The sequence below is a fragment of the Buteo buteo genome, unplaced genomic scaffold (genome assembly GCF_964188355.1).
Source record: "Buteo buteo unplaced genomic scaffold, bButBut1.hap1.1 HAP1_SCAFFOLD_96, whole genome shotgun sequence".
Taxonomy (NCBI): domain Eukaryota; kingdom Metazoa; phylum Chordata; class Aves; order Accipitriformes; family Accipitridae; genus Buteo; species Buteo buteo.
The window spans coordinates 32748-102950 of NW_027439260.1; the positions used below are offsets into that span (position 1 = coordinate 32748).

At 49.7% G+C, this 70203-nt stretch overlaps 1 protein-coding gene and 1 pseudogene across 1 annotated transcript; both read left to right on the plus strand.

Moving 5' to 3' along the window:
* Window positions 1–25819: 25819 nt before the first annotated feature.
* LOC142027942 (electroneutral sodium bicarbonate exchanger 1-like) lies at window positions 25820–38631 on the plus strand. The gene is made up of 20 exons (XM_075022098.1): window positions 25820–26565; window positions 28170–28305; window positions 28521–28681; window positions 29616–29801; window positions 29910–29998; window positions 30131–30288; window positions 30667–30754; window positions 31260–31406; window positions 31564–31655; window positions 31989–32163; window positions 32300–32433; window positions 32976–33221; window positions 33326–33431; window positions 34366–34527; window positions 35255–35368; window positions 35707–35868; window positions 36487–36738; window positions 37545–37613; window positions 38156–38329; window positions 38429–38631. Exons 1-20 carry the CDS (start codon window positions 26448–26450, stop codon window positions 38612–38614), a joined length of 2955 nt encoding a protein of 984 aa, XP_074878199.1. The 5' UTR covers window positions 25820–26447; the 3' UTR covers window positions 38615–38631.
* A 4671-nt stretch (window positions 38632–43302) lies between these two features.
* On the plus strand, window positions 43303–45059 carry LOC142027944 (olfactory receptor 2A2-like; annotated as a pseudogene).
* Window positions 45060–70203: the final 25144 nt, after the last annotated feature.

The following is a 70203-nucleotide window of genomic DNA, read 5'->3' on the forward strand; positions in this document are numbered from 1 at the left end:
AGTTATGAGGAAAGATGAACATTAATAAACAGGCAGGTCAAGAAACCCCACAATACAAAGGATTTTGTTCTTCCTTCAACATTTGTCACCAGATGCTAGCCGTCCAATAAATCTTGCTTTGAGCAATAGTTTTTAAGTCTTGCTTAGATCTGACAGCAGTAAAAGTCCCTTGTGAACTTTGAAAAGGCAATCTCAATCCAGCTGCTGGTGTTTAGGGCTACACAAGATGAAAAGTGCTGTAAATGACAGAATCTATCTTCTAATAGATTTGACAAATGTGGGGGCTGAACCTGTGCACGATGGGAGCTTTTTTATTGACTTGCCAAAAGCAACAGCTCTTGTAACTTGCACGACTGAAATAAACAGTAAAAACATGCAGTGATGCAAGTTGCTGAGTAATCATGTATCCTTCCAGTGAGCAGTAAATACCTTTTTGCTAACTAAATGCTATGTTCAAGAAGAACAAAATATAAAGAAGATGCAATAAACTTCAGAGTAAATCTGCCTCTTGGGTATCCAGTACCAGGCTGCAGTTACTGTGTGACTTTGGGTAGACTGCCTAGCTCAGGCTCCTCAGTTTCTTCATCTGAACCAGGTGGTTTGTAAGATCCTTCAGATCAATGGATGAGGGATTATTACTCATGTTGGGGTATTTTTAGGGACTTGCTAATTATTGCAGTCTTGGTAGGTTGATCTCTCCACTTGCTCACTAAAAAAGTTTGTTGCTTTTTCCACAAAGCCTAAGTAGAAGACAGGTGCTCTTCATCCGGCACTAGTAGTTTTGCTCTAGTGTGTGTGTATTTTTTTACTTTCCCAGAAAGTTAAAACAGTCCTCTTAAATAGTGTTTTAAGAACAGTGCTATCCAGGTAATATAATGTACGCTATAGTCACCAGCAGGTCAGCTTCTTGGAGAAACAGTCCTCACTGGGTTTATCAGCGTGACATCTGTTGAAAACAGGGAAATTCTACCACCAGCTGAATTTTCATCAGGGACACTTGATACCAGAGAGGAATATTGCAGGGCTGTAGCACACACTGTGGCTCCCAGACAGGTTGCATTGCTCCGCAGTGGCTGGGTGAGCATGACCTCAATGGAGACTGGGATCCTGTGCAACTGCTGGGAGTGTGGGGGCACCGGCTGTACTACATGCCACGTACCGCAAGCCCTCAAGCTGACCGTGGGGAGTGAACTTCGGAAGCAGTGGTGTGACAGCAAAGCCTCCAGCTGAGGAACGTAGAAATTCCTCAGGCAAACATTAATCTTTCAAGGGCACATGCTCTACTGGTAGCCAAGCAGAGAACTCCCCCTTTCTCTAGCAAAAGAAATCCACTTCGAATAACTAAAATCTGCGCTTAAACCTTAATAACACAATCCATGATATTTTTTGAAAAAGCCAGTTGTTCCCACGCATGCCTTTCTAGCTAGGATTGGGGCACTGAAAAGATTAAATCTCATCATTCTGCAAATCTCTGTATTAACTGACTGCAAAGGCAACAAACACAAACTGCAAAAGTGTCTCTTTTCAGCAGATACCCATGGCTGCTTCTTGGACAAAATTATCTGAATCACTGATGGGCACGTTTAACTCCAGTCGAAGCCCAAGCTGCCTATCGCATTCGTCCCCAGCGAAGGTCCCAGCAATATACAATCTTAGTAATTAGTCTTTGCCCTTGTCTCAGTGCAATTTTTTCCCCCCCCGCTAAAAGCTTGGGTGTAAAATGCTAGCTATACAAGTTTAACTGATGTTCATTTCCCCCACACTTTTTCCTCTTAATTCTCCCTGTCTTTTTAAGAATTCCCCTTTATTCTTTCTCCCTGCTGGTTTAGGATTTTGCAGCAGCAGAGAAAATATTTTGTTGTAGTGATTGTGAAGAGTATTTTCCATACAGGTATCACTGAACTTTAATGGCACTATACAAGTGGCACTTAATTTTTTATATGACCTAGATGTTTTCTGGTCTTTCCACTCAATATTTGATTTGGGAATCTGCAGCAGTGAGCTGGAGGAAATGAACGGTATGGTAAATTCAGCAGAGGAGGAAACTTTGGAGTAAAATACTGTAGCTTGCTCTGCTCTGGGGAGATAAGTCATTGCTCAGTTGCAGTAGGGCACATAGGGATGGTGTAACGATCCCTCAGGCAGAAGCAGGAACCCTTCAGTACACAGACATCCCCACATGTTCAGCTGTGGCAGTGAATTTTGGTCCCAGGACCACTTCTGTTTGACTGGCAGGGCTGTCCCAGCTGGTTGTGAGTTCCTGGTGCCACGCTGAGCCTTGGAACTGGGGCTGAAAGTGGTACGCAAACAGCACACACTGGCTTGGGCTGCAGTCTGTCATGTATGTCTTGTATGTCATGTCTCCTACTCCCAAGAGAGAAGGAAAGAATTGCTGCTGCTGAGCATGGCAAGAGGAGGGTGGGGAGCATGTGCAGATAAGCGTCTGGATTTTGGTCCCACCTGCAGAGGCCATGCCACTCTGTAGCAGTCTTTTGCTGTCTTCTCTTTCTCTGGTTGCAACTCACGTAGCCTGGGGTGTACACATGCAAAGACAATGGTGAGAGAGAGACGGCACGGGATATGTGGTGTTCTTCCCATTGTTCTTATAAGGCACTAAGTAAAAAAGTGAAAAGCATGATTATTTATTAATTCTGCTGTGTAACAGGCATATGTGACCACAGACTTGCAAAAGACATTAAATTTGCAAAGTCAAGCCCTCAGAATACTTGTGCAACCTTGATGCAGCCCTCTGTGTGCGTACAGTTAGGAAATGGCCTTTAACTACAGAACTGCAAACTGGAGGGAAGCATCAGAGTGGGAAGGATGAATAATGGACGTGAGTTGCAAGCTGTTTCTTGGGGCAGATAATAAAAAAAAATTGAGGAATGAGGGTGCAGTCAAAAGAATGAAGCAAGGGCGTGTGGAGTGGACAAGTGGTCTGGGTTGTCTATATCTGGAGACTGCAGGGCACAAGAGTTCCACATATGAATGAAATGCTCTCTGGAACTTTGGAAGAGAGTATTCCTTCAGGAGACCCTCAGTGGGATCCAAATGACCCTGTAGACAGGAGAAGGTTAACTCGGTACCAAAGGTGGGTATTGTATGGAGTGAAACATGCAATGCCAAAAGCTCTGAATTGGTCTAAATTATATGAGATAAAACAAGATAAAAATGAATCTCCTTCTGTGTTTTTGGAAAAATTGAAGGAAACTGCTCGAAAATATACTGATTTAAAATTGGAAACAGAGGCAGAACAGCAACAGCTGGCCTCGATTTTTATGGGACAATCGGCACCTGATATAAGGCGAAAGCTCCAAAAATTGGAGGGGGAGGACTCAAGAAATCTGAATAAAATGTTAGGAACAGCATGGAAAGTTTACAATAATCGGGAAAAGGAGGAGGAACAAAGAAAAGAAAAGAAAGAGAAGATTAGAGAATGTAGGTTAATAGCTGTTTTAACAGGGGGTGCAGTAAGAGGAAGAGGACAAACCCGAGGAAGAGGAGGTTTTAAAAACTTTGGTGACCAGGACCCTAATGCACCTTTAGGAATAAATCAGTGTGCTTATTGCAGAGAGAATGGACATTGGAAAAAGGACTGTCCTCAGCTGCAAACAAATCAGCAAGAGGCTGTGAAAATGATGACTTTGAATGAATGAAGGGGACTGGAGGGGAGCCCAGCTGAACCTCTGGTTACAATTAAGCTGGGAAATGATAAAGTTGAATTTTTAGTAGATACAGGAGCAGTATATTCTGTTTTGAATACTCATAAAGGGAAATTAGGAGACAAAACAGCAACCATAATTGGAGCGACTGGGAAACAGGAAAATAGACCATTCTTTCAACCCCTTGATTTAAAATTTGGAAATAAGGCAATTACACATGAATTTTTGTATGTGCCAGAATGTCCGCTACCCTTGTTGGGTCGAGATCTGTTATCCAAATTAAATGCACAGATAGTTTTTGAGGGAGGAGAAATTCTTTTAAAGATACCGGAGTCAAAGACAGGAGAAATATTGATGATACAGGAGAAGGTTAAGACTCAAGAGATGCCACAAGAAGTTGATGATGCTGTGATCCCTACAGTTTGGAACACAGACATACCTGGAAAATCTAAAATGGCACAACCTGTAAAGGTGGAACTGAAGGAGAATGTGAGGCCAGTGAGATTAAAGCAATATCCAATTAAACCTGAGGCTAGATTGGGAATCAAGAAATTAATTGATAAATTTTTGAAATATGGAATTTTAGAGGAATGTGAATCTGAATATAACACTCCAATTTTACCGGTGAAAAAGCCATCAGGAGAATACAGATTAGTACAGGATCTGAGAACAATAAATCAGATAGTGAAAGATATACACCCTGTAGTGGCCAATCCATATACACTGTTAACAGCTCTAGGGGAGAATCATCAGTGGTTTACAGTGCTTGATTTGAAGGATGCTTTCTTTTGTATACCCCTGGAAGAAGGAAGTCGGAAATTATTTGCTTTCAAGTGGGAAAATCCAAACACAGGACGCAAAACGCAATTGACATGGACAAGACTGCTGCAAGGGTTCAAGAACAGCCCAACAATTTTTGGGAGCCAATTAGCAAAAGAACTTGAGATGTGGAAACAAGATGGTCCCAAACCTGGACATTTGCTCCTTCAGTACGTAGACGACATACTGATAGCTACGGAAGAGAGACCAGCGTGTATAAAGGTAACAATTGATCTTTTGAACTTTTTGGGGCTAAGTGGATACAAAGTCTCTAGAACTAAGGCCCAAATAGCAAAGCAGACTGTAATATATCTGGGTTTTGAAATCTCCCAAGGACAAACACAGCTGGGAACAGAGCGGAAAGAAGCAATTTGCAGTATCCCGGAGCCGAGAAATACCCATGAATTGAGAACCTTTTTGGGAATGGCTGGGTGGTGTCAGCTGTGGATAATGAACTATGGTCTGTTGGCTAAGCCATTGTATGAAGCTCTTAAAGGTCCACCATTTGAATGGGGTCCAGATCAGCAAAGGGCTTTCAAGAGTTTAAAACAGGCCCTGATGACAGCACCAGCCTTGGGACTTCCGGATTTGACTAAAGACTTCCAGTTATTTGTACATGAAAAAAAACACATTGCACTGGGAGTACTGACTCAGAAGATGGGAAGTTGGAAGCGACCGGTTGGATATTTTTCCAAACAATTGGACTTTGTAAGCAAAGGCTGGCCTGCTTGTTTGAGAGTGGTAGCAGCCACTGTGATGATAATACAGGAGGCTCGAAAAATGACTTTGGGAAGAATGATGGTGGTATATGTGCCACACATGGTGATATCAGTGTTGGAGCAAAAGGGGGGCCATTGGCTGTCCCTGAGCAGAATGATGAAATATCACAAGATGATGTGATTTTAAAAACTACTAATTTGACTAATCCTGCAGTCTTTCTGAGTTCTGTACAGGAAAAAGGACAACTGGAACATGATTGCTTGACTACCATTGAATATGTATATTCCAGTCAAGAGGATCTGAAGGATGTACCTATGGACAACCCAGACTGGGAATTGTACACAGATGGTAGCAGTTTCGTTGAAAGTGGAATTCGCTATGCAAGATACGCGGTAACAGCTGAAAAATCAGTTATAGAAGCCAATACCTTGCCGAGCACAACTTCAGCTCAGAAGGCGGAATTAGTGGCTTTGACAAGGGCTCTAGAATTGAGTAAAGAAAAGAAAGTAAACATCTGGACTGATTCGAAATACGCATTTGGTGTGGTCCATGTCCACGGGATCTTATGGAAAGGGAGAGGATTATTATCCTCTCAGGGGTCCAACATTAAATATAAGGAGGAGATTTTGCATTTATTACAAGCAGTACAGAAACCTAGTGCAGTAGCAATCATGCACTGTAAAGCACATCAATCAGGGAACACAAAAGAGATTGTAGGGAACAGATTAGCAGATAAAACAGCTAGGGAAGCAGCCAAAAGGAATACTTTACAATTGGCATTGATTCCCACAAAAACTATTGCATTACCAAAGGAAAAACCTAAATATTCAGAAGAGGATGAGAAATTGGGGAAATTATTAAATGCAAGGAAAAATCTGGAAGGATGGTGGGTGACATCAAAATGACAAGTAGTGGTCCCACCATTTGTAATGAGGGAAATAGTGCAGACAAAACATAAAGAATGTCATTGGGGAGCAGAAGCATTAGTAACCTTTTTGAGAAGGCAAGTAGTATCAGTGAAAATGCTAGAAATAGCTAAAATGACAACTGCTACATGTGAAATATGTTTGAAAAACAACCCAGTAGTAAAGAAAAAGGTCCAAATGGGGATATTGAAATCAGGAATGGAACCAGGGGACTATTGGCAAATAGATTTTTCAGAGTTACCTCGACAAAATGGGTATCGATATGTTCTGGTGGGGGTTGATACTTTTACAGGATGGCCAGAAGCCTTTCCCTGTCAGACCAACCAAGCAAAGGAGGTCATTAAATGGTTATTACAAGAAATCATCCCGAGATTTGGAGTACCTATTGGAATCTCTTCTGATCGAGGTTCCCATTTTGTTGCAGAAGTGGTCCAGGGTGTTAGTAGAATTTTGGGAATTATATGGGATCTACATACACCTTGGAGACCACAATCTAGTGGAAAGGTGGAAAGAATGAATCAAACATTGAAAAGACAAATTAGTAAAATATGTCAAGAAACCAATTTGAAATGGCCTCAGGCACTCCCATTAGCCCTTTTACGAGTTCGGGTCCAACCAAAGAGTGGGACACTGATTAGTCCTTATGAGTTATTGTATGGAAAACCTTATGAATCTCCTGAACCAAATTTGAGCATACATTTAAAAGGAAAACAAGATGTGTGTGACTATTTACTTTCTTTAGGAAAAACTTTAACTGCGCTGCGGAGTGCGGTTGTTTAGAGCAGACCTCTGTCTTTGGAAAATCCGGTACATGACTTCCAACCAGGTGATTATGTCTATGTGAAGACATGAGCTTCTGAACCTCTACAAGAACGCTGGAAAGGACCCTTTCAAATATTGTTGACTACTTTCACTGCTGTCAAGATTGCTGAATCAGATGCATGGATTCATTATTCAAGAATAAAGAAAGCACCAACAGGGAATTGGAGGTCTAAGGAAGTTGGTCCTTTAAAACTGAAACTTTATAGATAAGTTGCATGCTATGTACTTGGGAAAATAATTGTGTAAAGCTTATAATATTAGGGTTACTATTAGGGATACTGTCAGGGGCATTGATCCTCTTGTGTGGTATAGGCTGTGAATATTTCCTCATAAGTTGCTGTAAGCGTAAGATACAAAGCAGATGTAAGATTATAAAAGTAGAATCATGAATTGACATGGTAAAGGAATAAGTAGTGTGAGGTAAACAAAATGAGGCGATTATTGCTTAAATTATTAATCTTGGTATCAGTCGCTCCTGGGATGTTGATTCAGGATAATCTAGTTTTACAATTGATTCAGGGTTTTGAAGAAGAAAATCAATCATAAAGCTATGATTATCCAAGTTATTGACATCAAAATGGACAAACAATCCCAGAGCTTCTTTTAGCTTATAGTGAATAATTGATAAATTACAGTGAAAGTACTGAAGTGATTTTCAAAACTTTCAAAGGGGGGAAATGTTACCAATACTTGATAAAAGTTGAAATTTTACTTAAGTCAGGTTTGGTTAAAAGGGTAAAAATTGTAGAAAATAGGGGTTTGAAGCTCACAGTAGCTATAGAAACTAAGGAACATACAAAATGTGCATATGCAATCATAAAAGAATAAGTCTTGTCTAAGATCGGTTAACCATAGAAATTTTGACAGATTTGTTAGGTTGTAGTGTTTTGTTTTAAGAAACTAAGAGAGATTGTTATGGACCTTAGTTCCGTTGCTTAGAAACCCCACTTTGATCAAGATTCCAGTTAGTGGAATTAAGTAAGATTAACCAATGAATGTTTTAGTATAAGAATATTGATAAGGTGGTGTGACTGAGGGCCAATCACTAGAAACGTTAAATTCAAGAATTAACATTGAATGTACTTTCATGTAAATCTAATACATGATGGCAAAATCGTACTGCGCAGAATCCCATAAGAGAGGTCAACTATCGGACAAGGTGAGGAAGACTATGGAAGACCACCAGAGGGCTTCTGAAGACCACCAGAGACTTCACCACGCCTGCATAAAAGGACATTTACATATGCTAATGATTTATCGGACAGTTGATGATTATGTATGACATTTCCCAGGCATCTAGTGAATATCTATAACAGGTGTGTATTTAACCTGCATGATCAAACCAGACAGGTGCACACACTAGGTGGAGGGATCCCCTGTGTGCCCAGCGCTGCAATAAAGGAGTGCCTGCTTCTTAACTTCTCATTGCCGTTAAGGAGTTTTATTCCGGTTTTCGGCGACGTTACCACCCGGGACGCCCCCCAGCTGTTTCCAGTGTTTTAAAACACACCGCAGAGGTGATTTTTTATGGAGTTCACTTGACTGTCCTGTTCCCATTATCAATACCTTCAGTATACAAAAATCAGAAAGTCAAATATCAGAGCCTAAGTCAAAATACCAAACAGAATCAATCAGAGATCTAATGTCATATCCAGAATCAATAGTCAAATACCAAAGCCTTAATCAAATTACCGAGACCAAACCAAATGAGTATCTTTGCCTTCAACCAGCGAGACGAATACCCTTTACCAGAGGAGTACTTCTACCAGAATACCAGATTTTTAAGGATCCTTTTATATTTCTTCCTTGCTGACTTCTCTTAGTCGGGCTTACAGGTAAGAGTACCAGACCAGAATACCAGAACCAAGTTAATCAAAAGAATGCCTTTAAATAAAATCTTACCAGTGGCCTTGGCTTGTGAGCCCAGGGAACGGGGATCAAGGGTCTCCCCAAGAAATCTCAGTGCCAGCTGGAGGTCCTGCGATCCCAAGTCCATCGAGTCTCAGAAGCCTCGTCCCATCTGGGTCACCAAAATGACACCGAAAAGCTGGTCGAAGAAACTCTCAAAGACTCGTTTTGGCGTTTTAGAAAGCAGGCATTCTTTATTGCAGTGCTGGATGCACGGGGGATAGTTCCACGTAGCGTCCATACCACAGCTTTAGCACAAACAGGTTATACAGAATAAGTAATTGCATATTAATCGAATTAGTGTACATATACATAGAAACGATCGCAACTGATTATCTTAGTACTGCCTACATCCGATCATGCGCAATGAAGGATCCCTTTGAGTCGAAGGGCTGCTTTTGCGACCACCGACCCATTGAAGTTCTTGCTGGCTGTCCTTGAAGTCTTTATTCTTGTCCTTGTTCTTTGATCTTGAAGCTTAACGCAGCTTCAATCACATGTGGTCAGTTTCAGCATTGTTCTCATCTAGTGTACAGGAACATCTCGTCATAAGAGCAAAGGACTGCAAAACTTATGAAGATTTACTAGTTAGTCCCTTGACTACACTCTTGTAATTATCTCCCCAGTTACCCTTTGTCTCTTGTTTCAGCCATAATTTTAATGCATGATCATTTATCAAATCTCACTTAGTCATCTAGCAGCAAACCAGTTTTCATAGAAGGTACAAAATATTAAAAACATAAAAGTTTGAACGAACCACATGAAATGTATGGACATATGCTATCAAGTTCAGTTATACACATTCGATTTCCAAAGTTCTTCCCCAAAACTATTACCGGGAGTCGCTTATCTCGCACAGTTTCTATCGGGTTGAAGTTCCCCCACTTCGAATTAAAGGTCCAGTGTTCTTTTCTTCTACAGCACATGCCCAAGGGGGGTGTGTGTGTGTAAGTGTTTTGGTCGTGAATTGAGTCGGTGGTCTGATCTGCCCCTGCTGCCTTTACCTTTCCTCCGGTTATCCAAGATTTTTGCTGACTTCGTGCCTATTAGCAGCTTTTCAGCTTCTCGGCGCCTCCTGGGGTAGGATGTTCCCTTCTTCTCAGCCTTTTCGTTCTCCTTCAGGGGCCCAGTCGTTAGCAAGGCATGCCTTGTACAGACAAAGGATCTCTTATTTCACAAGACCTCTTCTTAAGTAAATCCCTCCTTCAGTCCATGGCTTCTCTCTCCAGTCCATCCTCTTTTGTTACTGTGAAATATGTTCATCTGATTCGTGTCACTATAAACAATGCTAGGGCCGCATAATAAAATGTGACCCTCACTGTCTATGTAACCTTTAACCATTTTGTGGATCCTCGTCTAACCGCAGGCCGGGAGGAGACAGATGATATGTGCATAGTTCGTTCTCTTTTTGCCAGCCCAGAGCCGGTTTTGTTGTTAACTATCCTGGAGGAGAACTGAGGCATTTGGATGTGTGTTTGGCCTCAGGGATTGCAGTGCTTGGGATCTCGATGGGCCATTTGTGGTGTGCATTTGTTGAGGGGGAGGTGTCTGTTGTGAACTTGTTTGGGTCCTGGTGACCGCAGCCGGTGCTGTGCAAGGTGAGACCAGTTTCTGGGAGAACTACTGCACCCCCACAACCAGGAGGTGGAGAAGAACACTCCTAGTATGAATATGTAACGAGCGTTGGACTACAAAAGAAGCTGTCTTGTTTTTCGCGGCGCGCGTTGTGGTAGAGCAGAAGGTCCCGGCGCGCCCAGCGCTGTTTGCTTGCCTTTATTCATTGAATAAATTGTTAACTTTGATTGGAATCCTGTTTGGGACTAAATTCATTTATAACAGTTACTCCTTTGGAATCCAGTAAGATGGAGGCCTGCTGCCCCTCTGCTGAGAGAAGCCTCTTGACTGAGGTAAGCACCGCTGCAGCCCTTGGCTGCTCTTCTCGGGATCTGCTCCCTCCCTGTTTCGGGGTTGTTTGTGTGTGTGTGCCGGGTTTTTTTTTTTGTGTGTGTGTGTGGCGGGGGAGGGTCCGCAGGGCCGTCTCCTGGGAGAAGCTGCTCGAAGCTCCCCCGGCTCGGAGCCGGACCCGCCTCTGGCCCAGGCCGAGCCCCTCAGCGACGGCGGTAGCGCCTCGGGGAGAAGAGATTTCAGAAGGGGAAGGCCCCGTGAGGGAGTCGGGGGAGTGGGACGTGAGAGGAACCCCTCTGCGGATGCCGAGGTCAGGGAAGGAGGAGGGGATGCCCCCGCAGCCCGCGGGGAGGCGGCAGGCTGTCCCCCCCAGCCCGTGGAGGGGAGCGGGGGAGCGGATGTCCCCCAAAATGGCCGCGACTCCCGCGCTGGAGCAGTCTGTGACGGAAGGACTGCACCCTGCCTGTGGAAGGGACCCGCGCTGGAGGAGTCTGTGAGGAACTGCAGCCCGCGGGAAGGACCCACGCTGGAGAAGTTGGTGAAGGGCTGTCTCCCGCGGGAGGGACGGACCCCCCGGCGGAGCAGGGGCCGAGCGCGGAGTCCTCCTCCCCCTGAGGAGGAAGGAGCGGCAGAGACAAGGGGTGAGGAACCGACCCCAGCCCCCGTCCCCGTCCCCTGTTCCCCTGCGCCGCCGGGGGGAGGAGGTGGAGAGAGCGGGGAGTGAGTGGAGTTGAGGCGGGAAGGCGGGAGGGCTCCCCGGGGGGAAGCTGTTCTCAGGCTGGGTTTTGCTTCCTCGTAGCCTTGTTGTGATTTGATGGGTAGCAGGTTACGTTGATTTGGTTTCTTCCTCAGGTTGAGCCTGTCTTGTGACCGTGACCGCAAGCGGGGAGTGATCCCTCCCTGTCCTTGAATTTGAGGAGCTGTAAGTCAGGTCTTCTGTTCTTCAGGGGTGGGGAGGAGATCTGACTGAAGGGTGCTAATTGTACTTTGTCAGTGGAGCTAGGCTTACAGATGAGGATGGGTTCTCTGAATGACATGCAAGAGGCGCCTGGTGACTCTTGGAAGTAAGTGTAAAAAGGCCATCCATAGAAATATTTTGGCATTTGAATGTCTGCTGGGAAAAGTTGCAATTTCAGCAGAAAAGAAGTATGTTTTTTTGATAGGCGCCCTTCAGTGATATCTCAAATCTGTAATTTAAGCACTAAGAAACGCAACGATTACTATTGTATTGATTTGGTACTTTGTGTTCTGGTTAGTTGTTTGGCTTCAAATACAGGTACGCCAACACATGCTAAGCTCTAAGTTGATGTGGAGAGGATGGTTTTTACTGAGATGTGAAAACTCCCTGTTCTGTAACCAAATCTTTTTATGGGAAGCATTGTGGTCTTGGACTTGGAATGAGCTGAAAGTTAGTGCTTATTTCCACTTGGAGCTTTATTTTGGGTTTTCAGGCTTAATCCCAAACTGGTGGTGATGCAAAGGTAAAAAGATGAGAGAGCATCTTTGTTTTGCAGACTGCTGAGAGGCTGGGCAGTAGGCCTATGAATGTATTTTGCTGACTGTCTGGTTTTGCAGGGTTTAAATGACAGAACTGCTTGTGGAACCCCATTATCGGTGGGCTGACCGGCAAGCTCAAGGCAAGGCCAAAGCCGACCATCATCAGTGACCCGAGACCTCCTGAAGAAAGCTTAGCAGATGAACTAGCAGCAGTGGACAGTCCTGAGGCATTGGTGAAAACATCTTTCAGGTCTGGCGGATATGGGCTTACTTTTGTTTATCCTTGAGAGGATATGTTTTTAAGATTAAGTCTGCAGTGTGGGTTTGGTGGGAGAAATCGGTCCCGAAGGATTCCGCAATGCTGCGTATCTGTACTGAACAACAGTGAAAAAAGAGGTCCATAAGTAATACTGGCTGGACTTGTCCTTTACTTCTCTGACCTCGTTAGCCTTCCTAAAAGATGAAGAACTAGACAGATATAAAGTCTGTAACTAGTCAAAATGGTCAGGAGAGACAGCTCACTCTAGGAAGATGTCTTTGAAGGTTGGCACTGTTTCTTCTGAAAGTGGTTTAGTGGTGAAGACTTGCGCTTTAGGTCAGATGATGTGCTTTATTGATGCGAGGGAGAGCTAACCCTTTTCCTGTTGATGTGATGTCTTGAGAACTGTCTAGCATTAATTTATTTTGCCAAGGAGAAGGATTCTGGCCAGGGGCTTGCAAGCAAGCGATCGCTGCTGTTGTAAAGTGTGTGATAGATCTATTGCTGGGTTTTCCTACCTCTTATTTAATCGTGTGGACGTACCGTTGTCCGATGTTTCTTGGAGGCATGTTTTCTGAAAATGATTTTCTCAAAGTGAGGTAAACTGGAGAAGCCGAGTGATCTTTGACCAAAATGTGAAAATCGGCGTGCCCAGCAAAAGCGGAGTGAGTGGCAGAATTTATTTTTTCCAAGTGTTTTTCGAGCCTTTTTTTGGTCGTTGTTGAAAACCTACGCTCTACTTTTCTTTTCTAGTACACATACATGTGTGCAAGCATGAAATGGTTTTTGCTTTGGATAAATTTCTCTTGACTCCAGTGATTTTGATTATACCTCAGTCTGTCAAACTTATTTCAGTCTTCGTAGAATTGTGATTTTGAAGGCGCTGAAGTTCAAGTCATTGTATTAGGTGGTAATTTCAGATACCTTGTTTATGCTGCTTGACATTTAAAAACATGTTACCACAAAGTGAGTTTGTCAGTCTATATAAATGAATCCTGTAATTCCATGGAGCGTTTTCATCCTTTAATATTTCCATTGAAATGATTCAGGACAAGTGTTTCAGAACCTTCTATGGTTTTATGGTTTTATGGTGAGCCCTGGTATTGAATGGCTTTTAAACACTTTGTGTCTCTGGTATTTAAAATGTGTAATTTCAAGAGATCTAACTCTTTTTTTCAGCTTTCACTTCTGATACCAGATTCTGGGTATCTGCAGTCCTTAGGTTGCCGTCGTCACGATAATTTCAACCTTTTTATATGCCCAAATAATGTCAGAGCGTTTCAAGTGGCATGATTTGATCATGTGAGTAGGGGTGACTCTTGGAAGAAGTGAGCTTGTACATAGCATGAAGGGTTGGAAAATGTCATTAAGCAAAATAGTTTTGCTCATGCAGTTTAAATGGCTTTATAAACATTACCGAACCTTTGTATTTCACCAGTAGAGCAATTACTGTACAGTGTGGCATTTTTGGAGGCTTTTATAGATGGGAATCCAAACAAATTGTTGTTCCAAAGTAAATTTTAATTGTCTAGTTTCATAAAGAAAGGAAGCCCCGTGTGCGCTTGAGCTGTGCAGGGGAGTGGAAGAGAAGAGGGTACGTTGCAATTACTGTCTAAAGACACGAGAAAATAAAAACACTGTGGTGTTTTGACTGAGTTTGGGATCTTGTTGATATTATGGTGCAAACTGGGGCTTAGGAGGCAGTAGCATCTTTTGTATGATGGGCTGCATGTTTGATTCATCAAGGCCGTCTGTGGGTGGTGATCTTCAAGTGCTTCCGAGACAGAGTTTGCCTGGTGTGTTTGAGGGTAAGTGATTGCCTGGCAAGCATGGGCTTTCCTTGTTTCTTGTTTACTAGAGGCTAGTGGAAGATCTTGTTACCCTGTTGCCTTTTGGGGAGTGAACTGTACTTTCCAAGTTGTCCGGTTCAGCATGTCTTAATTGGGAATCTGGTGGCTGAATCTCAGGGGGTGCGTGGGGCCACGTTGGGCTTGCATGAACTGGTTTTACAGAGAGAAAAACCAGGCCTTGCTTTCGAACGTGACTGCTACGAACTGTAAAATGCAGCGACTCCCTTGCTAGTTCTGATTCAGTGCTGTTGGAGCAGTGTATGGCGAAACTATCCCTTCCATGCGCAGCTAGAAAGAGAATGCCTCTCCAGTGTCAAAGGAGTGACGCTTGCTTGTGATTGCATATCTGTTTACGTGAATACATACAAGCAGCATGAAATCCCAGCTGCCACCTCTTGTATTAGATCTTGTTTTCTACTGTGCGGTACTTATTGTTCTGTAGCTTGGAAAATTAGGAGGAGATCTATGTTTGATTTTGTTCCGCTTCCAGATATGAGCTTGAAACGCATTTAAACCTTATGGAAGGAGGAATGTGACTATTTCAATCATTTTGGTTGTACTTTTCCTGCGGTAATAATCCATCTTTAAGATGTAAAGCAAAACCCAAATGAAACCAACCCCCTCTCTATACCCGGCATAAGTCTAGTGCATGATCCCTCCCTAATGAAAAAGTGTTCCGAAGGGTCTTGATTGTCTTATACAATTATTTTACTATCTCTTTTCTGAAGATACCAAGAACCAGCCCCAGATTGGTCTATGCAAGGCTGATTACCTTTCTAAAGAGAGAATTGAAAGAGTTTGTAGTATCATCTTGTTTGGAATATTGCAGTGAGGGAGCAGTTGTAAGTAATTTTGTGTCTTGACTAGTTCTACTTCTCCAGTGCTTAAAATGTAGATTTAAAATCCATTCTCACTGGCATTTAGTCTGTTTGCCTAGTAAAGGCAGGGGAGGCCCCAACTGGAATTACATTTGAAAATACAGTGGACTATGGAGAATGGTGGATTATCCCCTTTTGACAAGGGAAAAAAGTATCATGAGACACATAGAAGTGATTAGCTTCTTGGCCCACACTTTATGCAACAAACCCGATATATCCACTGTCTTTCTTTGCACCAAGATGCAAGTTCACAATTACAGGGGCTGTGATGCCTTTCTTTTTGAATAGCTGTGCGTGGATCAGCATCCATGTACGTACAATGGTTGGCAGTGGCTGTGGACTGATGCCAGTGTGGAATATTAGGTGGTGGGCGTACGGCCTTGTCCGGGCTGCGTGATCTGGTTGTTGGCTGGAGATGTCAGCGGTTGCCGACACTGAAGCCTGTAACTCAGAAACTCTCTTCCCGGATCTGCTTTTTGATCTGCTTGGTCCCTGTAAAGAGTAGTGGTGCTATTGGTCTTGGTAAGAATTAACAGTGGTAATTACTGAGCTCTTTGGGAGACTGTGTAGTAACTTTACAGCCTGCTTTAGCTTCTGTGTGCTGCTGCCTGGCAGCGCTACCCAAGCAGGCATTTTGATAATGCTGGGCTGGCACCCAGCAGAGGGAGCAGAGAAATGAGAGACAGTTTGGGTGCTGTTCTCCCAATACCACCTAGAAGTTTGTGGAAGTGCTTTATATTGGAGGGTAAGAGAGAAACTGCTGCGTTTGTCCCCAGACTGCTGCCTGGAGTGAACCAAGTCACCAGGGTGGCACTGTTCCAGCGGAAAACTCGATGTGTCCAAGATGTCATCATTTCTGCTAGACTTGATTGGTTTTGATGTACGGGAGAGACGGGCTGTTCTTTTGAGTCCGAAGACCCGGGACACTGGATTGGGGTATATGACTGCGGTGGTGCTTATGGGATGTAATGGCTGTGCTGGATCTTGTGGCAGGAGAGATCCCATGGTACAAGGTGACGGTGACATCCAGGGAGGAGTGGAGATGCTTGCCTGAGACAAAATGTTCAGTGCAACCTGCCATCCTGGTCCAGGGCCTGTGTGACAGCTGAAGTTGGTCTGGAATCATGGAGTAGTGCAGCTGGCTCCATCTAGCACATGGGGGCTTGGGGCAGCAGTGATTCCAAAGTGATCAGCCAGGGTAGCAGGCAGCTGAAGAGTCAGCAGGTGAGGCAAAGACCCTCTGTCCTGTAGCAGACAAGCCTTATGGGATACCTATGTAGCTATACTGAACTAGGAAGGGATATATATCATCTGTTACTGAGGCCATATGTCCTGGGAACCAGAAAGGCAGATTGAGTTCCTTCAAGGTCAGAGTGTTTTTAAGCTCAAGGCTTGCATGGGTTCTTAATTGCTGTCACCTTTCAAAATACTTCTAGCTTGAGACTGGTAACACCCCTGCTTACCTTAATAGCTGCTTTTCCTATGTCAGCTGCAAAGTTTCTTTATCTTTCCAAGGAGGGTTTGCTTTGCTTCCCTTATCTGCTTCTGTTCTGCTTTGGGAGTCTTAAATGGCCCTGGCAGCTAATCTTCCTGTATTTCGGGTTCGGTTGTGAGTGATGTAAACTGTTGCTCGTGCCAGCGACTGGCCATTTGATCGACAGGATAGAGAGGATGCTGCAGCGCTCCAAATGCGAAAACTTCAGTCACAGCACCGCGTGCTGGGAGTCAGCCCACGAGGCTCAATCATGTGGGTCAAGGTGGCATCAGTGGGAATAAGGGGTACGAGCCAGCCTTCCCCCTACCTTGCCTGAGTCCTAGCAAGAGCCCATCTCTAGTGAGCTGGTGGAGAGGGACCTACAGGACTCCTTTAGCACCTCTCACGTTTTGACACTCTCTGGGCAGCACCGAAGCTTGGCTGTAGCTCCCTAAGCTAGTATGTGAGGTCTGAAAATCAGAGAGGGAGGTGATGCTATGCGGGAGAGCTGTGACCATGACCGCAGAAGAACAGGAGTTGAGGGCTAGTCGTGGGGTAGAATAAAGCCCGCCTTCCCTGCCAGGTCTCAGTATTTGTTTATTGCCTTTTTCATTTGGATTTTCTTCTTCTTTTTTTAAAGAACACACAAAAATGAGAGATGACTCTCACTTGCCCTAACTTGTTAAAAAAAAAAAAAAAAGACGACATTTTCTCATTGTTTTTTGTACCCATCTACTGCAGATTCAGGTCTCGCTAAACATTAAAATGTAAGCAGTCTCTCTGAAAACCACCCTTCTCAACATCTTTTTCAATCCAGACTTGTTATAAGGCACTTTACTTGCATTAAACTTAAATTCATCAGCGTTGTATTCAAACCTGTTGCTTCTTCCTGTTATTTATTGGTAGTCATTATGACAAATAAGAAGGGAAGAGTGTTCTGTTCATTAAGGAAATGGCTCCCATATCATTTGTCTCTCTTGTCTCTTCTTTTAATTGTGCTTCCCTTCTAGGTGCATGTCATGCTTTGTGAGAGCTGTGCACTATTTTCTTGGTGGATTGAGATTTATGAGTCAGAGGGAGAACGATCAGAGGAGAAAGATTTATGCCAGTTACTGTTCAAAGGCTGCATTCTCTCTCTCTTTGTGTATATCCATGGGGGTCCAGGAGGAAAGTGTTTTTTCAGGCAGTTGAAAGAGAAATGGACTTCTCTGTCTTTTGGGTTGGGGTTTTTTTTTGGTGTCCCAGTCTTCTTGTTCTTCATAGGATAGATGTATTATTGATGACAAGCAAAGCCAGAGATTCTGTCCCTGTAAATATCAGACACATGAAGAGACCCAAGTTGAGAAATTCAGATGGACTGTGGGTGTCCTAACAGAGCTGTGCCTCGGAAAGGCAGGGAAGAAATCCCCTTCCAAAATGGGAATGAGAGTTTGAGCTGAAGCTCCATGGCTAAACAAAGTCCTGGTAGTAAAGAAGTCCTGCTTTGAGGACTGCCCAGTGCCTGTCCTTGACCACCCTTCTCTGCCTGACGTACGTCACGTGAATCTGGTACCATAATAAACTCTGAGCATTTGTTTTGCAGCTGTGCAAGGCTTCCAGGTCTGTCTTTGTAAGCATGCAGATCACCCCCAGTCCTTGACATGGACTACGGTACCCCCACCACACACAGAGGACAAACATATTTTTAAATCCGGATGGTGGTATACCTCTCCAACCACGTGAGTCTCAAATGTCTGTGCGGCACTCCTGTGGGTATACAAGGCTGTTCCCGGGTCTGTGCTTAGTTGCTTGGCTTACCGAAGTTGCTAGCCCAGTCTTCCTTGCAGGTTTTCAGAAGAAACTGTATATGGGCAGGGAGTTGTATATAGGAAAAGACACTAACTTAAGGATAGCCTTTATTCTGATAAGGAAGTGTTTAATAATGCACTATTTAGTTGTCTCCACCGTGAGCGACTAAAAGCCTCTACCTACTAATATCAAACTGGGATGCCTTGCAATTCCTGTTGACATAATTTTTAGCCTGGTTTCCTAAGGAAAACTGGCTATCCTTTTCCAAAGGAAATTGCTGTATATCTCTCAGTCAGCCTTGCCGTTAAGTTCTTAAGCATAGCTGAACTTGATCAGTAGCTTAACAGAATGGTAGACATCTCAAAGGTGTTGTTGTGGTTTAACCCCAGCCAGCAACTAAGCACCACGCAGCCGCTCACTCGCTCCCCTCCCCCGCCAGTGGGATGGGGGAGAAAATCAGGAACAAGAAGTAGAACTCATGGGTTGAGATAAGAACGGTTTAATGGAACAGAAAAGAAGAAACTAATAATGATAACACTAATAAGATGACAACAGCAATAATAAAAGGATTGGAATGTACAAATGATGCGCAGTGCAATTGGTCACCACCCGCCCATCGACACCCAGCTAGTCCCCGAACAGCGATTCCCCCCCACCCCACTCCCCAGTTCCTATAGTAGATGGGACGTCGCATGGTATGGAATACCCTGTTGGCCAGTTTGGGTCAGGTGCCCTGGCTGTGTCCTGTGCCAACTTCTTGTGCCCCTCCAGCTTTCTCGCTGGCTGGGCAGGAGAAGCTGAAAAATCCTTGACTATAGTCTAAACACTACTTAGCAACAACTGCAAACATCAGTGTGATCAAGGTTCTTTGCATACTGAACTCAAAACATAGCTACTAGGAAGACAGTTAACTCCATCCCGGCTGAAACCAGGACAACATCCATTTTCTACAGACCACTTCACTATCTTTCTGTGTACCCTTTCTTTCCTACTTGTAAAAGAAAAGATCCAATGACTTGTATCTGTTGGGCATTGCTTAATTTGACATTCCTGCCTAGTAGTGCGCAGATCTTTAGCTGGAGTACGAGTCCTTTGAGCTTTGCAGTTTTACACTAGCTGAAGATCCTCCTCAGTTGTTGCCTTCACCAGAGAACTGATGTACGTAAAAAGAATGTTTTGCAGTGTTTTCAGATGGCCACCCCTGCGTTCCAAATCTGATTTAGCCAGAGAAAACAAATGTGTATATGTAAAGTCCCAGGAAGCCCACGTAATGCGATTGCAAGGAAAGCTAGTGCGTTGTTTCAAAAGGTTAATAAAACGTAAAGCGCTCCTTACAGGCGCAGCAGTGTTGGCCCACTAGTAGAGAAGACCGCAGTAGTTTTCTTGTAAGGTACATTAGGATTAAACATTGTAGTTGCTGTAGTGTAAAGGGTTAAGAAGAAGTTACTCTCCTGAGGCTGTTGTTGCAGAGAAAAGTAAGTTAGTTGAAGGAGAAGCCTTTTCAGTCCTAAGGTGTGTCAGTTTGTGAATCGGATCAGGCCCTTTGGCATCATCACCTCCCGTGATTCCGAGTGCCCAGGAGTAATGAACACCCACGTGTTTCTGCCTCCAAGGCATTCCCTTCCAGTCTCGGCAGACTGCGTTATTGCCACCCCTGGTCCTAGCAGGCAAGAACAAGATCATCCTCTTTCCCTGTCAGAAGCTGGTATGTATGAGAGCAACTTATTCCTCTTACTGCCAGGAAGAGAAAGTAGCCCAGAGCATTGTCAGAGAGGAGGCGCCCAAACAAACGAAGCCTCGTTGTTGGTTTGCTTCGCTAAAGCGCAGCCAGTTTTGCCTGCGTGCTTGAGGAGGGTTTGATTCCCGAGCTTGTATTTCTAGAACTGGGAAGTCCATCCACCTGCTCAGCCAGCACCGGGCCCTGCGGAGAACTGCAAGCTCAGAGGCCTGGCGTGATGAGTTGTCCTGCAATCTGTGTGTCGGGCTCCTCGCTGTAGCATACCTCTTAGTTAATCACCAGCTGTGGGAGTCCTTGAAGCCAAACTCAAACGAACAATTTCATCCCTTAAAGGAACTGATTGCGTCAGCGTTTCATCTAGGCAAATCTTGGGCTCCATCTCTGGTCCTCAGGATGTTAGTTTCTGCTAGCAAATGGAGTAAAAGTATTCATGTTACCTGTTTCTTCCTGAGATCAGAGGCATGTAAGGAGACTGCTGCCTGGCGTCACCCATTCTTGCACGCATGAGCTCCTAGGTGTGCGAACTGCACCCCCAGGAAGGAACGTCTGTAACTGTGGCGTTTGTCATGTCAATTATCTTTTGTCCTCCCATTTTGAACTGTGAAGTGAATGTAATGACGCTACTCCTGTGAATCCTAGTCCTTTTCAGTTTTTAAAAAAATTACTTTTTAGTTAGGAAAGCTGATGAGGTTTTATTCACAGGGTTGGGAGCGCCTGGCATGTTGTTTCTTGTGGGAAGATGTCAGGACTGAAGCCAGATACAGTTAAGGAAAGACAATGCTATTAATGCAAGCAACTGATGGGAGAGTGTCACCTGGGTGAGTGTTTCTTGTAATGTGTTACTAGCGCTTTTTCACCAAGTTCATACGGACAGATTGTAGGTGCTCCCTTCTGCATATACGTTCAGTGTGGTATGACTTTTGAAGCTTTACAAGAGGACTCCTGCTCCTTTGAAATGTTAGTGCTATGTTCTTAAGTCTTATTGTTGTTCTCAGATGTCAGTAAATGGGAGAGAGTATCGAAGATGAGATTCAAACATGAGAATGTCCACCTCGTGCCTTATCCCTACATTTGCACGATGTATCTAGAACTCGGCTCTATTTCAGCACGGCGTATCTTGTGGTAATTCACTATGGTTATGTTTGGATAATGTCTGGAAACATCTATGATCTATGTCTTGCTTTTCCCTTTCCCTTCCTCCACTGTGTCTTTGAATGAGAGGGAGCAAAACTGCGTGCGGTATGGCTGTACCATGGATTTGAAATAGAGCATAGCAATGTGTTCTCTTTTGTCCTGTATTGCTTTTTTTGAAAATGTCTGGAATTTCTCTTTGCCTTTTCACCCACTGCTGACTCTTCAGCTAGTATTTTTATGAAGCAATGCCCAGTGGCTCCCAGCCTTCATTCTTGAATGTCGGTAACTAGGCTGGAGCCAGCACATATATATATGGAACATGTGTTTTTCTTCCTTATGCTTGACTACATTTGTTGACGTTGAATTTCACGCTCTTTGTTTCTGTTTTCCTAAAGAAAGAATGCATTTGTTTTTCTAAATAATGATAGTAATAATGGTAATAATGTCTTTTGTATAATTAGCAAATGTTGTCACCTCCCTAGTGTCTCATTTTCCAGGTTTTCTATGAATTCCCTGAAGAGCCTCAGGCCCCAGCTGAGACCTCTGTGGGACTCTGCATTGAACCTCCTCTGTTGTGAAAACTGAGGTTTTTTTCTTACTGTTTCCTGTTCTGATGATTGGTCCCTGGGAAAGGCTGCAGCTGGTCTGTCTTGTGAGCACTTAGTAGATATTCTGGTCTCCCTTATCAAATGGACAAGTAGTCCAAAGCAATTGTCCCCATCCCACTGGCTTGTGTTATTCACAGCCAGGAATTCTGAAAGAGCTGTATTTGCAGTTCTTCGGTTTCAAGATACCATATGCAAGTCCAGCATTGTTTCTAAGTCATTTATCTTGTTCTCAGGACGTGTGGTGCAATGCAAAAAAGTACTATAAAGTTGGTTAAAGAAAGTCCAGTCACCAAATATTCACCAGATTTTACAATACCTCTGTTACAGGTAAAGAAGTAAACAAGGGCAGTGATGAGCTTTTAAGTTGTGTGTGTGGTTCTCTTTTGTGTGTTGGTTTTTTTTTAAAAAAAAGTGATATTCCAAGTAGTCTGGAGAAGCAGAAGATATATCTAGGCAATGCTGTAGTTGTCCTGTTTCTGGGTGTCAGTCAGGCAGTGTAAGGTGGGAGTGAATTCTCACCTAGAACCATCCAAGTTGAGGGAAACCTTCCTGTCAATTCCAGCGGACTTTGAATGAAGTCCTGCCTGAGGACGTGAGAGCCGTGCTGGCTTCAGTTAAATGTGTTTTCGCCAAGTCTGAGCTGAGCTGTCAAATGGTTTCTTCGCTGTGAGAGTCTGTATGAGGTCAATAGTGCTGAATAATGAAGTAGTTTCCTAAGTGCTGCATGTGTCGAAAACAACCAAGTTAAGCTTCTTTGGAAAGTAGTTGTTTAGTGAGATCTCAGGGTGGGTTTGTTTTCAATACAGGTAAGTGTCTGAAGATGGAGTGAATTAGTGAAGGTGTCCTGTCCAAATTCCCCCCGAGGAAATCCCGCTCTCTCTGCTAGCATTACGTTCCTGCTAATGATGTTCCTAGGCCCTCCTCTAAAAATGGAGCCAATAGGATGTCCTGGGAAGCAGTAGTTCTTCTTTAAAACTGTTGAGCATAATTCTCTGGATGGCCTCTCAGTGCTTACCTTCTGTTTGAATAAGGCAGCTAATCTTTTATTCCTGAGTCATTTTTTGGTTTTTGTTGTATAAGCCTGGACAATGTTGCGAAACACAGATGTATATTAAGTCTGACTTTTGTTCTAAAATAGAAAAGTCAAAATCAAATTTTATCAATACCAAGTTTGCAATGTTTTGAAGGTCAAGAGAAGAAAAGAAGTGTCAGATAGTGCTGCAGTGGAAGAAATGGTGAAGAGGAGAAGAGTGGAAGTCGGAGCGGAGGCCTCATGCCCACAGTCGGGTGTGGGCAGGTCAGTTGACTACAAAATAGTCTTCTGGGGCACATATCGATGTTTTTGATGTCTCTTGCACCTTCCTCGTATTTCATTCCTGTGTAACCCTTTGGCCCATTTGTCGTCTTCCTTCTCTTCCCTAGGTGACAGAATCTAAGCAGCATTGCCCACGTTTGGGGAAAAGTTGTCCTGTGCTTTCAGGTTCCCATGCCGTTAACTAAAGCTCTTCCCCTCTCACTCCTTTGTGTTAACGTTACCTGCAGAATCACAGCGGGATGAGAACTGGGTGGCTCAACAAAGCGGTGCACTGGCTTGCACACCTGAGGCAGGGATGACAAGGGAGGAACTGGGAAGAGTTTTCTAGCTGCCTCCCAGCCTGCTCCTCTGAGTCGGCTGATGACTGCTGCCTCTCGGCTTGAGGCAGAGATCTCTGTCTGTGGCTTTCACAGAACCGTTGAGGTTTTCGGGACCTTTGATATCATCGAGTCCAAGCCCTCCTGCTCAAGCAGGGTCACCCAGAGCAGGTTGCCCAGGACGTGTCCCCTCAGGTTTTGAGTGGACTCCAAGGGTGGAGACACCACAACTTCTGTGGGCAACCGGTTGCAGTGCTCGACCACAGTTGCAGTCAGAAAGTTTTTCTTGTGTTCAGCTTTAATTTCATGTTTTGCAGTTTGTGCCCTTTGCCTCTTGTCCTGCCAGAAGGCGCTGCTGAGAAGAGCCCGGTTCCCTCTTCTTCATTCCCTCCCATCAGATGTACATGGATAAGAGCTCCCTGAGCCTTCTCCAGGCTGAAGGGTCCCAGCTCTCCCAGCCTCTATGCATATGAAAAGTGCTCCAGTCCCTTCGTCACCTTTGTGGCCCTTTGCTGGGCTCGCCCCAGTGAGTCCCAGTCTTGTCCTGGGGAGCCCAGTCTGGACAGAGCGCACAGACTGGCCCCAGCAGCCCTGAGCAGAGGGGAAATGATCCCCCCAGGCCTTGCTTTCTCATTCAGTGCTGTCTGTAGGTACATGCATAAATTTGCATGTCTGAGCAGCCTCTCAGGCTGTTGTTGCTGGAAGGGTCTTTCATTCCGTCTAGCTGGCGCTCTAGGCTTTCACCTGTCTCCTGCCTTGCTGCTCTTTCTTCTTGAGCTCTTGGGGTATTTCTCACGGAATGTTAAGTGGTTAAAACGTAACACAAGACATGGTTATTCAAATGCATTTGTCTCTTGTTTCTCTGTGCAGCCTGATGAATATCATGGCACTAAATGACTCATTGTTATTCCTTGTATTGCAGATAACTAATTCTTGTTCCTCAGATGCAGCTGTCCTAGGCGGGTAGTATGTTTCACCGGAACTGTTGACCCAGGTGGAAAAAACAGTCTTCTCGGTTCTAGCTAGCAGCCAGGATAAACTACTGTGTAGCAGAGTTTTTTTCTGAATCTACCCATTGATCCAATAAGATATTCTTTTTCCCTACCGTATTTGTGCCTCCTGTTATCCTCAGGATGCTAGAGCTTCAGCTCTACTGTTAGAAAGAAAAAGAGAGAAAACATGATGCTGCTAGTGGGCTTTGCTTCTCAGGAGGGTGAACGAGCCTGTGAAGGGTTTTCCTTCTGCACACTTTTGAGCCTGACACCTCTCATGCAGGAAGTTTCTCTGTTCTGGAGAGTTTTTGCTCCAAGCAGAGCTGGCTTCTCCCCAGGCACTAAGTTTTCCAAGCGGGAAGGCTCTAGGGGTGCATGGCTTTAAGTAGCTGCCTGGATCCGCATCATAGCTTGTGATTTCACAATGGTCCCTATTGTGTCTCTGGAGTTGGTGCACACTGGGTGCCACTTAGCTCCTCCCGTGAGGGCTACTCCATCAGTCCCTGGGGAATCGGGCCCCCTGACTGACCTGGAGGTTCAGTTGTCCCCGAAACCCAGTGACTGACGTGAGGATGAACCCAAACGGGGGTTACAAAATGACACTTCTGGAAGAGTTACAGGTAGCACGGCCGGGGCTCAAAAGTGCAGTTTTGTGGGTTGGGGTTGGTTTTTTTCCAGTTTGGAAATCACTTTTTTAGACAGGAACCTCAAGAACAAAGCAGGAGGTGGGTTTTTTTGGTCTGAAACACTCATCCCTCTCCTGCTGTATTAAAGACGTCCAGACTCTCGTGGTATACAGTAGAGGTGATGTTATGGGCTGTTTTATTTGCGTATGGGAAGGAAAACCTCCTACAAGTCCGTGGTTTTAGGGCTGTGCCTGAAGGAGGAGGAGGCGGCACATAGAGGCGTGATGGCTCGTGGACTCGCGTGGACGCAGGGGTGGGTGATGGCTGGGAGGACGTAAGGGAGCTCTCCACCCCCAGCCCCAACTTTTCCCTTCTTGTCGTTGCTAAACAGAGACATGACGAGGAGGCAGTGATTGACCGGGGAAGAAGGAGCAACACTGTCAGTGTTTGCTATGAGGAGGAGGAGTTGGAAGGTGAGTCTCTGCTGAGATCCTGGTAGAGGAGCCACCAGCCCAGCGCGTTTTCCCATTGCACAAAGTCTCTCCTGTGTGCCTTGTCGGGTGTCACATCACGTGCAGCAAAACGTGCCGCGCTTCTCAATGAAGCAGCACAGTTATTGTCACGTTTTTTACTATTACGGCTTTTTAAACGGAGGGAAAAAGCCCCCCGGGAGGCCACGGTGTGAGTTGTAGCCACAGGGCTCGATAATTCACGGCTTTTTTTCTCGCAGAGGCTGCTCCTGGCTTGGAGAGGTCAGGAGAATCATTTCAGGGCTGCAGACGCGGGGCTGTGATTTTCTTTTTTTGTTCTGGAGTTCATTACGATGGGACTGATTTGATCGTCTCTTGTCGCCTCGTGCCATACAGAGATTTTGAAAATAATTAGCTTGTGTTGCTGCTTAATGAGCAAGTCTGAGTGTTGTCCAGCCGAAGCTGGAATTTGAGAAGAGGTCCAATACTTTGGGGGCACTTTTAGATGACCCAGAGCCAACACTTGTTGTTGCTGTGTTGTTGCAAAGCTCGAGTAAAATAGGCTTGGAAAAAAGGAGGTCCAGTGAAAATAACATTCAGGGAAGCTGGCGTTGCTCCTGGGATATATAACCGTGGCTTAGCAAGGCACCGGCCACCTCAACCATTGCCGCAATGCCGAGAGTGCTGCAAAAACCGCTGCTTTTTCGCAGGCCACCGGACCCTGTACGTGGGCGCGCGGATGCCACTGGTTAGGCAGAGCCACCGGCATCACCGACGCCACAGCCAGAAGCATCGGGAAGGGGAATGGGAGAAGGACTCTGCCCCGATGGAGCAGGGCTACCACTGTAAGTCCCACCGCGGCATTCGCTAAACTCCTGGGGGCAACGTGGGCGCTGGGGCCTTCTGCAAGCAGGTCCCTGTGATGGGTTGACCCTGGCTAAACGCCAGGTGCCCACCAGAGCCGTTCTATCACTCCCCCATCCTCAGCTGGACAGGGGAGAGAAAAATATAACAAAAACTTGCGGGTCGAGATAAGGACAGGAGAGATCATTCACTAATTACCGTCACGGGCAAAACAGACTCAGCTTAGGGAAAATTAACTCAATTTATTACAAATCAGCCAGAGTAAGGTAATGAGAAATAAAACGAAATCTCAGAACACCTTCCCACCACCCCTCCCTTCTTCCCGGGCACAACTTCACTCCCGGATTTCTCCACCAAACCCCCCCAGCGGCACAAGGGGGACAGGGATGGGGTTTACGGTCATCACACGTTATTTTCTGCCGCTTCACCTCCTCAGGGTGAGGGCTGATCACACTCTTCCCCCGCTCCAGCGTGGGGTCCCACCCACGGGGTCAGTCCTCCACGAACTTCTCCAACGTGGGCCATTCCCACGGGCTGCAGTTCTTCACGAACTGCTCCAGCATGGGTCCTTTCCACGGTGTGCAGTCCTTCAGGAGCACACTGCTCCAGCGCGGGTCCCCCACGGGGTCACAAGTCCTGCCAGAAAACCTGCTCCACGGGCTCCTCTCTCCGCAGATCCGCAGGTCCTGCCAGGAACCTGCTCCAGCGCGGGGTTCCCACGGGGTCACAGCCTCCTTCGGGAACCCACCTGCTCCAGCGTGGGGTCCTCCACGGGCTGCAGGTGGAGATCTGCTCCACCGTGGACCTCCCTGGACTGCAGGGGGACAGCCTGCCTCACCAGGGTCTTCACCACGGGCTGCAGGGGAATCTCCGCTCCGGCGCCTGGAGCATCTCCTCCCCCTCCTTCTTCACTGACCTTGGTGTCCGCAGGCTTGTTTCTCTTACATGTTCTCACTCCTCTCTCCGGCGGCTGTTTTCTCACTCTCCCAACTTTTTTTCCTTCTTAAAAATGTTATCACAGAGGCGTTACCACTATCACTGATTGGCTCGGCCTTGGCCGGCGGCGGGTCCGTCTCAGAGCCCACTGGTATGGGCTCGCTCTCTCTCGAACACAGGGGAAGCTTCCAGCAGCTTCTTACAGAAGCCACCCCTGTAACCCCCCCCGCTACCAAAACCTTGCCACATAAAACCAATACAGTCCCCGTGGCTAGTTTGAGTGAGTTGCTGTTCTTCCGAGGGAAAGTGGCCTTATTGAGCAACACCCTCTTTTTCCCAAGTTTTCTTTTTTTTGTTGTTTTTTTTTTGTTTGTGTTTTTTTTAATGCAGTTAAATGCATAATGGATTTAGGCTCGTCTTCCTTAGAGGGATCCTGGCTTTAAAAATGGCAATGCGGGGAAGGAAAGCAGCCCATCCTCATGCAGAGGTGGACTAGATGCTTCTCCTTCTCCACGGCTCTGTGCAAGCCCAGACAGATGCAGAGGAGAGGGGCCAGCCCAGTGTTTATGGCTGCACTGGTGCTGATGGCCACTTTGCACGTGAGCGTGACGAGCTGTGTTCAGGCGCGGTAACGGGATGGGTCTTTGCCTTCTGCCCCCAGGCTCCCCGTCCCAGCGGGTGCAGTTCATTCTCAGGAGCAAGGAGGATGAGCAGCACCTCCCTCACCACTTGTTCTCCGAGCTGGATGAGATCTGTGTAAAAGAGGGCCGAGATGGCGAGTGGAAGGAAACGGCAAGGTAAATCCCTGCTGCTTGGCTGCGGTGGGAGAGGAGTCCCTGCACCGGCAGCGCCCGTGGGCTCTGCTTTCTCCTCTCCAGGATGCGAAGCTTTTGCAGCTGCAGGTGGCGGCACGAGGAGCCTTCTCCTCTTGCCACCCCGTGGCTCTGTCAAAGGGGTTGCAGAGCTGGGGCTGTTTTCTTGCAATGGGGCTGATCGCACCCGATGTCCGCAGGTGGCTGAAGTTTGAGGAGGACGTGGAAGATGGCGGCGAGCGCTGGAGCAAGCCCTACGTTGGCACGCTGTCCTTGCACAGCCTCTCCGAGCTGAGGAGCTGCATCAGCAACGGGTCGGTGCTGCTGGACATTTGTGCCAACAGCATCGAAGAGATTGCAGGTACCATGGGCGCTGCATCCCTCCGGGAACGGCCGAGCTCAGCTCGCCACGGTGCTCTTCACTCCCAAATCAAACCCTGCCCCAATGGCACGTCCGTTTCCAGAAGTGCCACTGTGTTTTTCTCATGAGCTGTTTTTGGATGTAGACTGGGCATGCAACAGTCGCACCGTTTTTTTATTCCAATGCGGGGTCCTTTTGAAAGCAGTTTGTGGGGTTGGAGAAGCCACTAGAGAATATTCTGCAGCCAAAAAGGAGCGTGTGTCAGGGCTTAGCAGGCTGCTCTTAGAAATACAGAGTCTGCGTAAGAGCTGAACCTCCTTAAAGGAACTATTTCTTACAAGCTGTTTCCTCGCATTCTTTTTTTTGCTTTTGCCTTAAGATCCAGCATGTAAGAGTTTTAAGGCAGAGTTTATCTGGCGATGACCAAGCAGTGTATTTCTGTGGGGAAGATACTTGAAGTTAATTGCAAAAGCCGCTTTGGAGAAGTTATCTTTGACTGGCGGCAGGTCTCCATTCAGCCCTTTCAAGGGCTGGAGAAGTCGGAGCCGTTCTTAGCACGTTTCTCCCTGGGCTCGGCAAATTGCACTCCATCAGCACGGGAAGCTCTGGGAACGTCTGTGCTATAGATCGCTTATAATTTGGGTGAACGTGTAGAGTCAGAAAGGCCAGGTCGGGCAAGAAAATTGCGTCATTTAGAATGGGAAATATTTATCTTAGCGGAATGATGAATAAGCACTTGGATGCCATGTTTCTTAGCAGAAGAAAATTCTCGTTTTGGCTGCAAAGGCTGAACATTATTAAAAGGCCTTGCTATGCAAGGCTGAGCCGGCATTAGGGTGCAGCCTGTGTGGCACAGCCTTCCCTGGGGGCTTTGGGGGTCGGGACTTGTTGGGGTTTCTGCTCTGATGGCTTTGTTTCCCTTTGCCATCCTCAGATACGATCCTGGCCCAGCAAGAACAGTCCACGGAGTTTGACGAGCACGTGCGGGCGCAAGTTCGAGAAGTCCTTTTGAGGAAGCACCACCATCAGAACGAGAAGACAACCAACCTTCTGCCCGCTGTCTGCTCGTTTGCTGATGTGAGCAAGAGGCAGTCAGACCTGCACCTCCTCTACAAGCCAGGTGAGGCTTTCTGCAGGGCTGTGGCCCCATTAGACTTGTCCGGGCAAAGGAGAAGCGTCCCAGTTGCTCCTCGTCCATCTTTCTGAGTGTCTTTCTTTTTCCTACCAGCCCAAACAATCACCTCTTGTCCTTCTCCCACCGCTGCAGAAGCTAAAGATGGGGTGAACCCTGAGAGCAGAGCAACGGATTTAAGCAAGGTGAGACACTCGTAGCTTTCTCACGCCTTTAGGGCCAGATTTGCTCTTGCAAACTTGGCTGGAGAGTGTGCTGCAGAGCGCTGTGGGCTTTGCTTTTGGGGTAATTGCCTGAAAATCGCTTGTCGTGCCCAGGCGGAGCTGCACTTCATGAAGAAAATTCCCACCGGGGCTGAAGCATCCAACGTGCTTGTAGGAGAGCTGGATTTCCTTCACCAGCCCATCGTGGCATTTGTCCGCCTGAGCCCGGCTGTCCTCCTCTCGGGCATGACGGAAGTTCCCATCCCAACAAGGTGCGAATGAGAAGCGCAAATTTTTTCCGTAAAAAAGACACCCAACCAAAGATCGAGTTGCAGGCATCAGTTTGGTGTCCCAAGGGAACAAGGCGAGTGGGAGGGGGAGCAAGCACGTTTCCCCCACCCGCATCTCCTCGCCTTCATTTCTCCATTCCCTGCTGTAGCTTTTAAACCCATCGGCCAATTGTAATGAAAGTTGGCCCCCAAATGAAATTTGCCGTCGGTTTTGAAGAATTTCAAATTCATCGTGGCGTCGCTGAGCCTACGTGTCCCGTCTTGAGCCACGCTCCGGGCTGGGAGCTGCCAGGGCTTTCCTTGGGTGCTCTTGGAGCAAGGACACCTTCTTCTCTCTCTCATTTTGTTTTTCTTGCCCAGGTTCCTGTTTGTTTTGCTTGGACCAGAAGGAAAAGCCCATCAGTACCATGAGATCGGCAGGTCCATGGCCACTATCATGACAGATGAGGTGCGACAAGATGAGATAGCTCCGGGTCATTTTTGCCTTTCTTCAGCTCTCCCTGTCTCTGAAGTAGTGAGGAAGAGGATTTGCTGTCCCAGCTGCCCGCAGCTCTCCAAATAGCCCAGCCCTCTTTCTCACCCCGAAGCGAACACGCAGATTTGCATCACCCCACATCCTGGAGGCTGAAATCCCACCCGGGGTGCATCCTGCACCTCATCCTTCTTGCCGGGGTCCCCAGCACGCTGTCCCCAGTGGTGGCATTGCCAGGGCCAGTCAAACTTCTCTTGCTCTTTAAGCAGAAGGGTATGGTGTGCCATGGGGGACGGGGGCCTCGTGGGGGAGATGATTACAAATGCCCTGACGCACAGATTTTTCCTTTTGGGGGAGTATTTCCTGCCCTTTCCAGCAGGAAATTTTGGGGAAAAAGCCTTGCGTTTAGCCAAGAGCTTATTGCACTGGTTAGGACCTCCGAGCTGGGTTGTCCTCTCACCAGGTTGTCTTCTATTGGCAGGTTTTCCGTGACGTTGCCTATAAAGCCAAGAACGGGGCTGACCTTGTGGCTGGCATCGACGAGTTTCTGGATCAGGTCACGGTCTTGCCGCCAGGAGAGTGGGATCCATCGATCCGAATCGAGCCCCCGAAAAACGTCCCTTCGCAGGTGGGAGGCGCGAGGGGGACGGGCGGGACGGCTGGGGATGCTGTTCAGGGGCCCAAATTCACAAGGTCCCACTCTGACACAGTCACAGAGCCAGACCAGAAGCAAAACAAGCCAGCGGTTACAAGTCCATAGCTTTATCTTACTTCCATTTTAACAGGAAAAAAGGAAGATGCCAGGAGCTCTTGACGACAGTGCTTCTCACAGCACGCTGGAGAAACACAGTGGCCCTGAACTGCAGCGGACGGGAAGGTGGGAGCTTTAATAGTTTGGGGTTTTTTTCTGTTTGCTTCTCAAATCTGAGCATGCACCCTCCCTTCTAGCAGGTCTTTGGGGTTAGCTGGTTCAACGAAGGGGCTCCGCATTGCCAGCTTGGTCCCCTGGGCTGGGCAGGGGGGAGATCTGGGCAGCTGGGCTCAGCCCCAGCCATCACCATTGCACGCAGGTTTCCTTGATTTGGGAGGAAGGAGAGTGCTTCTTTTTAGCCACGAAAGTGACTCCGTGCTTCTGATTGCCCTTCTGCAGCAAAGCAAAGTCACCGTGTTCCTCCAAGAGAACAGACTCTCTTCTTTTTCCTTCCTGCAGGCTCTTTGGAGGTTTGACCCTGGACGTGAAGCGGAAAGCCCCGTGGTTCTGGAGCGACTTCCGGGATGGTCTGAGCCTGCAGTGCCTGGCGTCCTTCCTCTTCCTCTACTGTGCCTGCATGTCCCCTGTCATCACCTTTGGGGGACTGCTGGGGGAGGCGACCAATGGCCAGATAGTGAGCACCTCTCTCTGTTGGGGGGCATGGGGGAGGATAAAAGTCAGGCCAAAGTCCTCGCTGCAGTGAATCGGCTTTGGTTTTTGTTTCTCCCTAACGATTTATTTACTCACGGCTGCCTCTCTTCCCCGGACAGAGTGCCATGGAGTCGCTGCTGGGCGCGTCCATGGCCGGCGTGGTGTATTGCCTCTTTGCCGGCCAACCTCTCACCATCCTCGGCAGCACCGGACCCGTCCTCGTGTTTGAGAAGATCCTCTACAAATTCTGCAAGTAAGGCTGGCTGCCGCAGCTGGGTGCTGCGAGAGCCTTCAGAAGGGGGCAGTGATGGAAAAAAGATGCTTTGCTTTGCTTTTCTGTTTCTTAGGGGTAGTTGCTAGATTTTAGTGACAGTCCTTTTGTTGCTATGGCTTTGATGGGAGATAAACCACCCTTATTGCCATAAGGTTTATCATTAAGCCCCAGCTTGCTGGCAGCAGGTGACTGGGTGCAAACCCAGCTGGTTTCAGTGTCAGGGCATCAGGGTGATGTGGGAGAACACCACCTGGCCCAAGAGGGACCTGACCTCAAGCAGCCTCCAAGGTGTTAACACAAGATCCTTGTTCAACAGTGGTAACTAAATAATTGGCCTCTCCTCCTGTGGGTCTACACCCTGCACCACAGCCCCGAGGCTCTCTGTAGTAGTACATGGAAACTGCATTTCCCATCCGCAGCCTTGACACGCTCCAGAATTGCTCCCTGTTTTCCCCGAAGGCAGGCATGTCTCAGGGCCTCTTGCTGGCCTTTGCAGCCTTTGTTTCATTTTGCTTTCCCAGGGAGTACACGCTCTCCTATCTGTCTCTGCGGGCGTGCATTGGGCTGTGGACCGCCTTCTTGTGCATAGTGCTGGTGGCCACCGATGCCAGCTGTTTGGTGTGCTACGTCACCCGCTTCACGGAAGAAGCCTTTGCCTCCCTCATCTGCATCATCTTCATCTACGAGGCTCTGGAGAAGCTGAGTCACCTGCGAGACACCTACCCTGTGCACATGCACAGCAAGCTGGACTTCCTCACCAGCTACTAGTGGGTTTTTTTCCCCCTGAGAAAGCTGCTGCCCCTTGGCAGGATCTGCGGGCTGCACCTCCATCGCCTTTCCCTTACCCCTGTCTTGGCTTCTCTCCTCCCAGCTGTAAGTGTGAGGCACCGACCCATCCCAGCAACGAAACGCTGCGTTTCTGGGCGAGCAACGGGATCAACGTGTCTGGCATCGCCTGGGAAAACCTCACGGTGACCGTAAGTGCCCCGAGCCACTGCTTCCTCGCGCCGCGGCCACGGGCTCCAGGGGCATTTGCATGGTGCAAAAGTCAGAGCCCTTCAGGGAATGATGGGCTTCAAACTGTGCTAGTGCTGCTCAGAAAAGTCCTTGCTTAAATCTAGCGTGTGGTTTGTTAAAACCGCTTGGTCCTCGGGAGGAGAGTCCACCTTGTCCCAGTCTACCTGGTCCCCAGCGTTGTGGGTAGGTAGCAAGTGTCCCCCTCAAGCCTGTTGCCGGACAGTATTTCTGACTGGGAGGAAGGTTAAGTAGTGGGTGGTTTGATTATTGTAGAAGTTGTAGGTAGGACTTAAGTTCATGCTTGAAAGGTAGTAATTGGCCTCCTTAATGGGTTCCTAGTAACTCTGGGCCTTGCTTTCTCGTTCAGTGCTGTCTGTAGGTACATGCATAAATTTGCATGTCTGAGCAGCCTCTCAGGCTGTTGTTGCTGGAAGCAGAGCCCGGGCCTAGGGCGGCAGGCTCTTATGGTGGCCTTCATCCCCTCTTGGCCAGGTTCTGCGAGCCCTCCCCTGGGAAGGGACGATTTGTCTCTTCTCCTCCTTTCCTACCATGGTTGTCTTTAGCCCTCCTTCCCTCTTCCCTCTCTCTCTCTCCCCAAGAGTTTCCAGTGTTTCCTTCCCCTCTGGTGTCTTCTTTAGCCACGATTGCTCGAATGGCAGGCAGAGGATGTGCCGAGGGTGCGTGGTATGGTGTCCCCTCACATCTCGTTTCTCCGCTCTATAGTTCGATGTGTCACTTGTTCAGCTGCTGCTGCTCATTACATATAAATCTCCATTGGCAGGAGCAGTTAGAGGGTCGTGGATCTTGGACCAAGATCCTCAAAACCCCCTAGCTACGCGAGGTTTCCCTGCCGCACGTGCACTGCCTTTGTGTCCTGACGCTCTGTTTCTCCAGGAATGTCGGCATTTGCGTGGGGAGTTTCAAGGACCTGCCTGTGGACGCGACGGCCCCTACACGCCTGATGTGTTCCTCTGGTGCTGCATCCTCTTCTTCGCCACCTTTGCCCTGTCAAGCTTCTTGAAGAAGTTTAAAACCAGCCGCTACTTTCCAACCAGAGTAAGTAGAAGATGGTGGCCAGCGTCCATCTCCACACTCGTTTCCCAAAATGGCTTTCCTGGAGCACTAAGCAGTATTAGCCCCGCCATGGTCAAGCTGGGAAACGTTGGCCTTGCAGGCCAAGCTCTCCAAGAGCTTGGATGTCCCGCACTCATTTCCGTGAGTGCAAAATCATCGTAGCATTTCCCACCTGCCTCGCGATCTGCCCCAGATTGAAGATTTTTGGGGTTTGATTTTTTTTAATTTTTTTTTTTTTCCCCCTCCTCAGGTAGTAGGAAGTCAGGTTTCCCAAAGTTTTGGGGGTTGGGGTTGTGGTTTTTTTTCCCTACCTTCTGCGCATTATGTGCTCGAGCGGAAAGTAGATTCGAATGAGGAGGTTCCTTTTGAGGACTAAAGGATGCCTCAGTGCCTTGTTGCCGTTGTAGCTGTGAGTGTAGCTGTAGTGGCAGACATCTCTTTTCTTATTTTTAATATTATTATTATTATTTTTAGGTTTTGACTTAAACCAACCCTTGTCCGCCTAATTAAGCTTTTTTTATTATCTGACACCAGATCTCACGGGGACAAACACAGCAACAGTATCTAAGCAAGGGATCAGGCTGCATGTGCTCAGAGGGGTGGTGGGATTTGGTTAACCAGCCTGAATGTTGTGGATGTCCGCAACTCTTGCATCTCACGTTACGGCCCTGTTTGCCATGCCCCTTTCACCTCTGGTTTCTCGCCCCAGGTACGGTCCACGGTGAGCGACTTTGCTGTTTTCCTCACCATCGCCATCATGGTGCTCCTTGACTTTGTGGTTGGGATCCCATCGCCAAAGCTCCAGGTCCCCCACACGTTCAAGGTAATGGGGTGTTTTGGCACGTGGGGGTGCCACAAGGTGATGCCGGGGCAGGGCAGGGCTGAGTCTGGAGGAGATGCTGGTGGTGTGACCATCTCCTCTTCCACCTCCAAGTGCCTTGCTTCCTCCTGGCAACGAGAAGATGGCCCCAAAACTAGATACCTACAGGAGAAGTACCTAGAGGTGCTTGCAAAGAGGAGACTGGCACTGCTGAAGCCCACGGGAGAGGGGGACATGAAGCCAGGGCTGGGAGGTGCTCTGACACAGGGAGGGAGGGGAAAAGGAAAGCCAGTGGAGTGCCTGGGCTGGGAGACGATGCTGATGTGTGGGCTTTGTCGCAGCCTACCAGAGACGACCGCGGGTGGTTCATCAACCCCATAGGACCCAACCCTTGGTGGACGGTGTTGGCTGCGCTCGTCCCAGCTCTGCTCTGCACCATCTTGATATTCATGGACCAGCAGATCAGTGCCGTTATTGTGAACAGGAAGGAGCACAAGCTGAAGGTAAGGGCCTGCGAGAGATGACCCCGGCCCCAGCCCCTTCTGGGCTGCAGGTCTGGGGAGAAGCTCTTATTGCCGATGCTTTCTGAAGGCATTGGTTTGGGACAAGGTCAGGCTGCGTGGCAGGATGCTCTCCTGGATTAACGATGATGCAGGGAGCAAGTGACAGGGCAGTTCAGATGAGCAACCTTTTGGAGGAGCAAATTAATCTTGGAGCAATATGGAAGCGCGTTTTTGTTTTGAAACGGCAGCGGCAGCAGGTGCGGGGAATGCATTGTTTTGATGCGCTGCCAGGGATAACTCAGAGTCACACCTTCCTCGCAAGTGGTAGAATTTTCTTTGTGAGTGAAAAAAACGGTTTGGTGGTTTTGGGTTGTGGGTGGGGTTTTTTTGGAGAAGTATGTATCGCACAAGCTCCCCATATCCCTTGTGTCTGAACTCCTGCCAGATTTTCATGCCAGGTGCTTGTGCAAAGCCTGCGTACACCCTTACTTGTTTCCATTTCTTGTTTTAAATTCTGAAGAAGTTGACCTGTGCTCGAGCAGGGTTTGAGTCTGACTTGCGACGTTATCCTTGCTCTTGTGCTATGGGATGCTCTGTTTCTTGTTTTCCTGCCTGCAGAAAGGATGCGGGTACCACCTGGACCTTTTCGTGGTGGCCGTGATGCTGGGGGTGTGCTCGGTGATGGGGCTGCCCTGGTTTGTGGCTGCGACCGTCCTGTCCATCACCCACGTGAATAGCCTCAAAGTAGAGTCTGACTGCTCAGCTCCAGGAGAACAACCCAAGTTTCTGGGGATACGAGAGCAGAGAGTCACTGGCTTGCTGATCTTTGGGCTCATGGGCTGCTCCGTCTTCTTCACTTCCGTGTTAAAGGTGAGAGGAAAATGCAAACCACCCGACAACCGCGAGCTTGTTGGAGGTTACAGAAAAACAGTCCCCTCTCTGCAGGCCTGAGTAGTTAGTTGTGGAGCGGAGGAGGAGGGGGTGATCCCAACCCTTGGGGCTTGACCCACGGTGGGAACCAGCCTCGGTTAGGCTTTGCAGCCCTTCGGGCCCCCGTTTGGTGTGCTCGAGGCAAGCGAGCAACGCAACTGCTTGAATTTTCAGGTGTCTTTCAGGCCCGCCCATGTTTATGGGTTACAGCTGAGCATATTCAGACCAGCACGTCTGCTCTCTTTCAAACAGGCAGCCCTTTACGGGCTGCAATTTGCTCCCCAAATGCCCCGGAGCAGCTGTTCCCAGGAGCTAAACACACTGAGGTCATCCCCGTGGGCTTCCTTGCACGTTCCTCCCACAAAGTAATCTCGTCTCTAGGCTAAAAGGAGGCCTGTGGCCTTTGCCTGTTGCCCCAAGATTAGGCAGAAGTGTTTTTCTACCGCCACAGAATGCGGCATAGGGTAGCACGGGTGAAATCGCCCATTTTCCTCCAACCTTTCTGGAAAATAGGAGTATTCTGAGGAGAGGTAACTCCAAAGTTCAGCCTAAAGCAGAGCCTTAGCTCACTCGTGCGCACAAAATCTTTAATGGTTAAAACCTGACCCATCTGTAAGCCTGAATGGAAGCTGGAAGGCTTCAAGCAATTTTAGGCAGTGCCTGTGGAAGAGGGTGGTAATACTGAAAATGCAATATGGAGAAAGAAACGATTGCATTCTTTTTTTTTTTTCTCTTTCCCCCCCCAGTTTATACCAATGCCTGTGCTCTATGGCGTCTTTCTCTACATGGGTGTGTCGTCGCTCAGAGGAATTCAGGTACGGACTCTTTTACAGCGTGCAGCATGTCGTCTCCCTGGTATTTTGTCTCCGTAGCAGCAGGGAAAAAAGCAGTGGCATGGGAAAAACTTCTTGCAGAGCAAGCAATGAAACTCTTTTGTGTAAGAAAAAGATTGGTGGAGGCACAGGAGGTATATAGGGCTGGGAGGACCAGGCAAGTTCAGCGCTCTCTGTTTCAGGGTTTAGGGCAGGTCAGTGTTTGGTTACGTGAAAGCGGGGGAATTCAGTGCAAAGGGAAGGCAGTTTCTGCCACTGGTGGAAATCCTCGCTGGGGGATTCAGTGGGCCGAGAAATGCTAATAATGGAATGGCACGGAATAGTTGCCGTTTGGTGGGCAGCTCTCAGGGGCAAGCCGGTTGATAGATGGAGCGAAGGGAAAATGGGTGCTGCTCCCAGGAGGAACGCGGTGGGATCCAGGATTTCTGACGGCAAGCGAGATGCTGCAAACCGCCTCCACGTCTCGAGAGGGCCAGAAACTTGCCGCAGTCCCAAGGCGGCAACCTTTCCCTTTTATTTTGCAGTTCTTTGATCGCTTGAAGCTGTTTTGGATGCCAGCGAAACACCAGCCGGATTTCATCTACCTGCGGCACGTGCCCTTGCAAAAGGTGCATTTGTTCACGGTGATCCAGCTGACCTGCCTCGTCCTGCTCTGGACCATCAAGGTGTCCCGTGCCGCCATCATCTTTCCCATGATGGTAAGAGCTGCCGCCGCTCAGCAGCGGGGTGTTTGCAGCGTTGGAGTGAGAGGTGGCATCGTCTCTGAGCTCACCGCATCTTCCCTCTTATTCGTGAAGGTTTTGGCTCTCGTCTTTGTCCGGAAAGCGATGGATTTCTGCTTCTCAAAGCGCGAGCTCAGCTTTCTGGATGACCTTATGCCAGAAAGGAAGAAGAAGTTGGACGATGCCAGAAATGAAGCCAGAGAAGAAGAAGAGGTAAGGCTTGCTGGGTCCTCGGGGCTGGACATCTCCGTCGGGCTGTGAGGTTGCCTGTTTCTCTTACAGCTTGTCTGGAAACGTTGGGGGAAGATCAGCACTCAATGGAAATAGATCCCAATAGCCTGGATCCCACGTTGTAACCTTTGTTTCCTCAAGTAGCAGTGAGCTGAACGCTTGAATACAGGTGTAATTTTTAAAACGAGTCGTTTTTCACAAAGGTCATTATCATTACGATGATTATTATTAGAAGGTGCTGCTGCTGCTGCTGGCAAGATTTGCTCATAATCGTGTTTTGAACACCCAGTCCCCCTGCCCCAAAACCTTTGGAGTGAACGGTTTCTACCCTGCTGCACTAATACCTATAGCTGCCAAGGGGCAGAAGGGGAGGGCAGACTGCTAAGTTTGTGCTGGGCATTCAGCTTATCTCCACTTTGACCAAAGACAGAGAACGTGATTTGTCCCTTTTTTACCTCAGGAGTCCAGGAGGGCGATGGAAGCTGCTGCTGCTGCAAGTTCAGTTCAGCTGAACGTGGGGAAGACCAGTGACATGGATATCCCAAAGCAAGGCAGTGACAGGTAAAGCCCCACCAAGCGCCAGGACCCCCGGCAAGATTAGCTTGAAGGGGTTTGGCAGAGTTTTCTCCACTTGCCTCTTTGTGGGGCATCCCACAGAAACCAGCAGGCAGCTTGGTGGGAAAATCAAATTCGGGGGCAGGGCTGCAGGAGGTGATCGCAGGGCTCTGACCCCAAGCAGAGTGGCTGCAGCACTCGCGTTTGACCCCCAAACCTTGCATCATCAGCGCCTTTACGGTAGCTGGAGTTCCTCATACTTACACATGAGGAGTTGCAGGCGTGATCTGTACCAGCAGTGGCTTAGGAACCCGGACCAGGGCTAAACCCCAGCAAGAGCCTTTGCACAGAGTTGTTGCTCTGCAGCTCCCCAGCTTGCCTCCCAAAACTCCTCATCCAGCAAAACCTCCCATGCTTATGCGCAGCTTTGATTCTCAGGGCTCCGCTGTTCCTCTTGCTGATGCTAATGCCCTTGGTGGCATCAGTTCCCATAATCACGGATTGCTGTGTAAAATATTTATTGCAGGACTGATCCTTCTGAGATTATTATCCTGGATGAAATGTCACAAACGACTGTATGGAAAGCTCTCACTTTGAAGACAGAAACCCTTTGAATCCAGGGAGGAAAAAGGTAAAGGATTGCACACGAACGTGTCCGTGCTCCTCTGCAAGCGACGGTGCACGCCTACGCTTTTCCCATGCTTTGGCCGGCAAGGCTGAGCAAACAGCCTGTCCCTGGGAACAGGCAGTGAGGACCGTGGCATGCAAACCAGCTCCTCTCTGCTGGGGTGGTCCCCCAAACAGGGCTGAATCAGCAGCAGCTGGCAGGTCTTCCACTGATGATGCTCTCCCTCTTTTTCTCTTCCCTTTGCCTTTCCCCACTCCCGCTTTTCACGTTTAGGAATCTTGACTTGGAAGGAGAGGAGCGAGAGCGTGACTCGGGGATGTGCCAACGCAGACAGAGGGAGAAAGCGCTTTGTTTCAGTTGGAGGATTCCCATTAAAGCCATGCAGATGTTTTCAGTTATCCTTGGTGTGCTTCAGGCATTCAGTGTCTCTAGACCAGCAAGCTGAGGTGAACGTCACAGTCAATGGGAGTTTGGTGGTGTTAAGTCTGTGTGCGTACGTGTGCGTGTGGGGGTGTGGGTTTGTAGTGGTAGAGGGACTGCTACTGCTTTATCATTCAGTGCTCTTCTTTTGATACCTAATTCCTCCGCTTTTTTTTTTTTCCTCTTTTTTCCAAATGTAAACTGGGAATGTCCAAAATAATTTTCTGTTATATTTGATGCATTCTCCACTTTCTTCTTCATCACGACCGGGTTTTTGGTCTGGTTTGGGGTCCTGGCTTTAATTCACTCTTCTGTCTCTTACTGGTACGAGAGGGATGCCCTCTGTGGCAGGGCAGCATAGAGAGCGTCCGAGCAGTTGGCCTAAGGTGAAAGAGAAGCATTTGCTCCCTGCGCTTCAGTTTTACCTCTCTTGGTTGGTTTGGTTTTGGTTTTGGTTTTTTTGCTTTGGCTCTGCCATCAGCCTGGGAGCTGCAAAATGCAGAACTGCCACCTTCTTGTCCCCTGGCTGTACACTGCATCTAAGGGAGCACTTCAGGTATTTGATTTTGAGTACACCGTATGGTCACAGGAGCGGCCAGATGAGACCTGGGGGGGGCTCTGTGTCCCTGGGCTGCCCCCTCTGTTGTTCCTCCACTTTCCTTCTGTATTGGGTCTGGCTGAGTTGGAGTTCTTTTACCCCATAGCAGCCCTCGTAGTGCTGTGCTCTGTACTGGTAGCTAGAAAGCTGTTGATAACACAGCAGTGTTTTGGCCATGGCTGAGCAGTGCTGGCACAGCATCAAGGCTGTCTCTCTAACATTCCCCCCCTCCCCAGTAGGCTGGGGGTGGGCAAGATCTTGGGAGGCAACGTAGCCAGGAAGAAGGCATACAGGCAGCAAGAAGAGGCATCTCGGTAGCAAGTAAATCTTAGGTCCCTTCAGATGCTGGGGACCCTGCGTTCATGCAGCATTGGGCAGACCCCAGATGGATTTTCCCTTGGCACACTGTACAGATCCTGCCTGTGGAGAAGTTCCTCCTTTTGGTCATTCACGGTGTTATACAACTTTTCTTAGAAGAAAACAACTCTATGCGTAAAGGATGTTCACGCGCGGACTTCTTGCTGCACTTTAGATAACGGCAGGGCCGCGCAGGTGGCGTAATCGCTGGTACCAAGCAGGAGCTGCCTGGAGGCTCCTCTGTCACAGTCAACCAGCTCCGTTTATCCTGCGGCCAAGGGCCATGTGTAGGGACACAGCCTGAAGGCCACGCCGTACGTACGGTGCAGCACAGACCTGCACCCGCTCCGGTGAACTGTTAGGTGGATCCCCAACTCCTGGAGGTACAGTGATCTCCCAGTCAGGATCTCTGCAGCAGGCTGTTAAACTGCACGGTAACTTGGGAACCAGAGAAGATCCAGATCTGGAGGGGATGGTTAACCACAGGGCCTCACGTTGAACCTCCTCTAAGCTCGTCCTGTGCTTCCAGGGTTCTCGAGCCTCTCGGGGGGCATCTCCCAGACTGGCCGGTGACTCCCAGCTCCCTCGTTCCTGCCTTCCCCTCCCTGCCTGCCTGCCCCACTGTGGCCCCTGCAGCAGCACTCAGCTGAGCACCCTCCGTTGCTCCTGGGGAAAGAGCGTCCTCCTTGCTCTCCGTGGCATTCCCCCAGCACACGGTGCTGTAGCGAGGACAAGGCAGTCAGATACAGACACAGCCTGTTGAACAGAGCGTCCTGCACGCAGTGCTTCCGATAGAGCAGCTCAGGAGCAAGGAGGTGAGCTGGGTGTGCTGCCTCTCACAAAGAGCATTTGACATCGGCGACCTTCCCCGCTGGACCCTCTGCAGCCTCTCTTTTTCCCGATGTTGTAGGTGTTAGGTTGTGTGGTTAAAGGTTCATCTCCACAAACACAGAGGAGGACAAAGGAGCAATGGCAGGCAGGGGAACCCCAGGGACCTAGGCAGAGGCAAGGGAGCACCCTGCTGTGGCTTTTCCCAGGGCTGTCGCAGGAGAGGGATCGCCCAGCTTGTCTGGGTATGAGGCTCACCAGACAAGTATTGACTCTCCCTTGCTCACCTCACAGACTGACGGGGGGAATGCGCTTCTGTGGCCATGCCCTGCCTCTGAAGCCCGGCCGTAGACAAAAAACTGGCTCAAACTGTGAAGGTTACCAGGCAAGACGTGACTGGGTGCACGTGTGTGGCAAGGTCTGTGCATGTGAATGTCTGAAACTGGATTCTGAGCTGTCAAGCAGAAGCCTGCTTCTCGCTACACGCAGCCAGCGTGGGCTGGTTGTAAATTTGGGTAACACCTGGAATAAGCAAAAGTGGCATGTCCCGAATCCTACAGTTAATAACGAGCTAGGAGAGAGAAGCCTTAATTCGGAGGCTGATCAGGCATTGTACTGCTCCCATAGACAACTTAGATTGGGAACACTGGGGGCGTGGGGTTCCAGAAAGAAGAGGTGGTGGCAAAAAGAAGGGTTCCCAGAAAGAAGAAGGGATCTTGAAGAGAAGGAGGGGACCCAGGAAGGAAAAGGTGAAGATCCTGGCTGGAGGAAGTATCCTGGAAGTGGCGGAAGATCTTGGAGACCAGAGAGCTGCGTGGAGACAAGTGCCAGGGGATGCCCAGGGACCTTGACCAGCACCCTGCGAAACTGGTAACGGCGAGCAGCTGCACAGCAGGAACCAAGGTGATGTTCTGCCTGACCTTCCTGGACCTGCAGTAGCCTCCCTGCTGGGATAGGGGAGTTGGCTCAAGCAACTGCAGGATTCAATAGGAATGCATTTCACCAAGGTAAAGAGGACACAGCAGTGGCTTGGAAATGCTGGTTGGTTTAATGGTAAAACTGGAATTATTCTGTGAACTGTGCATTCCTTTTAATATGGACTTAATTTAAAACGGCTGCTTTGAAGTTGTTCTGGCTTCACCTTAATCGACACCTGCAATCTTCATCATCTTATCTTCTCCAACAGCGACACCACACCCTGCCCCTCCCCACCCCCTGCAAAAAAAACCCAAAACCAACCCAGGAAAAGAAAGACTTCAAGGGCAAGCTAGGCAGCAAAGTTGTGCGAGATTGGTCAAACTGCTCAAAGTTTGCAGGGAGATTGGAGCTTGCAATTCAGATGTACGTCACTCAGCGTGGGGAGGGTAGTACGCACCTTTCACTGGAGTCAGAGGGAAAAACAGGGAGAAGGGAGCTGCAGCGTAAAGAGTAAAGGACACAACATTCTTAGGAAAACTCTCCTTTTTCTTTCCTTTTCCTTGCTCCTTCGCTTCCAGATCTCCGTGGTCGCAGTTTGTGCTGCCTCACCTCCAGCACAGCGTGCAGAATGAAAAGACTGTCACAGAATTCGTCTTCCTGGGGTTCTGCAGCACCCCAGCCCTGCAGCGCTGCCTCTTTGGCCTTTTCTCTGCCCTCTGCTCTGCCACTCGGATGGGAAACACACTTGTCTTTCTGCGTATCTGCCTGGACTACTGCCTCCACAGCCCCAGGTACTTCTTCCTCTGCCACCTCTCCATCGCGGACATCTGCTACGCCTCCAGCAATGTCCCCGTATGCTAAGGAGCCTCCTTGGACAAGGCAGAACCCTCTCCGTTGCTGGGTGTGGGGCACAGATCCATCTTTATTTAATCTTTGCACTTACAGCGTGCGTGCTGCTGGCCGTGATGTCTCATGTTCGCTACGTGGCAATCTGCCGTCCCCTCTGCTGTGCCCTCATCATGATCTGGAGGCTGCGCCTCACCCTTGCCACAGTTTTGTGGGCTTTGGCGTTCGTATTTGGTACACTGCAAGCCTCTCTGGCTTTACACCTGCCTTTCTGTGGCCCCTGCGAGGCTGTCCACTTCTCCTGTGAAATTCTTGCTGTCTTAAAGCTGGCCTGCACTGCCGCTCCTGCCAATAAAGTCCTGATCTTTGCTGTTTGTGTGTGCTTCTTCCTCTTCCCTTTAGCCTTAATCCTGATTTCCTCCCTGGACATCCCGGCCACCGATCTGCGCATCCGCTCTGTGCCAGGATGGCACGAAACCTTGTCCACATGTGGCTCTCACCCGACCGTGGTGGGTGTCTTTTATGGAAACGCCATCTTCATGTACGCGGGGCCCGGGAGCGGTAAGTCCTCTGGGAGGGAGACAGTTCTTTCCCTTTTCTACACTCTCGTCAGCCCCAGTTTGAAGCCCGTCATTTACAGTCGGAGGAACAAGCAGGTGAAGGAAGCCTTGCTGAAGCTTCAGAGAAGGAAGAGGGTCTTTCATTCCGTCTAGCTGGCGCTCTAGGCTTTCACCTGTCTCCTGTCTTTCTGCTCTTTCTTCTTGAGCTCTTGGGGAATTTCTCAGGGAATGTTAAGTGGTTAAAAGTGTCCTGGTTTCAGCTGGGATAGAGTTCACTGTCTTCCTAGTAGCTGGTACAGTGCTATGTTTTGAGTTCAGTTTGCAAAGAACCTTGATAACACTGATGTTTGCAGTTGTTGCTAAGTAGCGTTTAGACTAAAGTCAAGGATTTTTCAGCTTCTCCTGCCCAGCCAGGGCACAAGAAGTAGGCACAGGACACAGCCAGGGCAGCTGACCCAAACTGGCCAACAGGGTATTCCATACCATGCGACGTCCCATCTACTATAGGAACTGGGGAGTGGGGGGCGGGAAATCGCTGCTCGGGGACTAGCTGGGTGTCGATGGGCGGGTGGTGAGCAATTGCACTGCGCATCATTTGTACATTCCAATCCTTTTATTATTGCTGTTGTCATTTTAGTAGTGTTATCATTATCATTATTAGTTTCTCCTTTTCTGTTCTATTAAACCGTTCTTATCTCAACCCAGGAGTTTTACTTCTTTTTCCCGATTTTCTCCCCCATCCCACTGGAGGTGGGGGAGTGAGTGAGCGGCTGTGTGGTGCTTAGTTGCTGGCTGGGGTTAAACCACGACGGAGACAGAGTCACAGCAGCACAGAATGGATGCTGAAAGGGACCTCTAGAGATCATCCAGCCCACCTCGGCTGCTCAAGCAGGGTCAGCTGCAGCAGGTTGTGAGTCTGGTTCTCAAAGATGCCGTTGGCTGCGTTGCTCCCAGGTCGTGGAGCTTGCTTGGGAAATGGGCAATAAAGAGGGATGAAGTTTCCAGGCACTTTCTGGCCGGTGCAGTGATTTGGGGTTTTTTGGGGGGTTGGCTGGGTTTTTTTTCCTTCTGATTTCCGCTCCCCCCGCCACTTCCCGGTCTTGTGGCTGCCCAAGGTGCAGCCAGAGAAGGGGAGGAGGGTCCCTGCCTGGCCTGCAGCTCCCTCCCTCGCCATTCTTGGGGTGATTTGGGGTTATTTTGCTGTGTCAGTGAGGCAAAGCTGGGCTCTCCGGGGCTGAGGTCAGTGGGACCCGAGGAAGGCCGTGACGGTCTTGAGGCTTTGAAGGGCTTTGCACCGAGCCCCGTCCCCACTGGAGGGGACGCTGGTGGTGTTCAAGACGAAGGCCTTGCAGCCCTTGCTGTCGTGTGTGCCCGCGTCCCCCCCGGCCCCCAAGGTCTGTCGTTGTCGCAGGGGCTCTGTGCTGCTTTCTGCGTGGGGCCGTGTCGGTGAGTCCTGCAGGGACCTGTCTGTCCTGGCTTCCCCACCAAAGGGCTGCTGCCCCCGGGGAAGGGGAGAGGGGAGTAGTCCGCGTCCCGCCCACCGTTGCCTGCCCCGCTGGTGGTGACTCGGCCCTGGGGGGATGCTCCCGCGGGCTTGCTGAACCCCCATGCGAAAAGTGCCGGGGGAACGGGTGTGATGGGGATGGCGAAGGTGCCAGAGCAGACTGGGGTGCCATACCTGCTGGTGGGGCCTGGGGTGCCTGGGCTGCAGGGAAGGGCTTATCTTTTATAGGTTATCTTTTGTGATGGTAACTTGTAACCTTCCTTCTTGTCTTTTCCCAGAGAGACCTGGCCACCATGCATTGTCTGGATGTCCTTTACCATATTGTGGATTGTTAAATAATGATACATTTATTGGCAGTGGCACCCCTATCAAGGGTAGGACTTAGCTTTGTCCAGAGGCTGGCATTTGGGTAGAAATCCAACAATCACTTTTGCGGAATATTCGAGCTATATTCTGTGTTAAGATTAAATGGAGGTTCCGATCCCAAGATGGTATCTGGCACACTTGACTCATTGCTACCGTAATTGTTACAAACAAATCATAAAAATCAGTCGTAACTTTATCAATTTCAGTTTAAGGGGAGACTCTTGTTCAACTGTCCATGAGGTTGGAGTCCTTTTAATCTTGGAATAATGAATCCACGGGCCTTTCCCTTGGACCTTGACAGCTGTATGAGTAGTCAGGAGCACCTGGAATGGCCCCTTCCACTTCTCAGTTAGCTGCTCCAAATTCCACGACTTGATGTAGACCAAGTTTCCAGGTTGAAATGGATGGGCTGGTGTGTCCAGTTCCAAGGGCCTGCTTGTCGTCACGTACTTGTGCAATTCCTGTACAGTCTTTCCCAAGGACATTAAGTAATTAAAGTCCATTTCCCCTTTAATGTGAATTGTTCCTGGTATATGTGGGGCCTGGTAAGGCCTTCCAGAAAGTAAGTTGCAAGGGCTCAAGCTGGTTTTACCACGAGGTTGTATTCCAATTCTTAACAGCGCTCAAGGTAGCGCTTGTATCCAAGTCATTGATGCTTCCTGACATATTTTCCCGATCTGCAATGTAAGTGTATGGTTCATTCTTTCTACTTTTCCACTTCATTGTGGCCTATAAGGGGTATGGAGATCTCATGTTATGGCTAAGTTTTTACTCAACTGTTTTATAACTTCAGCAACAAAATGTGGTCCTCTGCCTGAGGACATTCCTAAAGGGATACTGAACCTCAGGATAATTTCTTTCAACAAGATTTTAGTTACTTCTCTAGCTTAATTGGTGTGACAGGGAAAAGCTTCTGGCCATCCAGTAAAAGTATCAACTAGAAGAAGCATGTATCTATATCCCCTTTTCTAGGCAGTTCTGTAAAATCCATTTGCCAATAGTCTCCTGGGGAATTTCCTCCTTTTGTAACCCCCAATATTAATTTATTACTGGTATTTGGGTTATTTTTACAACAAATTTCACATTTTTCCATGATAGATTGGATAATTTCTGTCATTGCTAGGCTTATAACTATCTTTTGAAGATGTTTTACTAAATTTTCAGTTCCCCAATGTTCTTTATTTAGCAATGTTCTCGTTTAGCAATTTCTCTCATTAATGAGGGTGGGATTATTATTTGCCCTGTGGGTGTGACAGCCCACCCATCTGTTTGTTCTTGTGCCTGTAAGGCCTTTATTAAGTTAGCATCTTTACTATCATATTTAGGTGGTGTTTCCGGTAAAGTTATTTCTTTTTCTAGTAATAATGCCATGATGCCTGTTTCTGCAGCCTCTTTGGCAGCTTCATGTGCCAATTGGTTACCTATTTCTGGTGGGTTTTTTCCTGTTTGGTGGGCTTTGCAATGCATTATTGCTACCGCCATCGGCTTTTGAATGCTCTGTAATAGTTCTTGAATTTGTGCAGCATGCTTGATTTCAGTTCCTTGTGCTGATAGTAGTCCTCTCTCTTTCCAGATGGCTCCATGGGCATGTACAACTCCAAAAGCATACTTAGACTCTGTCCAGATATTAACCTTTCTCCCTTCACTCAGTTCCAATGCTCGAGTTAAGGCTATTAGTTCTGCCTTTCGGGCTGATGTTTTGGGAGGTAAGGCTCGTGCCTCTACTATGCCATCTAAGGTCATCACAGCGTATCCTGACAGTCTCTTCCCATCGCGAACTAAACCACCGCCATCAGTATATAACTCCCAGTCTGGATTTTCTAACAGAACGTCTTTAAGATCCGGACGGCTAGCATATATTTCCTCTACAGTTTGTAAGCAATTGTGTTCTGGTGAACTCTCCGCTCAATCAGTGGAGAGGAACACTGCAGGATTTGTAACTGAAGTGGTCTTCAGATCGATGTCATCTTGTTCTAGTAGTACCACTTGGTATTTCAGTGTACGGCTGAGGGACAACCAATGCCCCCCTTTTTGTTCCGAAACTGTGACTACCGTATGTGGTACACACACAGTAATTTCCCGAGATCCCGCTGCAATTAAGATGTCATCTACATATTGTAATACAGTTCCCCGTCCATTTTCTTTTCTCCAAATCTCTAATTCATTCACCAGCTGATTTCCAAAAATAGTTGGGCTATTCTTGAAGCCTTGTGGTAGAACTGTCCAAGTATATTGTGTCTTTTGCCCTGGTTCAGGATTTTCCCACTCAAAAGCAAAAAGTTTTGTTCACTGGTGAGGGTAGTTAGTAACGTACACAGGTTTGCAACAACTGGATGTATATCTTGTACTCTCTGATTTATTGCTCTAAGATCCTGGACTAAACGGTAATCTTTTCCGTTAGCTTTCTTTACTGGTGAGATAGGTGTATTATATTTTGACTCACATTCTGTTAGCAACTTATATTTTCAGAATTTTTGAACTATTGGTACCAAGCCAGTTCTCGCTTCTAATTTTAAAGGGTATTGTTTAATTCTTACCGGTGACGATCCTAGATTTAGATCAATTCTTACTGGTTCCGCTCTCTTAGACCTTCTTGGACCTTCTCCTGCCCAAACGATGGGGATCACTGCATCTTCTATTTCTCAAGGTATCTTGTCCCTTTTGGGGTTTGTATCCTGTAACAACAAGGCTATGGCTTCGACATATTTAGATTCTGGGATTAAAATTTCAACTTCCCCATCCTTGAATCTGATTTCAGCTTCTACCTTTTCAAGTAAATCTCTACCCAGTAAAGTTTTCAGAGAATTTGGCAAATATAAAACCGGTGAGTAACCCATTGTTTTCCAAGTTTAAATTTCAGGGATTTGAAAAATGGCCAGGTCTCACGAGTCCCTGTCGCACCAATGACATTTATGCTTTTGTTACTTAAATTTCCTTCTAGTGTATTTAAGACTGAATACGTAGCCCCAGTGTTGACTAAAAATTCTGTTTCCTCATCTCCCAGCTTTGCTTTAACCAGAGGTTCTGCTGGGAGAGGTTGCTCTGGTCCCCATCAGTCCTCTCCCCCTGCTTACTCCAAAGGCTTCTCTCAGCACAGCCACAAATACACTTGATTCCTCTTTCCTTTAACATCCCTCTTCCTTAACCCTTTCCTCTTCTTGACCACTGTAGCCAAACACACTACCTCATCCATTAACTTCCCTGGTCATTCAGGGACATGTTTAGAAAAATATTTTTATTGGTGCACATATCCCAGATTTCCACAAGAGTAACATTTTCTTCTAGTGTTCCTTCACATTCTCCTTCTCTTTTTCTAGGTCTTAGTTCAGACCCTGCACCTGATCATCTTTCTTCCTAATCCTTATCTCACTTGTAAACTCTTTGCAAAAGCAACTGCCAATAAATCAGCCTCTTGTTGCTTTGCTCCTCTTCTTTTTTCTCTCTTTCTTTTTCTTTTTTTTTTGTTTTTTTTTTTGTTTGTTTGTTTGTTTTGTTTCTGCTATCAGGGGCCATTTGACCCACAAGGACACTAATTGCAAGTGCATCATTAAAATTTTGTTAGCAGAGCTTGTCTGAGTCCCCCAAAATCACTGGGACACTCATCAGGTCTCTGCCTGCATTCTTGTACTTTTAGTTCAGTTTACCAATTTACCCCTAGTTCTCCACATGCCCTAATGGCTTCTATTAAATTTCAGAGCCCTGTCTGACAAACAGCTCAGTCTCCTACACCATTATAGTCCCAGTTTTGATTTTTTTTTTTTTCCCCCTAAACTGTTGTGCTAGTTCTGCTCAGGGAAATTTAACATTCACCCTTCTCCTTTTCTTACAGGGACATCAGATCCTAGGTAGCAGCCGCAGCCTCCTCCAAGGAAGATATCCTTGAGATTTTTTTTTCTTTTTCGGAGGAAGCTCTCCCCTCCAGGATCCACCTGTGACTCCTCCCAGCAACCACGAGAGGCTTTTAACCTCCCTTTTAGGCACCTGAGATCCCGGGTAGCAGCCCCAGACTTCCCCAAGGCACCCACCCAAGATGATTTTTCTCCTTTGGAGGAAGCTCTTTCCTCCAGGGTCCACCTGAGGCTCCCCGGAGGCATCTCCCAGAGTCTTTTGGCCTTTTCTTATAGGGACCTCAGATCCCAGGTAGCAGCCCTGGATTCTCCAAGGCAGGTACACAAGATGATTTTTCTCTTTTGCAGGAAACTGTCTCCTCTGGGATCAACCCAAGACTCCTCCCAGTTATCTCTCAGAGTCTTCCGACCTCTGCTTTCAGTACCGGAGATTGCAGCTACCTGCCTCAGACTCCTCCAAGTAAGTTACTCGAAATATTTTTTTCTCCTTTAGATAAATCTCTCAACTCTGCCAGCCACCTGAGACTTCTCCCAGGTATCTCCCAGAGTCTTTTGACCTCTGCTTTCAGGACCAGAGATCCCAGGTAGCAGCCCCAGACTCCTCCAAGTAAGTTACTCCAGGTATTTTTTTTCTCCTTTAGATACAGCTCAACTCCAGCAGCTGCCTGAGCCTCCTCCCAGTCATCTCCCAGAGGCTTTTGTCCTCTGCTTTACCTACCTAAGATCTCTGGTATCAGCCCCAGAATCCTCCAAGTAAGCTACCCTTGAGGTTTTTTTCTTTTTTGGAGGAAGCTCTCCCCTCCGGGATCCACCTGTGACTCCCAGGCATCTCCCAGTCTTTTGACCTCTGCTTTCAGTACCGGAGATCACAGATCAGATTCAACAAGGGTGTAAAGAGGGTCCCGCCGGAGGACATTTTGGAATCAGTCCTCCCAAGAGCAGCGGATCTGCAGTCAGGGACTCCCCCTTGGGTCGGGACGCCGCCCGAGGTAACTCCTCAAGGTAGAGAGCCCTCAACTTTTAGGTGAGTGATACGCGCATTTTGAGTCATCATTTTAAATTCTTAAGTCGGCTGTGTAGTATTAATTCCCCTTACATCACTGAGCCTGTGGTTTACAAAATGTTACTGGAGTTCTAACTAACTTTTTACGAAAGAATAAAGCTGAGCTTTAACACCTGTTGGATTTGACTGTGTGTGCCTCCATAACATCCCTTCGAGTGTAGGTTAAAGCTCTGCCAATGAGCCCCGTTAGCTCGTGAGCCAAGACCCCCTTCCCCCTTTGAGAAAGGCGAATCCCATCTGACACCAGCAGGCCTGGGGCCGTGCCAGCCACCCCATTATTGAAAAACCCAAAACTCTGGCAGTGACACCAGCCGCGACCCACGTATTAACAGACCGGGTCGGTCTCTTTCTTCCAGTGTTGCTGCCCGCAGCTGGAAGGAGAGAGGGAAAAATAAGCCGTGTTCCAGATTCCCCTCCCAACCATCCCAAGGCCCCGAAGTCTCTTTCGATCGCCCTTGGACCACGCATTGCAGCTTCGTCGCCACCCAGGCAGAAGAGCAGTAGTGGGCAATAGCCCGTGGGCTGTCCCAGGCTGGGAAGTTTCCCAGTGCTGCCCTGAACCCGGGCCCCTGGGAGGCAGCAGGCTTCCCTAAGAGGAGGCTCTGTCCGGCATCTCGGCCCCTCTGTTCCCCTCAGAAGGGAGTCACCCACACCCCTAAGCTGTCTTGGCTTCCTCGGGGAGGTGGTCGTGATACGGGGGTAGGCCTTTCTGACCGTGGCAACACCTCTGGCGCAGCTGGCCCGAGCTCCACATCCTCCCTGGACTGGCCTTCCACCTCCGGAGCCTCACAGCTCTTGTTGAGAGGCACCTGGGAAGGTGAGGAGGGGGTTTGCCTGCTGCCCCCAGCCTGGCCTCCTTTTTCTTTTTCCTTTTTCTTTTTTCCTTTCCTTTCCTTTTCCCTTTTTTCCCTTTCCTTTTCCCTTTTTTCCCTTTCCTTTTCCCTTTTTTCCCTTTCCTTTTCCCTTTCCTTTTTCCTTTCCCTTTCCTTTTCCCTTTTTTCCCTTTCCTTTTCCCTTTTCCCTTTCCCTTTCCCTTTCCTTTTTCCTTTCCTTTTCCCTTTCCCTTTCCCTTTCCTTTTCCTTTTTCCTTTCCCTTTCCCTTTTTTCCTTTTCCCTTTCCCTTTCCCCTTCCCTTTCCTTTCCCCCGGCGGCGGGAGGATCCAGGGTCCCCCGGCTCTCGGGTGCTTTCTGGCGCCCGTTTCTGCCTCGGGGAGGGCAGAGCACGGTTCCAGCAGCCAGAGGCTCTCAGAGTCCCGGGTGCGCCTTCCCCTTCCTGCTGCCTCCCGGAGCTCTGCCGGCGGGCTGGGCTGAGCTGAGCTGAGCTGGGCTGAGCTGAGCTGAGCTGGGCTGAGCTGAGCTGAGCTGGGCTGAGCTGAGCTGAGCTGAGCAGGTCGTCCCCTCGGTCCCACCTCTCAGGGCTGGTCCCGCTCCTGCCAGCCCTTCCCAGGGCCAGGCTCTGGCACGCCCTGAGGCTGCGTGGGAGCTCTCTCTGGGTCGCCACATCCCTGCTGGCGAGCGCAGAGGACGTGGCTTTCTGCTACCGTCGCCTGGCTCCTTCCCCCGGCCGAACTCCCCTCTGGAGCGGGCAGGGGCACGCCGCCCTTCCCCGCCAACTGCCGCCCCCGGCTCTCTTTGCCCGCTCTGGCCGCGGCGCTCCCCAGGCCGCTTCGGAAAGGGGTGGGGGTGGCGCTGTTACAAATAATCTGGTAAGTTAAAATTTTATATAAAGTGGGTTCGATCAAAAGGTGAAGACTGTAGAATACAGGGGTTTGAAGCTCGCAATGTACTCGTCGAAACTTAGGAACGTACAAAATGTGCTGTATACAGTCATAAGAAGTAAGTAGTGTCTAAGATTGGTTAACCATAGAAACTTCGACCGATTGGTTAGTTTGTAGTGTTTTGTCCTAAGAAACTAAGAGAGATCGTTGTGGACCTTAGTTCTGTTGCTTAGAAGCCCCACTTTGATCAAGGTTCCAGTTAGTGGCATTAAGTAAGATTAACCAATGAATGTTTTAGTATAAGAATATTGATAAGGTGGTGTGACTGAGGGCCAATCACTAGAAACGTTAAAGTCAAGAATTAACATTGAATGTCCTTTTTATGTCAATCTAACACATGATGGCGAAAATCGTACTGCGCAGAATCCCATAAGAGAGGTCAACTCTCGGACAAAGTGAAGACGACTACGGAAGACCACCAGAGGGCTCCTGAAGACCACCAGAGACTTCACCACGCCTGCGTAAAGGGACGTTTACATATGCTAATGATTTGTCGGACAGTTGATGATTATGTATGACATTTCCCAGGCATCTAGCGAATATGTATAACAGGTGTGTATTTAACCTGCATGGTCAAACCAGACAGGTGCACACACGAGGTGCAGTGATCCCCTGTGTGCCCAGCGCTGCAATAAAGGAGTGCCTGCTTCTTAACTTCTCATTGCCGTCAAGGAGTTTTATTCCGGATTTCGGCAACAGCGCGGCCCCCGGGCCGAGACCTGCCGCTCCGCTCCGCTCCGCTCCGCTCCGCTGCGGGCCGGGCCGGCTCCGGGGCAGCTCGCCTCGGCGACCGACTGCCAGCCGCAGTGACAGCCGGGCAGCGGCCCCAGGCTGCTCCAAGGAAGCTCCCGGAGACGAGGGCTCTCCTCTGGAGGAAGCTCTCTCCGCCGGGAGCCACCCGCCGCTCCGTCCGTCCGTCCGTCCGTCCGTCCTCGGGTCCCCTTGTCCCGGCAGGCTGCGCTGGTGCCCGGGAAGGGCAGCGGGAGAGCCCCAGGGCTGGGCCGGGGCCGGGGCCGGGGCCGGGGCCGGGGCCGGGGCCGGGGCCGGCTCTGTCCTGGCGGCGACCCCCCTGTGGCGGGGGCACGGGAGGACCCCCTTTGGTCCGCCCCGGGACTGACTGACAGCGCTGCCCTCACAGCGGGGGGGGACTGACTGACAGCGGCGTCACGCTGCACAAAGCCCTGGGGAGCTGCCCCGGCGGGGGGGGGGGGCGAGGCGGCAGACAAAGGGGGGTCCCTCGCCTCCCCTGCGACACACGGCCGTGGGGGCTTCCTCCCCTGCACCGCTCCGCTCTGCCACGGATTGCCTGGGGAGGGGGGGGTTGGGGGGGGTCCGGGAGGGACACGGACACTGTGCATCTAGCGAGGTGGCTCTCTCTCTCTCTAGTGCAACTGTAATTGCCAACAAGCCGTAACAGCAACCATCAATCGGAGGAGCACCGGGTGTCTGTGTAGTATTTTCATACAAACTTATCCTCCCCAAGAAAGTAAATCGCTAATAAAGCAAAGCCAGCAGCAGGACAAGCAGCACCGGGGCAGAGGAGATCCCCCTTTTGGGGAAGGAGCGGGTAAGTAGCACAAAAATGTCCTGCGGGAGGAGGAAAAACGGAGAAGCCTTTCCCACTTCCGACTTCCCTCCTCACCCACGAGCTCTCCGGCCTGATCACGCTGACTTCAGCAGCTAGGAGCATCAAGGTCCACAGTCACCAGTGCCAGCAATACGGGACCGGTGCCACCAGCCCAGGTACCGCTGGAAGTGATGTCAAATACAGAAAACCCTGTGGTAGGTGAGAAAGTCCTGGTTTAAATTCAGTCAGTTAGCCAAGACCAGTCCGATCGGTTCTAGTCTTCCTGTTTAACGGTGCCTCACCTGGAGCACCAGTGCCGATCCCTTCTGCTCTTCCTCATGGATGGCGCGTCCCTCTTGGCAGGAAAACGGACCGCTGACCCAATACAGAGCGACTGAGCGGTCAAAGCGAGGAGGGGACACCTCCTCAAAAGACCACCGAAGGCCAGCCGAGACCCCCGCGCGTGCAGAGAGGGCGTCTGATGCGTCAGGGTTACACAATGCTAGGCACATGCACCAGATAGTTTGAATATGTATTAGGTAGGAGTAGTTTAATAAATTAGATGCAATTGTTACCGTATAAAAGGGACACAACTGATGAATCCGCCCTGCTTGATTTGTGCAAAGTCCACGGAGCACCCTGCGCAGAATAAAACAGTATCTCTTCCGCCTGTGTGAGATTGCTCTCTTGCACACCGTGTACCAAATCCGCTTTTAGGACAACAGAAGCAAGCGTGTGGCTTTTTCCAGGGTTTATGGGATGCCAAGGGGAAGAGAGGGAAGAGCTTGCTTGTTTCTGCTTGTTCTTCTTTAAGTACCTTTCCCTTTCCTTTTAGAAGGCGGCCACTGCTTTAAAGAACAAGGTGCTTTCTCAAAGTTAAAAGAATGCCTATCCCAGTTAAAATAAAAACCATTTTTGTTTAGATTTCATTAACCCATGTTCTTTATCGTCTAAAATGATTTTCCAAAAGGGATGCGCATCTTGCCCGTAATTCTGTAATGGCATTTTCCGGACTGAGACATCAAAATGTCTTTGTGTGTAGGTTGTAGCCTCAGCCAGCCCAGCTCTTGCAGGGTAAAGGCCCTTTCTTATGCAGCTGCATCTAAGATCAGGGAAGTGGGACATCCTCCTGCGCCTGACAGAACCAGTGCTAAAGAAGATCAACTCATGGATATCTTCCCTTATTTATGGCTTGTTCTCCATCTGGTCAACTCTCTAGCCATTCCCTGGTCCTCACCGCTGTCCATCTCATTGTACAGCCCCCCAGCAGAAGGGACCGAAACCTGGTGCACTCCGCCTGTACCACGGTTTGCGGGACAGGACTGAGGAGAACGCCGTAAATGGAACCAGTTTCTCAACCCCATCTCTTCTTGGAGGGAAAGCATTCTTTCACTGCTGATGGGAGCCCGGGAATGAATACAGAGGCATATAGGGTGGATAATCCGTGCATCATGGTGGGAACAAGCCAAACAGACCCCGTGTTGCGTTATCATCTGACTCTTTTAGAACATCACCTCATTCTGCCAGACACGTTACCCCGTCAGACGGCCACACGTCGCTACTGCTAAAGTAACCACCAGTAACACAGTGTTACGTGTTAGACCAGCATTGTGCGTGTAGGTGCTGACGGTGCCTCAGCTCGGGAGAGGGCTGAAGAATGACGGTTTATTGCAAATGCGCTAGCGTGATGGCAAAAAGCTGCCTCAGCATGCCCTAGGCGCGTCTGAAATCTTAACTCCCAGCCTCATCCCACTACCTATCAAAGGCATAAATAATTACACAACTTGTAGCAGAGTGGTAAAAGCTAATCCAAAACATTTTCACCAATTTTGACCTTTTTAATGCTGTGAAGCATAGGGCAGCAGTCCATCCAAGACGAGAAACCTCTACTTCTTCTTCTTGGAGGGAAGGAGTGCTTTCTGCCAGGGTAAGACTGATTAAAGTAACACACAGTGCCAAGCCGATGCTTGTTTTATTAGAGTCTCATACAATGATTTTCAAATGTAAAATTCCCCATTTATGACACTCAAGGATCAACATCGTAAAGCTTGTCGCTCTTTTTTCCAAAACCTCTAGGTTGTGAAGAAAAAGACATTCTAACCCAACATCTTCAGTATGTTAATTTGAAAACGTAAACAAAGTAGAATTTCATTTTAAAGCATTTAATAGCGGAGACAAGCCATGTGTAAAGCTGAATTACAAAAGAAACAATACAACCCGACATTCATGCTACAAGTTTACCTTTCCACAACCAGTAGTACTTCCAGGTCAGTTCTTTCCAACAAAGAGATGCTGTAGTGGCAAGAAGATTATGCTGGGGAAATGACAACAACAAAACCCCCCCACGTTGTACCTAAAATACTTCTCTGAGAATTGTAACAACAAGGTAATTTCTGTCCACCAGAAAGACACATCCCCAGCACAAAATAATACAGAGGAAGACCAAAAAAGTAGAGGAAACATAAAGAACAACCTGTGCCATAACAGTCTAGTCTCAATAGTTAAGGGGACTGGCATACATTATGATTAACAAGGAGCTTTATTCCTTCCAAAACCATCCCACCTATCAAACAGTTACTGCCAACGTTCAACACGGGCTGTGCAGTGAACAGACCACTCTTGTTTCGACAGCTTTAGAGCACTCCTTTAGTCAGCAATGCCCAGCAACTGCTGGCGGGGCTACTTTCATTTCAGTTTAAAATGGTGTCTTTGGGAGTCAGTTACAAAGGCCACAGTTGCTAAGCGGCCAAATAAAGGCCATACTTGCCTTAAGGGGACTGAAGGTCCCTCCCAGGAAGGCCCCTCGAGAAGGGGCAGTGTGTAAAAGTCCTTTAGAAACCGGGCTGGAGACGGCACTCCGCAGCTAATAAAAGCCACATCCTATGAGGGCTGTGACTGAGGTCAGTAACACCCCCTCCATCCCCCCAACCCCAACCCCCCGTGAGGAGTTTTTTTCCCAAAGACAGCCCAGAAGAAGAACATTTCCTGGCAATGCTGCACCTTACCACAAGACAAAAGGACACCCCTGAATGCTCCTTTGCCTTGGCAGACTTTTTTGTTTAACCACAGAAAAGAGGGACCCATTCTTCAAGAGAACGTAGAATCACCTGAACTGCCAGAATCAGGCACAGGCTCGGACAGAGCCAGGACTGCATCTGCTCGCAGCTGCAGTATTCGTACCTTCTCCAGAACCTGGACAGACCCCTTCCTTCTGACTCCACGTTTCCTTTGTTTACCGTTTGGTCCAGTTGCTGCAGTAGCTGCACCGCACCCTCAGCCTGACCGGTTCCTGTTCTTTGTTCAAGGTTCGATCCCACAGGCGCCCCTGTCAGAAACAGCAGCAAGAACAAAAACACAAGCTCGCTCTCTCCACACTCCCTGCACACCCAACGGCAGACCCTGAAACCGAGAGGTCGGTCCAGACTCTGACTGACATCACGCCTGGGAGCTTTCAAAGCAATCACAGTGCAGACTGGTTGGAGGTAGGCTCCCATCTCACAGCCCGGCTCTGAAAGAGCTACGTAGCCTGGCTCTGTGGGTGGGAATTGCTTACAGCCAAAATCATTGCTGACCTACTGCTCTTTGGTGGTTCTAATTCCTAGTCTCACGTGCTGGAAAATACCAAACACCACTTTTAAAGGAAAACTATTACCAATGTCATCCTTGCGGCTTTTGACTTCATATGACCAATTCAAATGAAACAAGCCAGGAATTCCTTACTTACACAAACTCACCCGGTTACAGCCCACAGTAAGGGATGCTGGACTAAACTCACGCTCATCTTCTTTGGAGGAATTCTGAAAGGAAAAGGAACCCAAGAACTTTCACACCATGTAAAATTCTATTCTACAGGAGATCTTTGTTTCTTTGCTTGCTTGCTTGAAGAACTAAAAGGCAGGGTCTGCTCTCTTGTTCTGTGACTTTATTTTCTTTCCTGCTACTATGAGGACCTTCTTCACCAATATCTTTCTGCCCCTCCCTCCTCAGGACGTTCCCAGGCCTAACATAAAGCTGGAATTCATTGACTAGACTTTAATATAGCAGATAGTGAAAGCGGGACACCAGCTACGGCACAGACAGACATTTTAAAAAACATCGACAGAGGTGCTGTGGGAAATAACAGCCGCTGGACAATACAGGCCCCTAGACATCAGCCCTGCTAAGACACACTCATAGGAAGCAGAGTAACAGGGCAGGGACAAAAGTGAAAAGTGCCAGAAGCAAGAGGTGAGCCAGCAATACCCATTCACAAGGCTATCAGCAATACAAAGGACCACAAACAACAAAACCACCCCGTAAGCTTCTTTAGGAGAAAGTGAAACAACTCTGTCACAGAGATAAGATAAGCAAAGAATAGATCCCTCCCTGATGGTGCTTCTCTTGCACTAAGCTCAGGTTCACCTGAAATTCCAGACTTTAGATGGCCAGAGATCTTTGCAGTTTAGTCTCAGAGCATTAACTAAGGTAGGAAAATTATCTGCAGTGACAGGCTGAGCGTCTCCCAGTTCTTTCTTCCTTGGACTTCTACTGGTGCTCTTGGTAAGCAGAAAGATGCACAGGCTCAACTCCAGTCACCCTGACCAGACAGCCTCCTGTCAAAATCACAGGCCTGGAAGGCATTTGGATGAGAGCTGAAAATGCAATCTGTTTAAAAGCCATGCAACTGCAGCACTCCCACGCTCCTCCTTCTGAATCGACTGCCGATGCTGTAAAGTCAGTCCTACGCGTACTAAGCAGACAGATTTCCTTCATGTTTTAACGAGAGCCTTCCCTTTTCGAGATGCACTCTAAAACACCAGCTGGATTTGGATCCAAAGTCATACACTGCTCATAAACTGAACAAGAGCCCTGGAGGAATGACCAGAAGAATCCTGAGAAAGCACAGGCGCTACTGAGATGGTTTTTCCTAAACCTGATCTTTCTTCTCATCCTGAATACCAAAAGAAAACAAATGGAAAGCAAACCAAACGGAAGGCGTGTCACAGAAGCACCTGGCCCTGATCTCCTAAGAAAGCACACGAGGGAGAGGTCATCTGCTCAGGATTCCATGCGGTGCTCCTGACATCTGGTCTGGTATTCATAAAGACACCAGTTTGTGTCTGGAGCTCCCTCTCAGTGTAACAGTGCCCTGACTAGTGCAAATTGCAGGTACGAGTCATGGTGGCACAAGCATCTCTTCTGGAGAAGGTTCTTCTCACCTGAACTGGTATTTGCCGACTTGATGATTCACTCATCATAGTTCCAGATTACCTGGAAAGAGCTCAGGACATGTCCTCCCACATCAGTTAACATAACAGGAGGTTACGGTGATGTCTGCCACCTACCACATCATTTCTCAGGGTCCAACATTCTAACCCGGAGCTCCAGCTTCCAAGGACCCTAATGTTTGGGAAATTCAGCCACTGTACAAGGAGCGGAGGCATTCTGGGGACAGCAGTTATGGCAAAGCGGGGAATAAAAAAAAGCATCTTTCAGAGGATGACCCTTATCCCACCAACAGAGTGTTTGGAGCACCTGAGGAAAGAAGCCAGAAAGGGCACGCGTAGAGAGACCTGTCGCTAATCCTGCAAAGGTAAGCTGAAGGGAAAAAAAGGGATACAGGTTTTGGAGACAAATCAGCCTACTTGTTTTAGAGAAGTTCTGTACTGAAGGCTCCTGAGGAGTTACCAGACAGTCTCCTTCCTATCTTGAAAATCCAACAAACCTGTCAAAAACCCCTCTTCTGAAAGAAAGTTTTGGGCTTACAACAAGGTGAGGGCTCTTTCAATACAGGAGTTTACCTGGGCAGGCTGAAGGTAACCATGCAGCTAGCAGCACCTGAAATTGCAGGCCACTGTACATGCAGGGGATCCCTGCAGAGCAATTATGCTGAGATTGGCCCTTTGAAACTAGTCCTACAGCAGCAAGCAGGCAGCACGCCCTGGCCAGCAGGCACCAAGCCCACAGACGATATTTGCGTAAAGGCTCAGCCAGTTGTGGAGAGGTCCAAAAGGTTTCTGAAATGGGGGCAGCACGTCATCATGCAGAAACACGCAGAAACCTGGGCATCTGATGCAACTCTTCCCCTCCCAAGGAACAGTGGGAGAAGAAGCTGTTCCTTTTATACCACCAGGCAACTTCCTTTGTGGACAACCCCAAGAGGAATGAGTTTGCCTCCTTTGAGAAGACTCTCTCCAAAGAGCTGGAGAGGTAAGGTGGCCAGGAAGGCAATAGTGTGGCAGGGGTTTGAATTAAATGCAGAATGGCTATCAGGATCCAGAAAATGGATGAAATGCACTGGGAGGATGGGCAACAGCCAAGAGGAGGAGAACAGGGGGGTGAGGGAAGACCCTCTTACCTAAAGGGTGTGCCTAACAGCAGCTCTGTCAGAGCAGCCTTTTAGCTTGTGGGCTACAAGAGAAAGAATCTTGCCCTCCTGACAAGGTCTCTGGAGAACAGTGGGTTTAGAAAGCAACTGCCAATCCCTCTGGGACAATCCTGTCGTAAATCTGCCTTCTGAGGACACAGTGAGAAAAAAACATGACACTGTTTCAAGAAGAGGGAGATGCCTGCAAGGCCATCTGCACAGAGAAAGGACACTGCTGAGGAGTGGCAAGTACTCGCACTGAAGCCAGTGTCAAGGTGTCAGCACCCACTGTTGGCCCTTCATGGAGTTCTGCACAAAGGAGCATGTGAGGTAAAAGAGGACTGGAGTCTCTTGAGGACAAGGCAGGGCAACCTTCAGGTTCAGCTGCGAGAGGCTAAGTTCACCCCTAGAGCTTGTAGCTTCACAGTCAGAAAAGCCTGTGTTGGTTCCCGGTAAAACTCATCCCATGGCTAAGTTTGATGAGCAGGAATCACAAATGTCTCCATGCAGGTGATGCAGGTGAAAAGGGAAAAAAAGTTACCTGAAGGCATTTTTATGCTTGCCACTTTAAGAACCTAGGACTAAACAGATGCTGTTGTCTCTGAATATTCTGTAGCTTATCGTTTCAAATCCATGCTTTGCTTTACTCGTATGGCAAACGCGCTCGGCTCCAGTTCTGAAAATAAGTCAAACGGGTAAGAACTGAGTTTACCAAAAGTCACAAAAAGGAAGCAATCTTGTAAATGGCTGCTCAAGTATTTCATTAGAAAGCAGGGTTTTAGTACCTCCCTCTAAGCCAACAAGACAGGTACCCTTAATCTGTATTTGTACTCACGTTTCAAAGTCTCATCTAAAAAATGACAATAGGCACTCACTCCAGTATTAGGCTTTCTGCTTTTCTAGGAAGCCCAACAAGCAGTTAAAGAGAAAAACAGCGTGACGTGACAGGGAAAGGGGCATGAGCAGCAAGGTGAGAAAGCTTGCAAATCCTACAAGATTACTGACACAGGGAGAAGGGCAGGTAGCAAAGAACCATAGAAAGGTCTTACAAGACTCGGTCGTGGAGCAATAAAATGGCAGAGAGGTACAAAGTGGCGCACGTGGGGAAAAACAGTCCTGGCTTCACACACAAAGGCTCTAGAGCTTCTCAGCTGAACGCTTGAAGCAAAATTTCAAACTACCGTCAGTAAAACCAGCTTCTTTTCCCACTGAAGCACGAAATCCACGCGCGGCAGTGAAACAGGAGCGCTTTTTACAGCTCCCATTACTCGATGCTCAGCCCGTGCAAGCGCAGTAGCCCCTCGGAAGTGACCGCTTTCACGGTCAGTGAAAGAAGGCAGGAAAAGAGCAGCCCCCCCGTCCGAATTTAGGGTCTCCTAGGAACTCACTGCTACCGGCAGGCACCAAACCGCAGGCTGTAGCTTCAACACGCTCACCTGCCGATTTTAAGTCCGTACACACGCCTGCCTGCATGAAGAAACCTGGTTTCAGGCGACCGACAGGTACCTGCTTTCGAGGACGTCCTCCTTTCTCCCGGCCTAGGGAAGGAAGCAGGAGAGCCAACGGGACGCGACTGCTCTGGAAACGCCGCTGCCGACCTCCCTGAAGCTTGACAGGCCTCTTGCCCCGGGGGCTGCCAAGAACGCCCGGGCAGGACTGCGTCGCAGCCCGCCACCGACGCCAGGCTGTGAGGGAGGGACGGACACCCCCGCCGGCTGCGGGTCCCCGCGGGGACAGCCGGCAGAAACCCCTTTCTCTCCACAGCCGCACGTCTCCGCGGTGCCCGCCGGCCTCCGCCGGACAGCCACCAGCGGCAGGCAGTCCCCTGCTGCCCCCGCAGCCCCGGGGGCGGCAGGGAGGGGCCGGGGCTGGCCGGGCCTGCGGGGGGAAGGCCGGGTCCCGGCGCCCCGGCCTGCCGCGAGGGGAGATGCCGCCACCGCCGCCGCCGCCGCCTCAGCCCCGCTGCCGGCCTGCGAGGCCCCCGGGCAGCCCCGGCGCTGGCGACCGCCGGGCAGCCCACCGCTCCACGGACGGGGAGGAGCCCCCGCCACGGCCACCGGCCCCGCCGCGCCCGCTGCCCGCCCTTGCCTCAGGCGGGGCCGGGCCGGGGCTGCGGCCGGAGCGGAGCCGAGGGCAGCCGAGCCCAAACGAGATGAGCCGAACCGAGCCGAGCGGAGCCGAGGGGAGGCGAGCGCCGCCGCAACGACATGAGCCGAACCGAGCCGAGGGAAGCCGAGCCCAGCCGAGATGAGCCGAGCCCAGCCCAGCCGAAGGGAGCCGAGCCCAGCCGAAGGGAGCCGAGCCGAGCCCAGCCGAGGGGAACCGAGCCCAGCCCAGCCGAGGGGAACCGAGCCCAGCCGAAGGGAGCCGAGCCGAGCCCAGCCGAGGGGAGCCGAGCCCAGCCCAGCCGAGGGGAGCCGAGCCCAGCCCAGCCGAGGGGAGCCGAGCCCAGCCCAGCCGAGGGGAGCCGAGCCCAGCCCAGCCGAAGGGAGCCGAGCCCAGCCCAGCCGAGGGGAGCCGAGCCCAGCCCAGCCGAGGGGAGCCGAGCCCAGCCGAGACGAGCCGAGCCGAGCCCAGCCGAAGGGAGCCGAGCCCAGCCGAGATGAGCCGAGCCCAGCCCAGCCGAAGGGAGCCGAGCCCAGCCGAGATGAGCCGAGCCGAGCCCAGCCGAAGGGAGCCGAGCCCACCCCAGCCGAAGGGAGCCGAGCCCAGCCCAGCCGAAGGGAGCCGAGCCGAGCCCAGCCGAAGGGAGCCGAGCCCAGCCCAGCCGAAGGGAGCCGAGCCCAGCCCAGCCGAGGGGAGCCGAGCCCAGCCGAGATGAGCCGAGCCCAGCCAGCCGAAGGGAGCCGAGCCCAGCCGAGATGAGCCGAGCCCGGCCCGGGCGCCCCCTCCCTCTGCTCCAGCTCCCCACGCTGCTCTGCACTGGCTGCTGCTGCTGCTGCTGCGCTGCAGAGGCAGCTGCATTTTGGGGCTTGGAGCGCTTTGGGTTCCCGCGTGAGCCCCAAGCATCAGAGGAGTTGGCCTGTACCTCGTGGCAGGTCTTGCAGCTGCTTTCAGGGGGGTCTGGGCTCTGCCCAGGCCTCTCGAGTCAACATTGACTCTGGTGCCTAATGACGGTATGCTGGCAGTGGCCCTGGTAGCTCAGCCCTTTCTCTCCCCAGTTGCGATGATGTCAGCAGGTTTGCCTTTTCTTGGTCCAGGCACCCTTCACGCAAAGATTCCCAGAGATTTTTTCATCCCTCCCCTACACACACAGTGGGATTCCTGGAGGGCCACAGAAATGCAACAGCAGCAGCGTTAGGCTCTTCTGGGGTTTGGGGGAGGAAACACCCTCATAGATAGCTGTCTGGAGCCTTTCTGGCAGCCACCTTTTACCTCTCAAACAGACACAACCGAAAAGCTCCGATGGTCAGTGACCTAGCCGAGCGATGATCAAAAATGCCCCTTTTTACCCCACAAAAGCCTAACAGCGACGTTTGTAGGAAAAACTCCCGCGACACGGGAGTTCAGCCGAGACACGGGCCCGTCGGGAGGAAGAGAGACTTCCTTTGTATTGCCGGAGTCGGCCAGCCACTTCATCCACCGTTTGTCCCTCGCCTTTTTTCCAGGACATCACTGCCAATGAGTTGGCATACAACGCTGGTACGTGTTGTAGAAACTTCCGCCCCAGGGGTTGTGTGCATTGGACTTCATCTGGATCTGTGGGTGACTGCTCGTTATCCGGATCATTATAAATCACCTCCAGCACGGCTAATTCCCTCAGGTACTGGATACCTCTCTGCATGGTGGTCCACTTGCCTGGCTGACACGTAACGTCTTCCTTGAAGGGGTATTTTTCCTTCACGCCTGACGGAAGTCCCCTCCAGAGGCTGAGGGCTCGTGTCTTTTTCCCAAACGCCTTGTCAGTGGCCCCTTCCCTAGACAGGGATCTCACCTGCTTGCCTTCCCTACCCTCTAATTCCAAGCTACCGGCCCGTTACCCCAGCAGCGGAGCAGCCGGGTAAAAATGTGCTCACCCGGATGGCGGCCGAAATCCTTTCGCGTATCTTGCAGCTCACTCAGGGATAGGGATCGGGTGATTATCTCGGGTTCTGCCTCTTTCTCCTGTTCTCGTGATGGCCCTGGCTCACCTCCATCCCTCGCTAAGTTGAACCGATTTCTCCGTGTATTTCTTTTTCTGCATAGGGGCGACTGACACCGGCAGAGGTCGGTTCTCTGGTTCAGCTGCAGCGCCTGTCGCCGGGGTTGGTTGGGGTAGCTGCAGTGCTTGTCACGAGGGCTGGAATAGCTGCAGTGCCTGTCGGTCTGTTTTCCCTCCCTTCCTCCTGAGGGTGCTGCATAATATCGAGCAGTGGTTGGTAGATACTGGCCAGGGCCCAGCACAGTGCGGTAAGTTGTGCCGCTTTGGAACAGGCACCGCATTTTCCTTTCCAACGGTCTATCGCTTCACCAGGGTCCTGTAGCTGTTTGGGAGTGAAGTTCCAAACCATTGGAGGTGAGAAGTCCTCTAGATACCTGCCCGTTTTCTCCCACATGCCACGCCACCCATGACTATTCAGCCTTGGGGCAGATCTCTGCGTGGTATTCTTAAAAAACTTTTTTGGAGCCCTAAACAAGACCTGAAACACATTCGGGAGACATAGCAAGACGAGCATGCTGGCTTGAACACCCCAGGGATCTTCAAACTTCTCAAAAGCTGCTGTAATTAGCCTGAAGGAGGAAGGGGAGGTGAACGAGCGGGGAGAAAGTACCCCCCCCAACTTCCCCACAGATTGGGTGCGATTACCAACAAATTCCGAGAGAGGGCGCCCGAGGCACGGGAGTGACGTCGACGCCGCACGCAACTACCAGCTTAACCTCAGGACCCGTGACGTAATCATCTTGCGAGTCGACGTCACCCAGGACAGCAAAATGATAGTCCTGAGCCCGCGCCCAGAGGTGATAAACAGAGTGCATGTAAGAACTTGCACAACACCGCCACGGGAACAAATGAGCCAACACTGGGACCAGCGACTATTCAACTAATCTAAGAAATGCGTACAACAAATTCGTTTTAACACGCTCCAGCCAGATCTGTCGTTATCTCAACCCTTCGTGCCCCACGTTGGGCACCAAAAAGGACTGTTGTGGTTTCAGCCCAGCCGGCGACCAAGCACCACAAGGCTGCTCGCTCACTCCCCCGCCGCCACCATCTTTGTCCAGAAACAGGAACGAAGCCTCTCCCCGAGACTAACGTCCCGACGGTGCTCCACGAAATCTGGAGTCCCCTCGGACGCTGGCGGCAGCAAGCTAGGAAAATCCGAGTGCCAAAGCCCACGGAGTTTCTGCTCTCAGCTCCAGGAAAGATTCCTGTTCATCCGTAAGAGGGAAGCCAGCGTCACCCTTGCGCGGCGGGAAACAAGGCTTATCCGATCGACGCCGGAGCGCCGCGTGAAGCCAGAGCGCAAAGCTGGACAAAACCGGGGGGGCAGGGGGGAAAGCCCGGCCCGGCCCCTTGGGAACCCCGAGGGCCCCTGGGGAGCGCAAAGCCGGGCAGCTGCCCTTCCTCACGCTCCCGGCCAGCTCCTCCCTGGAAAAGCGGGCACCGGCCTCCTCAGCCATCCCGGGGGCCCAGCCGGGAAGACCCCCGCCAGGGACAGCCCCGGGCGGTGCTGCCCAGAGCCCACCCAGCCCCGCCGTCCTCCCCTCTGCGGCACCCACCCCTTCTCCCAAACGGAGCCCGAGGGGTCACGGCCCATGGGCCGAGACCAGCGGAGAGCCGCCAGGGAAACCGCCGCCTCCGTCCATCGCGCAGACGGGAGCCGCAGCAGCCGGAGAACGCTGGTGTACTGCATGCATAATTGTATCGTGCCGCTCCCAGGGCAAGCCCAGGCACCGCTTCGCGCGTGGGACGTGCCGCCCCGAGAGCGGGGCTAGCCCAGGGGCGGCGGGGACAGGCTGGCCAGCAGCGCCGAGCCCGAGGCAAAGTCTGCCGTGGGTGCAGCCGAGGGCTGGCGCGGCCGGAGTCCTGGCTGGCCCTCGGCGCCTCTGCAGAGCGCCGGAGCCACGAGAACCGGCTCGGTCCCTTTGCGTCGGTGTCCATGGAACTGACTCGGTCCCTTCACGTCGGTGTCCTTGCCACCGGCTCGGTCCCTTCGCGTCGGTGTCCTTGCCACCGGCTCGGTCCCTTCGCGTCGGTGTCCTTGCCACCGGCTCGGTCCCTTCGCGTCGGTGTCCTTGCCACCGGGGCAATCGCTGCCAGAGACGCAGGGCCCCCTGGGCCGCTCCCCGGCCCCTGGCAGTGTCCCTCTCCATATGCCCGCCCGTCCCTGCCATGGGCAGGAGGTCTCCGCGCCCGCGCTCCCCCCGGACGAGGACCTGCAGCGCCCGGCGCGCGGTGCCGAGGGGCCGGCTCCTGCCCACCATCACCTGCGGCTGGAGGAGCCGCACCGTGCCCGCAGGCAGCGCTGCCCGCCCTGCCCGCCCATGCCGCTGCGCCCGACCGCCTCCACTCAGCTCGGCTCGGCTCGGCTCGGTACGGCTCGGCAAAGCTCGGCTCCACTTGGCAAAGCTCCGCTGGGCTTCGGCTCGGTACGGCTCGGCAAAGCCCAGCTCAGCTCGGCTCGGCTCGGTACGGCTCGGCAAAGCTCAGCTCGGCTCGGCTCGGCTCGGTACGGCTCGGCGAAGCTCGGCTCCGCTCGGCAAAGCTCAGCTCGGCTCGGCTCGGTACGGCTCGGCAAAGCTCGGCTCCACTCGGCAAAGCTCCGCTGGGCTTCGGCTCGGTACGGCTCGGCAAAGCTCGGCTCCGCTCGGCAAAGCTCAGCTCGGCTCGGCTCGGTACGGCTCGGCAAAGCTCGGCTCCACTCGGCAAAGCTCAGCTTGGCTCGGCTCGGTACGGCTCGGCAAAGCTCCGCTGGGCTTCGGCTCGGTACGGCTCGGCAAAGCTCGGCTCCACTCGGCAAAGCTCCGCTGGGCTTCGGCTCGGTACGGCTCGGCAAAGCTCGGCTCCACTCGGCAAAGCTCGGCTCCACTCGGCAAAGCTCAGCTCGGCTCGGCTCGGTACGGCTCGGCAAAGCTCGGCTCCGCTCGGCAAAGCTCAGCTCGGCTCGGCTCGGTACGGCTCGGCAAAGCTCCGCTGGGCTTCGGCTCGGTACGGCTCAGCAAAGCTCGGCTCCGCTCAGCAAAGCTCCGTTCGGCTTCGGCACTTTCTTAGGTAGCTCAGGTAGCTCAGGTTTTTGAGGTAGCTCGGTCCTGGGCTCCCAGACCTCGCCTGGGCTATGCTGTAGTTGGGCCTGTCTCCAGCCCTGTCTCTGGCCCCGTCTTCTGGGTGGACCTTGGACCCATGTTGTAGCCCTGCCTCCTGCTGCTCCGACTGGGTGGGCCCTGGACCTGGTTCATCCCCTGGCTGTGTCTGGGGCTGTCGATGGACCCCACTACCAGCACCCGGCCCTGCTGAGACCCTGTGGGACTGTGCCCTGATGGGTGAGGGCACAGCCCCGGTTCCCCTCACTGGCTTCCTCTCTGTTCTTTGTGAAGTTCAAACCCCTCATCTTGTTTTTCCTCACCACACGTCCCTATTTTCGGTTTTTCCTGCACCCTACCTTTCTTCTGTATTCTCCCCAGGATATACTTGCAGCTGCTTTGGTTTTTTTTTCAGGTTTGAATTATCTTTTTATGGCACCTTATCCTCCCATTTTTCCCCATTCGTGTCCAGTTGTCTTTTAAACCCCTTCTCAAAGCCCCGCTTATTTAATTTATCCTTTGCCAGGCCCAGCTGCTTTTCATTCTGAGGGTTGTTCTCCATGAGGCCTTTTGAGTTTAGGCTATAAAATCCAAAGACAAGAAAGCATCTTGCCACACTTGGTCATCTCTTACATAGTCCGCCCTAACCATGGCCTGAAAATTTCCAGCTTTTAATTAATTTTTTATGTTCCTGGAAAAAAACCCACTGCTACCTTCTGGAATTTCTTCACCTGCAATTAGTTTTCTGTGAGTGTGTCACTGTACCTAAAAACAGAGAGGCTGGCATTGATCTGATCTGTCTTACTGTTAAGAAATACTTGTTCCCAGTATGAAAAGAAGTATCTCTGCTCCTGATTTCTGACTCAAGACATTTCGTAGCCCACATGCTGCTCACCAAAGACGCATCAATCTTCACACATCAGGCAGGAGTGACCTCCGCAGGTAGTTACGAATTCCCACACTGAGATATCGCTACGTGGTGTGAAGCGTATGGCTTGACCTGAAGATCTCTGCCACTCACAAAGCACGCCGGTCCTCCACGCATTTAGACCTACTGCTCTCATAAAATGCAGCATCTTGTGCCCTATCAGCATCATGTTGAAACTAGGCACGGTTATAGAAATGATAACTTTATACTGTTTTGTTAAAGTTAAGATTAAATAAAAGGCTAAAGGACTTAGATACAAGAGTTTAAAAGGATAAATGCCAACCTCATGTTTAGTAGCTGTCTTAAGAAGGGACAGGCAACTTCCCCCTTAGCCCAGATATTACTCCGCCATTAAGAGAAGGACCAATGTCACTTATTATCCCTCGTCGAAGCAGTCTCCTGGAGGAGCAACCCGAATGTTTTGCTATGCTAGGATTAGGCTTGCCTGAGTAAGCACAACTCCACGTACTCCATGTGCCACTCAGAAAGGAGCTGTGATGAAGGACAGAGCCTACACACCACATGAACACATTCACATACATAAACGTACCCTGGGCTTTAGATTAAATCGAAACAGAGGGTTGAAGGATTCTTCTAGGGACTTCACTCTTCTTCCTGCCTAGCTCATTCATTTATATTGCAAGTTTAAGCTTGATTTCTTATACTCAGTTGAAAAGGGACTTTCTCAGAAAAAATGCCAACTAGGCAATATGTTATCAATTGTGCCTTATTCTCTACAGGAAATACAAAAGCTGAGTTCCTCTCGCACGTCCAGCACTTCCTAAAACGATCCACTCTACAGCTTAATTGATGCCTTACTAGACATAATGCCTTATAACTCAGCTACCTTAATGAAAATAACTATATATACATATGTCCTTGTACATCTTAAAACTCAGCATGTTTCCTGTGTCACAGATACAATTATGCATACAGTACACCACATAAGCCTAATTGGAAATGGAGTGAAGATTGAGGTAAAATGACTGGATCCCATGGAAAAATTGAGGAAACCGATACTTCTCAAAGCCTTTGTATGCATTTGTGGCTTGAAACACCTCAGCTTTCTCTTAGGTGGCAAGGGATGCTGTCTCAACTTTATCAGGTGTTCTACATGGTATGGAGGAAGTACAAGAACAGATACTCCAAATACGGATGAATTCAGCATTTTTTAAATTTTATTTAATCAGTAATCAGGTAAACTTAATCTGACACCAAAAACCACATCTTGTCACACTTACTTTTGAAATACAGCATACCCAAACGAGGGAGGAAATTGTTTTAGTGT

Excerpts from the sequence above, each read along its gene's own strand:
- LOC142027942 (XM_075022098.1), top strand. The coding sequence starts at position 26,448 with ATGCCACTGGTTAGGCAGAGCCACCGGCATCACCGACGCCACAGCCAG. Across the intron at positions 28,682-29,615 it reads CAGCATCGAAGAGATTGCAG|ATACGATCCTGGCCCAGCAA; the intron begins GTACCATGGGCG and ends TGCCATCCTCAG. Across the intron at positions 38,330-38,428 it reads CCATCATCTTTCCCATGATG|GTTTTGGCTCTCGTCTTTGT; the intron begins GTAAGAGCTGCC and ends TTATTCGTGAAG.